At 37.6% G+C, this 70,906-nt stretch overlaps 6 protein-coding genes across 12 annotated transcripts; 2 read left to right on the top strand and 4 right to left on the bottom strand.

The window, feature by feature from the left end:
* Nucleotides 1-12,639: 12,639 nt before the first annotated feature.
* Nucleotides 12,640-13,302, bottom strand: LOC138898390 (uncharacterized). The gene has a single exon (XM_070184473.1). The coding sequence runs from the start codon at nt 13,300-13,302 to the stop codon at nt 12,640-12,642; it is 663 nt and encodes a 220-aa protein (XP_070040574.1).
* Nucleotides 13,303-17,022: 3,720 nt separating this feature from the next.
* On the bottom strand, nt 17,023-17,655 carry LOC138898322 (uncharacterized). The gene has a single exon (XM_070184369.1). The coding sequence runs from the start codon at nt 17,653-17,655 to the stop codon at nt 17,023-17,025; it is 633 nt and encodes a 210-aa protein (XP_070040470.1).
* A 16,618-nt stretch (nt 17,656-34,273) lies between these two features.
* Nucleotides 34,274-39,101, top strand: LOC104097126 (uncharacterized). Its single transcript, XM_009603653.4, has 3 exons — nt 34,274-35,679; nt 37,404-37,665; nt 38,449-39,101. Exons 1-3 carry the CDS (start codon nt 34,538-34,540, stop codon nt 38,626-38,628), a joined length of 1,584 nt encoding a protein of 527 aa, XP_009601948.1. The 5' UTR covers nt 34,274-34,537; the 3' UTR covers nt 38,629-39,101.
* Nucleotides 39,102-39,816: 715 nt separating this feature from the next.
* LOC104097125 (uncharacterized) lies at nt 39,817-44,488 on the top strand. 3 transcript variants are annotated; one of them, XM_070177054.1, is made up of 5 exons: nt 39,817-39,954; nt 40,750-41,440; nt 41,529-41,729; nt 43,770-43,860; nt 44,098-44,399. In XM_070177054.1, the coding sequence occupies exons 2-4, from the start codon at nt 40,769-40,771 to the stop codon at nt 43,788-43,790; spliced, it is 894 nt and encodes a 297-aa protein (XP_070033155.1). In that variant the 5' UTR covers nt 39,817-39,954; nt 40,750-40,768; the 3' UTR covers nt 43,791-43,860; nt 44,098-44,399. The 3 variants fall into 3 exon arrangements, with proteins under 3 accessions (XP_070033155.1, XP_033512277.1, XP_009601946.1); XM_033656386.2 differs by lacking the exon at nt 44,098-44,399 and adding an exon at nt 44,418-44,488 and having other exon boundaries at nt 39,832-39,954; nt 40,728-41,440; XM_009603651.4 differs by having other exon boundaries at nt 39,832-39,954; nt 40,728-41,440.
* Nucleotides 44,489-45,324: 836 nt separating this feature from the next.
* LOC104097124 (transcription factor IIIB 60 kDa subunit-like) lies at nt 45,325-65,237 on the bottom strand. Of its 5 annotated transcripts, none has more exons than XR_686472.4 (21): nt 65,079-65,237; nt 64,154-64,224; nt 63,920-64,001; nt 62,544-62,619; nt 61,594-61,679; nt 61,443-61,519; nt 60,235-60,291; nt 59,323-59,435; nt 55,475-55,554; nt 54,912-54,998; nt 54,309-54,389; nt 51,861-52,028; nt 51,617-51,781; nt 50,639-50,711; nt 50,425-50,546; nt 49,915-49,995; nt 49,475-49,612; nt 48,346-48,435; nt 46,681-46,734; nt 46,237-46,409; nt 45,611-45,749 (listed from the first exon to the last, which is right to left on the bottom strand). XR_686472.4 is itself a non-coding variant. In XM_009603646.4 (20 exons), exons 2-20 carry the CDS (start codon nt 64,210-64,212, stop codon nt 45,573-45,575), a joined length of 1,866 nt encoding a protein of 621 aa, XP_009601941.1. In that variant the 5' UTR covers nt 64,213-64,224; nt 65,079-65,237; the 3' UTR covers nt 45,325-45,572. The 5 variants fall into 5 exon arrangements, 3 of the variants coding, with proteins under 3 accessions (XP_009601941.1, XP_009601942.1, XP_009601944.1); XR_001969444.3 differs by having other exon boundaries at nt 45,614-45,749; nt 46,323-46,409; XM_009603646.4 differs by lacking the exon at nt 46,237-46,409 and having other exon boundaries at nt 45,325-45,749.
* A 1,561-nt stretch (nt 65,238-66,798) lies between these two features.
* Nucleotides 66,799-68,711, bottom strand: LOC104097123 (large ribosomal subunit protein eL43). The gene is made up of 5 exons (XM_009603645.4): nt 68,535-68,711; nt 67,731-67,770; nt 67,246-67,334; nt 67,069-67,151; nt 66,799-66,990 (listed from the first exon to the last, which is right to left on the bottom strand). The coding sequence occupies exons 1-5, from the start codon at nt 68,535-68,537 to the stop codon at nt 66,927-66,929; spliced, it is 279 nt and encodes a 92-aa protein (XP_009601940.1). The 5' UTR covers nt 68,538-68,711; the 3' UTR covers nt 66,799-66,926.
* Between the last annotated feature and the right edge of the window lie 2,195 nt (nt 68,712-70,906).

Here is a 70,906-nt window from a genome sequence, read left to right as displayed (position 1 = left end):
CTGTCGTGTAGTCTCTATTGTGCCATATGGGTTATGAGGCAGTTTGATTATTCGCACTCGTATTGAGATCCCGTATAGTTTGTGGTGTTATGTGAGCAGGATGGCTCTCGAGATGCAGATCATATATCGCATCTTAGTTGGTTGAGTTTTATAGCACGTGACGCTACCTGTCTCCCCAGGATTTGTATTATGCACTTGGCATGCTTATGATTGATATTCGGGCACTTCGTGAGTATAAGCGTTACGGCTCGATATGTGTTTTCTTTAGATTATTATGTGTGGATCGGGTGGCACGCCGCCACGGGTATATGGTTGGATCGGGTGGTGTGCCACCACGGGTATGTTGATTAGATCGGGTGGCGCATCGCCACGGGTATCATGGTTGGATCGGGTTGCACACCGCGACGGTATCATGTGTGGATCGAGTTGCATGCCGCAACAGTGTGTTATTGAGTACAGTTTCCCACATCTATTATTGTGTGTTTTTCTTCCCATTTCCTGAGGAAGGTTCATAACATCTTTTCGATTGTTTAAATTAGTTGCGTGGGTTGAGTAGATCTTTGCAGAGTTCGTTTCCTTATGTATCACATTCGAGTTTGTAGCTTGTTGGCACATTGAGGCATCCTATGAGACTTTTGGCAGTGTCTGAGGTGGCTTATTGCCTGAGCAGCTTGTACTGGGTGAGACGAGATTATTGGACCTGGGATCAGTTGGATCAGATTTATATGAAGCATATTAAAGAGTAAATATTGTTATTCAGTCCAGAATGAGGTAATGGTTCTTGTCGAGAGGAGAGACTCCATAAATTGTGATTCGGTAGGTAGTTATGAGTTCTACATATCTTCTCTGTCGTGGCAGTATTGCGAGAGTCATGAGGTACACCACGGGTTTCAGGTCAATGGAAATTTTAGTTGTTGTGCCTTGGAAAGATTGCCTTAGGCAAATGAGTTACATGGTGCATGGTAAGAATTCAGTAAGGGTATACAATCATGTGTTGGTACATCATGTAGTGATGGATACAGTGTTCGTATGTTGGAAACAGACCTGGTAGAGAATTTCAGATGTTGGAATTTGGCTCTAAGGCTTATTTGACTAGATAAAGGGAGGATTTTCAGGTTTTCTCGAGCAAACGTGCTCAACTGGGTTGTGGTAGCACGGGTAGGTGCACAAGGTCTTAAATAACGATTTCGGACAAACTTCAGAGAAGTTCTTAGCACGTTCGAGGACGAACGTATGTTTAAGTGGGAGAGAATGTAACGACCCAGCCAGTCATTTTGAGCTCTAGCGCGTCATTCAGCGGTTTGAGACCCTGAGCAGCTTCACTTCAGGGATTATGACTTGTACGCATGGTCGGAATTTTTAATTTAGGGAAGTTCAGAGTTGATTTGGAAAGAAAATTCTAATTTCGGAAGCCTTAAGTTGGAAGAATTGACTAAAGTGTGATTTTTTAGTAGACGACTTTAGAATCGGGATTTGAAGGTTCCAACAGGTTCGTATGATGATTTTGGACTTGGGCGTATGTTCGGATCGGGTTTTGGATAACCTAGGAACGTTTCGGCGCCTATTGTGGAAGTTGGCATTTTGGAAGGATTTCATAAATTTGAGTTGGAGTACATTTCAATGCTAGCGATGTCCGTTTGGGATTCTGAGTCTGGGAATAGCTCTGTATGGTGATTCTGGTATTGGGAGCGCGTCCGGATGTGGATTTGGAGGTCTGTAGGTCATTTCGGGGTCATTTGGCGAAAGTTGGAACTTTGAAGGTTTTTGAGAAGTTTGACTGGGAGTGGACTTTTTGATATCGGGGTCGGATTCCGATTTTGGAAGTTGGAGTAGGTCCGTAATGTCAATTATGACTTGTGTGCAAAATTTGAGGTCAATCGGACGTGATTTGATAGGTTTCGGCATCGATTGTAGAAGTTTGAAATTTTAAAGTTCATTAAATTTGAATTGGAGGGTGATTCGTAGTTTTGATGTTGTTTTGCGTGATTTGAGACCTTGAGCAGGTCTGTGTTACGTTATGGGACTGGTTTGTGCGATTTGGACGGGGTCTCGGGGGCCTCGTGTGTGTTTCGGGATGGTTTCGGATCATTTCGGGTTGCGTTGGACGGATGTTGCTGGTGTCTGGTGTCCTTCTTCGCGAACGCGAAGGAAATCCCGCGTTCGCGTAGAGGAAAGTGTGAGGCTGCTGGGTTGGCCTTCACGAACGCGAGCAATTGGACGCCAACGCGAGGCAAGAGCTGGGAAAGCCTTCGCGAACGCGGCCAAGGCGATGCGAACGCGAAGAGGAAAGGGGGAGATGGGCCTAAGGCCATTTGGCCTACGCGAACGCGTAGAAGGGAATGCGAACGCGAGGTGTCTGGGCAGCTGGCCTTCGCGAAAGCGATCAGAGTGTCGCGAACGCGAAGAGAGATTTATAGGCATGAGGTTGTTGAGCCTCGCGAACGCGAGAGATGTGCTACGTTCGCGAAGAAGGGTCGACTGGGCAGTGAGGTTTTTAAAAGACGGGATTTGGCCATTTTTCTCCATTTTTCATTTGGTTGGGCAATATTTGGAGCTCTTGGAAGGGAGATTTTTGTCATCTATGTCAAGGTAAGTGATTCCCACCTATTGCAAGTTAAATACTTGGATTATATATTGATTTAGACTTGAAAATATGTGGAAATTTGGGATTTTGAAGAAAAAACCTAGAAATTGGTATTTTTGGATTTTGACCACGAAATTGGACATGGAATTTGGAATAAATCATATCTTTGAGTTCGTAATGCTATGAATAATGTTTATCTTCGAAAATTTTCGAAATTGGGGCACGTGTGCCCGAGGGTTGTTTCATCAATTTTTCGAGCAGAGTTGGAAATTATTATAAATTGATTAATTATGAGTATTAGAATATATTTTGATTGGGTTGCATCTTATTTGACTAGTTTTGGATTGACGGTCAACTGGTTGAGATGTTAGGGCGGCGTTGGAGCTAGTTTTGGAACGTCTGAGTGAGGTAAGTCTCATGTCTAACTGTGTGAGGGGGAAAACTATCCCTAGGTGATGTATTTAATGTGTGCAACTTGTTGAGGGGACTACGTACGCACGAGGTGACGAGAGTCCGTACGTAGTTAGATTCATGCTATTGTGCGGTTAGACTTAGGTTCAAATCATGTTATAGCTGTACTATTTGGGCAGTCTCTCGCTTATTTAATTCCTTTGTTTTACATTACTACTTGAGACTAGAATTGCTTTGTAGAGACTTCATGAGTTCATGATTAGTCACTGAATAATGTTACTCCTCTTCCGGCATGTTTGCGGGATATATACATATATGTTTCATTGAAAGGTTTTTGTTAAAGAAATTACTACTCACACGTTTATTCGTGAGTGGGGTCAAGGACCCGTCAAAGCTTCTTATTCTTATGGGATCGGGTCATTCGCCTCAGCAGGATTATGTATTTCACTCTTATGGGATCGGGCCGTTTGCCTCGGCAGGATTTATTTTCCACACTCTCATGGGAGCGGGCCGTTCGCCTTGGCAGTTTAATAGATGCATCTATTGTTCGTGCCGTTCGACCCTCGGCAGTGCACAGTTTAAATTTTTATGATGGATCGGGTCGTACGCCTCGGCAGTTCCTATATCATATCCTCATGGAATCGTGCGTAATATTTGGCAAGAAGCCAGGGTACCTGTAAATTTCCCCCTGGTTCGAATTATAACAACCTGCTTGGCGAGATCCAGTATACACATATATATGGTCCGGTTGAGGAGGAAATTGCTAATTAAGAGCTTGAGTTTATTGTAAGGAAGATAATTGTACCACATATTTATACTTGTTTATTTCATTTGTTTACTTTGCCTCGTATTTGCTCACCTCCTCACTATACTTGATATTATTGGACCACTAGTGAGTGTCGATGTCGACCCCTCGTCACTACTTCTCCGGGGTTATGCTAGATACTTACTGGGTACACGTTGATTACGTACTCATACTACACTTCCTACATATATTGTTTTGTGCAGGTACATTTATGTTTAGCGGTCTTGTGAGAGCAGAGACGTGTAGGCATGCAGAGACTTAGGTGAGCTGCATTCCAAAGTACGATCCGCAGCCAGCAGAGTCTCCCTCAGAGTATTTATATTTTTCCTGTCCAATTTGTATTCCGTACGGACGCTGTATTTTATTTTATATTCCTAGTTGATGCTCATGCACTTGTGACACCGGGTTTTGGGGCGATTATGGGTTGTATTGTATTGAAATTGTTGTAAGATATTATTATTTACACTGTAGATTCCATCTTTTACTGCTTAATTGAAGAAAAATATGATTTCTAATATATTAAGATGAGAACCAAATTAAGTAATTATTGTTGGCTTGCCCGACAGTGGTGTCCGGCGCCATCACGACCTTAATGGATTTTGGGTCGTGACAACATGGTATCAGAGCGCTAGGTTCACTTAGGTCTCACGAGTCATGAGCGAGTCTAGTAGAGTCCTGCGGATCGGTACAGAGACGTCTGTACTTATCTTCGAGTGGCTATAAGGCTATTATGAGCACTTTCCTTCTTGATTCCTCGTCATGTGAATTGATTCTTTCGAATTTGGGAATAGCTCCGTATGGTGATTCTGGTATTGGGAGCGCGTCTGGATGTGGATTTGGAGGTCCGTAGGTCATTTCGAGGTCATTTGGCGAAAGTTGGAACTTTGAAAGTTTTTGAGAAATTTGACCGGGAGTGGACTTTTTGATATCGTTGTTGGATTTCGATTTCGGAAGTTGGAGTAGGTTCGTAATGTCAATTATGACTTGTGTGCAAAATTTGAGGTCAATCAGACGTGATTTGATAGGTTTCAGCATCGATTGTAGAAGTTTGAAATTTTAAAGTTCATTAAGTTTGAATTGGAGGGTGATTCGTAGTTTCAATGTTGTTTTGCGTGATTTGAGACCTCAAGCAAGTCCATGTTATGTTATGGGACTGGTTTGTGCCATTTGGACGGGGTCGCCGGGGCCTCGGGTGTGTTTCGGGATGGTTTCGGATCATTTCGGGCTGCTTTGGACTGATGTTGCTGCTGACTAGTGTCCTTCGCGAACGCGAAGGAAGTCCCGCGTTCGTGTAGAGGAAATTGTGAGGTTGCTGGGTTGGCCTTCGTGAATGCGAGCAAGTGGACGCGAACGCGAGGCAAGAGCTGGGCAAGCCTTCGCGAACGCGAAGAGGAAAGGGGGAGATGCGCCTAAGGCCATTTGGCCTACGCGAACGCGTAGCAGGGAACACGAACGCGAGGGGTCTGGGCAGCTGGCCTTCGCGAAAGCGATTAGAGTGTCGCGAACGCGAAGAGAGATTTCTGGGCGTGAGGTTATTGAGCCTCGCGAACGCGAGAGATGTGCCGCGTTCGCGAAGAAGGGTCGCCTGGATAGTGAGGTTTTTAAAAGACGGGATTTGGCCATTTTTCATTTGGTTGGGCAATATTTGGAGCTCTAGGAAGGGAGATTTTTTTCATCTATGTCAAGGTAAGTGATTCCAACCTATTTCATGTTAAATACTTGGATTATATATTGATTTAGACTTGAAAATATGTGAAAATTTGGGATTTTGAAGAAAAAACCTAGAAATTGGTATTTTTGGATTTTGACCATGAAATTGGACATGGAATTTGGAATAAATCATATCTTTGAGTTCGTAATGCTATGGGTAATGTTTATCTTCGAAAATTTTCGGAATTGGGGCACGTGGGCCCGAGGGTTGATTCATCGATTTTTCGAGCGGAGTTGGAAATTGTTATAAATTGATTAATTATCAGTATTAGAATATATTTTGATTGGGTTGCATCTTATTTAACTAGTTTTGGATTGACGGTCACCTGGTTGAGATGTTAGGGCGGCGTTGGAGCTGGTTTTGGAACGTCTGAGTGAGGTAAGTCTCATGTCTAACTCTTTGAGGGGGAAAACTACCCCTAGGTGATGTATTTAATGTGTGCAACTTGTTGTGGGGACTACGTACTCATGAGGTGACGAGAGTCCTTACATAGTTAGATTCATGTTATTGTCCAGGTAAACTTAGGTTCACATCATGCTGTAGCTGTACTATTTGAGCAGTCTCTCGCCTATTTAATTCCTTTGTTTCACATTACTACTTGAGACTAGAATTGCTTTGTAGAGACTTCACGGGTTTAGTCACTGAATAATGTTACTCCTCTTCCGGTATGTATCCGGGATATATACATATATGTTTCATTGAAAGGTTTTTGTTAAAGAAATTACAACTCACACGTTTATTCGTGAGTGGGGTCAAGGACCCGTCAAAGCTTCTTATTATTATGGGATCGGGTCGTTCGCCTCGGCATGATTTATTTTCCACACTCTCATGGGAGCGAGCCGTTCACCTCAGCAGTTTAATAGATGCATCTAAGGTTCATGCCGTTCGACCCTCGGTAGTGTACAATTTAAACTTTTATGTTGGATCGGGTTGTGCGCCTTGGCATTTCCTATATCTTATCCTCATGGAATCGTGCGTGATATTTGGCAAGAAGCCAGGGTACCTGTAATTTTCCCCCTTATTCGAATTATAACAACCTGCTTGGCGAGATCCAGTATACACATATATATGGTCCGGTTGAGGAGGAAATTGCTAATTAAGAGCATGAGTTTATTGTAAGGAGGATAAATTTACCACATATTTATACTTATTTATATTATTTGTTTACTTTGCCTCGTATTTACTCACCTCCTCACTATTCTTGATATTATTGGACCACTAGTGAGTGCCGATGTCAACCCCTCGTCACTACTTCTCCGAGGTTAGGTTAGATACTTACTGGGTACACGTTGATTACGTACTCATACTACACTTCCTGCACATTTTCTTTTTGTGCAGGTACATTTATGTTTAGCGGCCTTGTGAGAGCAGAGGCGTGTAGGCATGCAGAGACTTAGGTGAGCTGCATTCCATAGTACGACTCAATTTATATTTTTTCTGTCCAATTTGTATTCCGGACGGACGCTGTATTTTATTTTATATTCCTAGTTGATACTCGTGCACTTGTGACATCGGGTTTTGGAGCGATTATGGGTTGCACTATATTGAAATTATTGTAAAATATTATTATTTACACTGTAGATTCCATCTTTTACAGGTGACAATGTCCTGGGAGCATGATATCTATAGTTGGCCATTGACTCTATATAGTTTTATCCCTATAAGCATGTTGTCTAAACGAGACAGTACAAACGATATGGGCAGCTAATGTATTATTAAACCTATAGGCATGGTATCTAGATGAGCAGTACAATGATAATTGAGGCAATTGATAGACTAGTCATACGAAGTCCTATAAGCATGGCACCTAAATAAGTAGAATATTGCATTGATATGCCCTATAGACATGCTATCTAAAAAAGCACAATAGAAGAAACAGGTACGGCAAATACTTGAAATAGCATGCGTTGGCAAGTTAAGTGATGTGTATGCGTGTAACTCCTATAGGCAGGCTTTCTACGCATAAAACTAAAGTATGTAATATCAAATAGACCACATAAATCCTATAGGCACGTTTTCTACCCATTTATGTGAGAATTGAAGTTCCCTATCCCTCGTTTTACTAATTTTCCCAAAGGTTGAAGGCGGTGGCACCCGATTTGGGGATTGGTACTTGCCAAAATTGAGGCAAGTACTATGTAACACCATAGTCTTGTAAGAAACGATGAGATGATCCATAAAAGGTAAGAGAATCGTAGGAAGAATCCATGATTGATCGGATTTGGGAGAAGATTGAGGAAGGCGGTTGCTAGGGTTTGTGAGGAGGAAGGTTCAAGAGGCTCTGGGGGTGGCGGAATGAGAGAGTGGTCTTTAGGGTTAGGGGTTTGGTGGATAAAAGAAAGGGATGGTTTGTAAGTCGTTAATCTCTGAGACCAACGGCCAAGATTAAAAGGGATATTGGGCGGGTTATAAGATGGGTCACGACCGGGTTGGGCTAAAAGGGTCATCTGGTATTGGGCTGGAGGGTTATTGGGGTGTTGGGCTAATGGTTTGGGCCAAATTTGGTCCGAAAATTAGCATATTTTGGGCCAGCTCTTGAAACCCCTTTAAAATTAATAAATTAAATTATTAAAAAGTTTAATAACTGGTAAAAAATAATATTTATGCTGTAAAACTATTAAAATAATAACTCAATATTATAAAAATATAAAAATACTATTTTGGCATAACTAATATAGTAAATGCAATTATTTGTAGAATATAGGTCATTTTTACAAAATTATGTAAATAGCTCAAAAGAAATACAAATGTAATTATATGAAATGAAGTAAAATATTATGAAACATATATGTGGATGAAAAATAGTAATTTGGATGATTAAGTCATTATAAAATATATTAAGAGATAATTAATAAATTTTTAGATAATTTAAATGCAAGAAAATTAATTTTAAAGCCCTAAAAATCATGAAAACTAAATTATAAAAATATCTTATAAATCTTGTAAATTGAGTAATGATGCAGAATGACATTTGGAGAATATATATACTATTTGAAAAAATATAAGGGCAAAATTGAGTATCAACAACTGCCTCTCTTTACCCAGGAATGATGAAAGAGTTGTCGGGTAAAGAAAATGATGACCAATTTTGGCCGAATTGAGTGGGGAATGATGTGATTTGAAAAAAAAAATAGGGGTCGAACCTTGGTTCCTGAGTTGCCTACATATCCTTGGTGTTATGGGAATCAGGCCGTGTGTAGTTCTGGATGAAATGACGAACAAAACCGATGGAGTTGTTAAAAGAATGGTCGTATGTTTCAAAAAGATTCTTTTGGGTAGGATAGTGTTGTAAGTAAAGGGCAATTTTAGGTGGAGTCATGAATATGAAATGAACGTTACGGATGTATTATAAGGCAGATATCTGAACGGTCATGGAGTAAAGGGTAGTCAATTACTGGTAGTCGGTTATGTTTCAAGGTGGTCAAAGGATGTGAACATTTTGAACGGAAACTAGAGCGAAGATTTCTCCCATTTGTAGAATAGTTATCTCCAGAATTACCTACAAAACTTAAAACACAGTGCATGAGAACATATATGGGCAATTGCGACAATTTAAATATGATGCAAATTCCCTTTGGACCATGAAGGTTGTCTTTGGACGATGAGGATGATGTCCTTAGACCATGACGTCCTGGGCCATGAAGCGTATGATAAGGGATTCGTAGGCCATGAAATGGTGTCCTCGGGCCATGAGGATGATGCATCTGGACTATGACGCCTTTGAATAATGATGTGCAGTTTCGAGAGATCCTCGGGCCATGGAATGGTGTCTCCCGGCTATGAGGATGGTGCCTTCAGACTATGACGCCTTCGGACAAAAATGGCGATATTTCAGCCTACGAAATTCAAAGATATGATGCTTAGTTGTATGCGAGAACGAGACAAGACAAGGCTTGGTCTTATATGAGATGAGGGAAGTGCTTAGCCCTATGCGAATAAAGGGGGGTAGTGCTTAGCCTTATGTCGTTTAGCAGAGACGGTGTTTAGTCTCATGTAAGGAAAGGAGACAATGCTTAGTCTTTGACAAGGAAAGGCAATGCTTAGCCTCATGCAAGGAATAGAGACAATGCTTAGTCTCATGCAAATGAGGGGAGACAGTGCTTAGTCTCATGCAAAGAAAAGGCAATGCTTAGCCTTATGTAGTTACGGAGGCAATGCTTAGCCTCGTGCAAGAAATGGAGACAATGCTTAGTCTCATGCAAAGAAAGGCGGTGCTTAGCCTTATGTAATTACAGAGGCAATGCTTAGCCTTATACAAGAAATGGAGACAATGCTTAGTCTCATGCAAATAAAGGCAGTGCTTAGCCTTATGGTATTACAGAGGCAATAATTAGCCTCATGCAAGAAATGGAGACAATGCTTAGTCTCATGCAAAGAAAGGTAGTGCTTAGCCTTATGGAATTACGGAGGCAATGCTTAGCCTCATGAAACAAATAGATACAATGCTTAGTCTCATGCAAAGAAAGGCAGTGCTTAGCCTTATGCAATTACGGAGGCAATGCTTAGCCTCATACAAGAAATGGAGACAATGCTTAGTCTTATGCCTAGAAAGGTAGTGCCTAGCCTTAAGCGATGAAAGGCATTGCTTAGCCTTATGGTATTACGGAGGCAATACTTAGCCTCATGCAAGAAATGGAGACAATGCTTAGTCTCATGCAAAGAAAGGCAGTGCTTAACCTTATGCAATTACGGAGGCAATGCTTAGCCTCATACAATAAATGGAGACAATGCTTAGTCTCATGCAAAGAAAGACAGTGCCTAGCCTTATGCGATGAAAGGCAGTGCTTAGCCTTATGGTATTACGGAGGCAATACTTAGCCTCATGCAAGAAATGGAGACAACGCTTAGTCTCATGCAAATAAAGGCAGTGCTTAGCCTTATGGAATTACGAAGGCAATGCTTAGCCTCATGCAAGAAATGGAGACAATGCTTAGTCTCATGCAAAGAAAGGCAGTACTTAGCCTTATGCGGTGAAAGGCAGTGCTTAGCCTTATGCTATTACGGAGGCAATGATTAGCCTCATGTAAGAAATGGAGACAATGCTTAGTCTCATGCAAAGAAAGGCAGTGCTTAGCCTTATCCAATTACGGAGGCAATGCTTAGCCTCATGCAAGAAATGGAGACAATGCTTAATCTCATGCAAAGAAAGGCAGTGCTTAGCCTTATGCGATGAAAGGCAGTGGATAGCTATGAGAGAATGAAGTATTTCTTAGCTCGATGTATTTGCGTTAAGTAACTTTGTCGTTATGAAGATAGTGATTTTGCTTCGTGTATCTATTTGCGAATATTCCTGTTGTGTTTATTGTGCCTGCGTCCAAAGAAAAATTGTGAGTTTGTGAGGGAACGGTTGGTTCGTGCTCTTGATTCCTTGCTTCGCCTTTACTCTTGTCTTGAGGCCCTGCTTGAATTACACTAGGTAACATCTGGCTGTCATAGAAACAAAGTTTTCGAAAAGCATATATGCACTTGATAAAGTTATTTGCAAAATTGTAGTTGTTTTGAAATATGATAATGCATGAGATCAAATAATTTAGATGAACCGGTGACTGCGACACATTTAAAGACATTGCAACCTCTTTGCTTTAGAATTTTGAGGGTCCTCCTCAAAATTCTGCCCCAGTTTAAATGCATACTTTCGTCAACACATTCCTTGGTTGTTCTATACGTGATGAAGTCGGACAAACTCGAAATCTTGCCCCAGCTTCTGATCATGGGGCAAATGAAGATTTTATTAGGATGTGACCGAACCCACATGGCTGCCTACGTATCCCCTCTTAAACGGGAATCAGGTCAAGCGTAGTTCAGTTACATCAAATGAAAAATGCAAACAATCTTAAACATAGTATCTCTTGACCGCGTCTGAATGGATAGGTTTCGGCCAAATCTCTCCGTCCATTTCTGCAAGTATAAGTGCTCCTCCTGTTAGTACTCGATGAACCCTGTGGAGACCTTGCCAGTTGGGTGAGAACTTCCCCTTGGCTTTATCCTGATGCGGGAAGATTCGCTTTAGCACCAATTACCCCGATGTAAATTGCCTTGGCCTAACCCTTTTTTTGAAAGCTCTTGCCATTCTGTTCTGGTATAGTTGACCGTGACATACTGCATTCATTCTTTTCCCATCAATGAGAGCTAGTTATTCATAGCGGCTTCGTATCCATTCTGCATCGCTGAGCTCAGCTTCTTGTATAATTCTTAGAGAAGGGACTTCTACTTCGGCAGGAATAACAGCTTCAGTACCATAAACCAATAGGTAGGGAGTTGCCCCAGTTGATGTGAGAAATGTGGTACGATATCCAAGCAAAGAAAATGGCAGCTTCTCGTGCCATTGTTTATAATTATCCACCATTTTCCTCAATATCTTCTTGATGTTCTTGTTGGTGGCTTATACGACTCCGTTCATTTGTGGCCTATATGTTGTGGAATTCCTATGCTTGATCTTGAATGTTTCACACATGGTTTTCATCAAATCGCTATTTAAATTGGCGGCGTTGTCGGTAATGATTGACTCTGGTACTCCGAATCGACAAACAATGCGGTCCCAAACAAAATCCGCTACAACCTTCTTAGTTACCGCTTTATCGCAGCTTCAACCCATTTTGTGAAGTAATTTATGGCCACCAGAATGAACCTATGCCCATTTGAAGCAGTGATCTCAATTGGGCCGATGACATCCATACCCCAAGCGGAGAAAGTCCAGGGTGAACTTATTGCATTGAGTTCATTGGGTGGTACTCGTATCATATCAGCATGTATCTGGCAATGGTGACACTTCTGAACATACTTGATGCAGTATGTTTCCATAGTCATCCAGAAATACCCTTCTCTTAGTATCTTCTTGGCTAAGATGAAACCATTCATGTGCGTTCCGCAAGTTCCGATATGTATTTTCTCGAGCAATCTGGATGCCTCATTAGCATCGACTCACTGTAGTAACCCTAGGTCGGGAGTCCTTCTATTTAGAATTCCCCCGCTTTGAAAGAAATGGTTGGCTAATCTTCGAAGCATGCGCTTCTGAGCATGGGTAGCAGTCTCTGGGTATTCTCTCTTTTCCAGGTATTTCTTGATGTCATGGAACCATGGATTTTCGTCAATCTCTTCTTCAATATGAGCATAATAAGCGGGCTATTTCTAAATCCCTATTGGGATAGGATCGATGAAATTCTTGTCCGGGTGCTGTATCATGGAAGACAAAGTAGCTAACGCATCTGCAAACTCATTCTGAATCCCCGGAACATGTTTGAATTCTATCTTTGTGAACCTCTTGATCAGCTTTTGTACGCAGTGCAAATATGGTAATATTTTGGTGTTCTTCGTAGCCCATTCCCCTAGAACTTGGTGCACCAAAAGATTTGAATCTCCGATTACCAGCAACTCCTGAACATTCATGTCAATGGCCAACCTAAGCCCCAAAATGCAAGCCTTATATTCTGCCATATTATTGGTGCATGGAAACCTAAATTTTGCGGATATCGGATAGTGTTGGCCGGTTTCTGATACTAAGACAGCCCCGATACCCACTCCTTTGAAGTTTGTTGCTCCGTCGAAGAACATTCTCCAACCATCATATGCCTTGGTGATATCTTCTCCTACAAATGACACCTCCTCAATGGGAAAATACGTTTTCAATGGTTCGTATTCTCCGTCTACGAGATTTTCTGCCAGATGATCTGCCAATGCTTTCCCTTTGACTGCCTTCTGAGTTACATAGACGATGTCGAATTCGCTCAAAAATATTTTCCATAACTTGGTCGTAGGCATGGGTTTCTGGAAGATGTACTTTAGCGGATCCATCCTTGATATGAGATATGTAGTGTATGCACAAAAATAATGCCTCAACTTCTGAGCTATCCACGTCAAAGCACATCAAGTGCATTCCAGCAAAGAATACCGGGCTTTGTAAGGCATGAATTTCTTGCTCAGATAATATATCGCCTGCTCCTTTCTTCCAGTTTCATCATGTTGTCCCGAAACACAACCAAAAGCTCCCTCCAATGCGGACAAATAAAGCAGCAGAGGCCTTCCTGATTCTGGTGGGACCAGAACATGTGGTTTAGATAAATACTCCTTGATTTTTTCGAAGGCTTTCTGGCATTCTTCAGTCCAACTTGTTCCAGAATCTTTCCTCAGCATCCTGAAGATTGGCTCACATATCACAGTTGACTGTGCTATGAAGCGGCTGATGTAATTGAGACGCCCTAAAAAGCTCATCACATCTTTCTTATTTTTCGGAGGCGGTAGGTCTTGGATAGCTTTGAACTTTGATGGGTCCAACTCAATCCCTCGGCGACTGAAGATGAATCCTAATAATTTTCCCGCAGGGACTCCGAAGGCACATTTTGCAGGATTCAACTTCAAATTGTATTTTCGAAGCCGGTCGAAAAACTTTTTCAAGTCTGCTATATGATCCGAATTCCTTTTAGATTTGATGATAACGTCATCAACGTACACCTCTATTTCGTTGTGTATCATATCGTGGAAGATGGTTGTCATGACTCTCATGTAGTGGCCCCAGTATTCTTCAGACCAAACGGCATCATTTTGTAACAGTATATCCCCCATGATGTAATGAAGGCTGTCTTTTCGGCATCCTCTTCATCCATCCAGATCTGATGGTATCCTGCGAAGCAATCCACAAAGGATTGGAGCTCATGCTTGGCACCGTTGTCAATCAGTATGTGTATGTTGGGCAGTGGGAAATCATCTTTGGGACTTGCTCTCTTCATATCTCGATAGTCAACACATACTCTAACTTTCCCATCTTTCTTTGGAACCGGCACAATGTTGGCCAACCAAGTCGGATATTCGACTACTCGGAGAACCTTGGATTTGATTTTCTTGGTGACCTCTTCTTTTATCTTCAAACTCATATCCGGCTTGAACTTTCTGAGCTTCTGCTTTACCGGTGGACACATGGGATTAGTGGGTAGCTTGTGAGCCACTATAGATGTGCTCAAACCAGTCATATCGTCGAAGGACCATGCAAAGATATCTTTATATTCTTTTAGGAATCTGATGTACTCTTCCTTCTCTAATGGTGATAGATGAATGCTTATATGTGTTTCCTTGACCATTTCGGAATCCCCTAAGTTAACGGCCTTAGTTTCCTCCAAATTAGACTTTGGCTTGTTCTCAAAGTTTTCTACTTCTTTGATGATTTCCTCAGGTATTATATCATCTTCCAGATCCTCTTAATCACTATCCGTATGTCGCGTTGTCTCATTACATGTAACAGTCGTAGGTTCATCGGGATAAGTAAAAATAATGCTGAAAAAGAAAATATAAAGAATAATAATAAATACGAAAAGTAGTAATGCATTAATAAAATCTTAAAACGTCAACAAGTACGACTCGATGACTCGAGCAATTATTTCAAAACAAAAAACTGAAAAATGTCTCAAATGCAAAAAAATTTAAAGTAATTCATGCTAATTTGCCTGGCTACCCAGGAACTCGATGGACCCGGGATGGTGCAGCAGTCCAGTTCTTGAGAACAACTCCTTTCTCCATGGTCTAAATAGTAAGGTCTTCCTCCTCCTCAACTATTGCACTGCAGTCCATATCCTCTTCGTCTAGAAACAGCTTCCTCATGCCCGCTAAAACTTTGTCTTCCTCGGATCCCCACATCATGTCGGCTTGATGGAATGTTTGGTGCAGAGGTGGTACTGGTTGTTCCAATGGATAATAAGGACCACGCCATGATGGTGACCAATCCTGGTACTCCCGCCATGTGTATTCATATCCGAGTCCAAAAGTCATGCCATGACATTGTGGTTGCACAGGTTTGGTGATCCCTTGGAGATTTTTGCCGAGACCCTTATCGGGTTCATACCCTATCCATAACAGTATGTTTTCTATCTTGTTGTTCTACCATCGGTCCTTTTCAATTGTGTTGACTCACTCAATATGATGGTATGTTTCTCCACCCAGCTCCTTTCTGTTTTCGGTGACTGGAACAGTCTGATTGGTGTTGATGGGGTTACTTCCATCTCCATGAATGATTACCTCCTGATGATTCCCCTCAAATTTCACATGCTGATGCAGGGTTGAAGCCACTGCACCAGCAGTATGTATCCATGGTCGTCCCAATAATAGGTTGTAAGTAGCAGATATATCCAGCACCTGAAACTCGAAATCAAACCAAGTCGGGCCCATCTGTAGACCGAAGTTGATCTCTCCAATGGTAGCTCTTTGAGATCCATCAAATGCTTTTACATTCATGCTTCCCATCCGTATCTCGTGCAGGACTTTACCTAATCTCTTCAGAGTAGTCAGTGGGCATATGTAGAGACTTGAACCCCCGTCTATCAGGACCCTAGCGATGAACTTATCCTCAAATCGCGTTGTGATGTGTAGTGCCCTGTTGTAACTCAATCCTTCTGGTGGTAATTCATCTTCATGAAAGGTGATTTTATGACTCTCCAATACATGTTCGACCATGTTAGCCATCTCCCCACTAGTGATGTTGATGGGTACATAAGCTTCACTCAACACCATCATCAAAGCATTCATGTGTATGTCTGAGTTTTGCAGCAATGACAATATGGGTATCTGAGCGGGAGTTTTGTTCAAGTGGTCAACAACAGAGTACTCTCTTGCTTGCACCTTCCTCCAAAGATCATCATTGCCAGTCTCGATAATAGGCGACCTAGATGCGGCTTACTTACTTGTTCCTCCCGGGTTCTCAGGGGTGTAAACTCGGCCAGTTCTAGTCATACCTTGTGCTACCCTTGTTTCCTCTATTTTTTCTTTTCCTTTTCTCCTTGCTTCCGCAACATAGTCCCGGCAGCAGACTGGTAAGATGGCGTGGTAGTTACCATCACGGTGAAGGGTATAGATATCTCAATTTCAAACGGCGCCTGGGTTTGGACCACAACCGGCGTGAGGGTGACTGGAGATGTTTTAGGAGCATCTCCCTCTCGAATGAGTCCTATTGATCCCTTCGAGTCCCATTCTTCATCTGTCTCTATCACATTCACTCCCTCACCTCTATAATTCTGGAAAGGATTGTTACGAACATTTGGTGCAGCTTCCTTTGCCTGTATGACCTTAGTGTCGATCAATGTCTGAATTTTATCTTTCAATGTGTGGCACTCATCAATGGTATGACCCTTCATGCCTGAATGATAGGCACATGTCTTGTTGGGGTTGATCCACTGGGAAGGATTATCCATAGCAACGACAGGAATGGGAGTGACGTAACCAGTAGCCTTCAGCCTCTTGTATAATTGGTCTATGGGTTCGGCAATTGGGGTGTATTGTCTAGGTGGTCTTCGGTCAAAATTTGGTCGTGGGTTTTGGTAGTTTTAGCGGGCGGGTGGTGGAGAATGGTAATATGTGGGTTGAGTATTATAGGCATGATAGGTGGTAGCAAGTTGTTGGTATCTGGGGGGTGAGGTATGTGGGTGTAGGTGTTTGGTATGTGAGAGGAGACTTGGGACCCTGGGCTACTATTACGGTGCCTACTTCTTTCTTTTTCGAAATACCTCCCGATTGCAAAGCTTTGTCCGTGGCCTACAGCGTCTCGAAGTTGGTTACCATCCCACTCTTAATCCCTTCTTCTATTCTTTCTCCTAGCTTGATGATGCCGGAGAATTTGTTATTTTCAATAACCATCAACATTTCAGAATATTGCGGGTCTTGAGCTCTGACGAAGAACTTATTCATTTGTTCTTCTTCAAGTGCTGGCCTTACTTTCGCAGCTTCTGATCTCCAACGAGTAGCATACTCGCGGAAGGTTTCTGTTGGCTTCTTCTTGAGGTTTTGAATGTGGAAAACATCTAGCGCATTTTTCGTGTTGAATCTGAATCTGTCCATGAAGTTTGATACCATGCTTACCAAACTAACCCACTTCTTTGGGTCTTGACTGATGTACCAAGACAAAGCATCTCCTATGAGTCTTTGCATGAATAGCTTCATACGGATTTGTTCATTTTTGCCTACGCCTACAACTTTGTCACAGTATGTTCTCAGATGCACTTTCAGACCACCAGTCTCATCAAACATTTTGAACTTGGGAGGTTTGTAACCCTCCTGCAGTTCCACATCCGGTTGAATACATAGGTCCTCATAGTTTAGACCTTCAACGCCTTTACCGACTTCAACATTCTGAACTCTAACAGTGAGCTTCTTGAGTTCCTCCGCCATGTTTTTAATGAGCAGGTCCTTCTCAGTCGATTCGGGTATGTATGGGGTTTGCTGCGGGGTATGGGGTAAAGTTTCCACATATATCAGATTGCTTTGATGGATTCCCGGCACTTGGGTATAAGGGTGGTCATTGGTTGAGTTTTGGGGATCGGGAGTAGGTTGTGGCGCATTCTGGGGAGTGTGATAAGTAGTAGTTTGTGGGTATTGAGTTGGATTATGGTGTGTTGTTGAGGGGTTGGTACTGGTGGCGGGTTAAGGTTCTGGGGAGGTGCGGGATACTGGTGTGGAGTAGGAGGATTGGGTGGTGGGTTTTGGTTTTGTATGTTTTGCGGTGGTGTTTGGTTCTGGGTAGTCGGATTTTGCTAGTTGATGTTGGGGACACTGAGAGTGAGTGAGAGGTTTGTCAAATTTGGACCTCTCAAGCTCGCCTTGTAGTTCCAGAATTTTCTATTCCAGACGTAAGACCAACTCATTCTGTGCAGGAGTACTTTGGCCATCTGAAGTTTCAACGTTTTCTGCCATGGCGGCGTTGTCTTTTCTGATACCACTCAAATCATCCATCTTCCCTTTTCCTTTGTTTTTACCTTTAGGATCGCTTAGTGGAGGAGGAGGTGGAGGACCTCTGGATCTAGTGTGATATGTTGATGATGTCAATATGCACGAACCAACCTTGGGAAATGGGAATAATCAAAAGAAAGAAAAAGCAAAAAGGTAACCAAGTTAGTAAGGGATATTGAAATAATGCTTGCGGTATTAAACATGTTTCACAAAGTCATGCAATAATTTTCGTCCTAATTTGGGGACCTCATTGTGCCCGAGATAGGCTTAAGCGACACGTAGACTTAGAGAAAAATATATGCCAACATTTGCGGCATTTCATTAATGCCAAAAATGAGTCAAACCTTTACTAAATCGACAATAATAAAAAATTACTAATGACATTTAGCCTTATTACAATCGAAATCTAAAGTTAAGCTAGAAAGCTATAAAGAGCATCATTTCCTAGTTTACTTGGTCCCTGAAGGACCTTCTCCGTGCTTAGCCCTTTTGACCCCATCAATCAGGTTTCTCAGATCGCACATATCCAACAGTAAGTAAGCTTTTGCTAGATGTCCTCCTTCACTGCCATCCGTGCCTTGACAATCTGAGAGTCTCTGTCTCATCTTTCCCTCGAGCTCCATCAATCCTTGTTCCAAGTATTCTAATCTTTTCGTTGACTTAGTGGCAATACCCTTCCATTCCTCTATCGCTTCCATTTCACTTTGTGCTATTCCAGATGTTTAGATTCAGACTCGAACACCCTTTTGCATTGCCTTCTATACTTAACTTGTGCTTCAGCTACTTCATTTATGACCCTATCCTTCAAATTGACTCTCGGCTGGACGTCTCCTGCTACCTCATCCTCCAACCATGATAGATAGTAGTACATATGACCGGCATGATACCTGTTTGGCTCAATGGTTTCTTTTTCCACAATGACCTTTTGGTTCCACATATGTTGTGCCTCGAACTTGAATGGAATAACGTCTCCTTTGAAATTTGCCTTGTACTGGACCATGTTGGAAACCTGAGGTATGACTTGTTTTCTCCTTGCTTGCCTCATTACCCTTATGGGAGCATAAGGATAGATGTCTCACAACCCAATCAGTATCAAATGAGTATTCCATCTTGACTAGATGATGAACTCACTGCTAGGAAACCATTCAAACATCCAATGTACCTGTTCGTCCGTGAGATTGCTGAAGAAACGTACCCAACTTACAGCATTTCCAAGTTGTGCAAACCTATCTGGGATAAAAGTCATTTTCTTTAGGTGGTGGTAAGCTATGTAGTCATTCAACGGCCGTCGCAGAAGTTCTTGATTATACTCTCCTCTTTGAAAGTGTTCCAACAGCCAAACTTGTAGTAGCAAATTACATCCATCAAAGTGTCCAAATCCTTGCTTTCACCGATCTAGAGCGCGGTATATCTCATCTAAGATCATAGGGATGATGGTATAAGTTTGTCCTTCGATGCACTCCATCAAAGTCCTGGCGACCATGGCTAAGCGAGTATGAATTCTTCCCCCTTTCGTTGGTTATATCAACAACCCCAAGAAGCAGACGATGAACACATAAACCCGACGGTGCGTCCGACCCAAGGAAGTAATGGCAAGTTCCTCATGATGAAAACGATATGACTTTCTATGCCCATAACGCTCATAAAAAATTCAAAAGGGATATATGACTTCTTTAAATAGAGCAGCTCGTCATTTTTCTTAAAACCCAACATCTTTAGAAAACTGCGAGGAGTGCGATTCTCTGGTACCAGTAATCCCGGACTATCCCATGGTAACTTGGCGAAGCCTCCTATTTCCTCTAGAAAGGGAGTCATTTCTATATTGCCAAATCGAAAAATGGCTCTTTTCTCGTCCCAGAACATAGTAGCAGCCTCAATCAATGCCCTATTTGGTCGAATGTTCAACAAGGATAGCAAGTCACCCAATACCCTTCTCACATGATTCTTGTCTCAAGGTGCAAGGTCTTTCCACCAGTCAAGTAGAAATGGTGGGATGTTTTGGACCATACCAAACCTGGGGACTTCATGCTTCATTTTTCTGCAAACAAACAAAGGTTAGCCCTTTTTCCCTCCAGATTTGACTACTTATGCAATAATGATCAACATGTTGGCATATTTTCTCCAAGTAATGAACATAATATGATAGTGTCCATTGGGATTGTGGAAATTCCGTCAAACTTTGGACAAGGCTCATCTTAGCGGGTTGTTACGTTAATAACGTTCTAACCCGTACTAGGTTTAGCATGATGCATGTACATTTCAAGTTGGAGTGGGGTTTCTAGAATGATCTAGACTGGTACTCCCAAGTGGACAACTTGAGAGGGAAAGGTACGGGACCGTCGATTGCACCGTTGATTGACTAGTCTACAACAAATAGGCCTTTTCGATTTAAAAGGGTAATTTTCGGAAGAGCGCGGACACTCATCAAGTGCCGCTATGTTGATAGTTGGCACGAGTAGAGTATGATATGGAGCATGCTTTATGCAGATATAATAACATGTTGTCAAGTATTTGCATGATATGTAAAAGCAGAAAATAATATGGAAAGAATATAGAAGAAAGACAAAAGGAAAGAGTTAGTTTAGTTCATAAAAATATATACGGGAATGTAATAAAGCAGGTAAGGAAGTGGGGATGGGAAAGGCATGATATAGCAGTTTTAGACAAGATGGAAAGAGACGAAGAGCGGTCACAGCACACAAAAGAGGATAGGGGAAAGGATTCCATATCAAATTTAATCAAATACAGGTGAATAAGGGAAGGGATGTGCATGTCATAGAAAATTTTTAACAAATCTAGGCGAATAAAAAAAAATAATCCACATAAGTCAAGTTCATTATGGTAAGAGCCTAAATGTAATTCCCCAACAGAGTCGTCATGCTGTCGCGCCCCTTTTTCTCTCGAAAGCGAGCCTCGACGTGGGATAAATCTTTTAAAGGAAGGGTGTTAAAAGAGAAGAGTCGCCACCTAACAGTTTTGAGGTGCGTTAGGGCACCTATTATGCAAATAACTCTATTTGACTAGTCAACACCACCAAAGATCGGGTAAGGGCTCAAATTACCTCAAAAAGAAGGCGTTAGGCACTCTTCGAGGTCCACAACTGTGGGTCCCGACCGAACTTAAGACTATATGGATTATGTAATTAGGCTAGGTGATCAGATAAACAAGAAATACAAAAGTCGAAAAAGTTCATTATAACATAATGAGAATTGGTACAAATCTTAAGGACTACAAGGATACGACTACAATGATCTATATTAAATGACTAAGTGTGAATAGCAAGTATATAAAGTAGGGGGTCCTAAGTTTTTTAGCCTAAAGGATCACCCCGTGCAACATAAATAATACTTCGCAACTCCATTTAAATAGGAGTTGCTCATATTATTCAGCAGGAATAGACTATCATCTCCTGCTACCCGATTACTATGTTGAAGTTGTTTACCTAAAGCGTTCTAACTCAATTCTAAGTCTCGGCCTATGCGTGCACTACCCGTCCCATGCCTATGGTCCAGGAGGCTTTGGACCTATATTTGGGTGGTTCTAGACTTACTTAGGCTGCTCAAAAATGATAAAACTAATCGCGCATTCAAGAACAAAGAAAACTGTACATAATAGCAGAGAGTGGCTCATGTTAGCCTCCACACATAAATGGAGAAGCACACAGACTGATTTTCAGATTAAGCAATAGAACGTTTCGAACTTGAGACTCAGAATCTTTAGGTTCTATAGGCATGATCTCTATATGATTTCAATATCAAACAGGAAATACTGTAATTTAGGCTAACGTAAAGATTAATCATTATAAGTCCTATAGACATGGTTTGTAGGTGATTCTGATTTTAGCAATACACAGGCAATGGATTTGTAGGTTACAAACCTAGAGGCATGATTTCTAGATTATTTGTGCAAAAAGCAGGGAAAGACCCCAGAATCATGAATTACCAGCGCTGATTTTATAGACGAGTTTCTTAGACAAGTGACAATGTCCTGGGAGCATGATATATATAGTTGGCAATTGACTCTATATAGTTTTATCCCTATAGGCATGCTGTCTAAACGAGGCAGTACAAACGATATGGGCAGCTAATTGATTATTAAACCTATAGGCATGGTATATAGATGAGCGGTACAATGATAATTGAGGCAATTGATAGACTAGTCATTCGAAGTCCTATAAGCATGGCAATTAAATAAGTAGAATATTGCATTGCTACGCCCTATAGACATGCTATCTAAGAAAAGCACAATAGAAGAAACAGGTACGGCAAATACTTGAAATAGCATATGTTGGCAAGTTAAGTGATGTGTGTGCGTGTGACTCCTATAGGCAGGCTTTCTACGCATAAAACTAAATCATATAATAGCAAATAGACCATATAAATCCTATAGGCACGTTTTATGCCCATTTATGTGAGAATTGAAGTACCCTATCCCTCGTTTTACTAATTTCTCCATCTGTTTTGTTTTTACAAATTATTAGAGACTCAAATAGAATAATTACAAGCACAAGTAGAATAATTATGTGCCCAATAGAGCAATTACAGGCCCAACACAAATACAAAATAACCCAGTGATGCTTTTGGGCCTTCACCAGCCCCAATCTTCGTATAAACCAACAGGCCCAAATTCCAGTACTTAAGAATGATTAAAGTACGGTTGAATTCGGTGCTCAAGGTCCAACAACAGCATGGCCCAACAAACCAGGCCCAAACATTGAGACAATTGTCTCACTTACACATTAACAAACAGCAGGAACATAGGAATATAAATGCAACCAGTCATTCAGGTGACTTAGAGTCTGGGCAAGGATACATACACATGGATTCTTAGTGGCAAGATTTCTAAGTAACCATACTAAAGGTGATTTCTAATAGGTGGAAGAACACATGAGCGCATACAAAGGGCTTTAGCAAACACATAGAATGAGTAGTAACGAAGAGATTTAAAGTGATAGCATCATAGAGATAGACTTTCACAATAAGTAAAGTTTGATTGCAAAACTCTGTCAAACAAGAGTTCTTATAGCAATGGAATTAAGCATGAGAGTTTAAGGTTGGCATGGTCATGAATTAACTCAAAGCAGATTAGCAAGTAGCAAGTTATACATGAATTATTTAAACATCAATTTCCCTAAGAGGTTTTAGTACAAAAAAATCCAAAGAAGGGCATGAAGATCAACTCATAATAGGCAACAAATGCAGCAATCAAGTTTAACATAAACATAATGAACCCAAGGAGGTCAGGGATCAAACCAGTTAACCGCACATAGTGAACATATTCTGAAAATTTAGGACTTAAACAAATTTTGATGCTAAAGAACACTAGAATTGCAGAATAACATTAAGATGAATAGAATTGCAAACAAAGGTAGCACGCTATCCAAATCATGTTGGCTCACGGAAGTTCAAATATTAGTATACGGAACATGAACATAAGCAGAAAAGGGGAATAGGATTGCTAGAGTCAAGAGCGCTAACCAGTTGCAAATTCAACAAACAAAATGAGAGAAAGGCTAGGTGTCAGAAATAGCTCGAATATCACTGGCAAAGAGAACAACCAAAAGACCCAAATCCTAGTGCGTCAGAGTTCACAAGAGCCTCAAATGGACCCCGAGCAGTGCTCGCACTAGGGAGGTCGTTAGAGAGGATTCTGACGGCCTTGGATTTCAGCCGGCCAAGAGCAATAGATTCAGAATAGTATTGAGTGAGTGTGAGTATGAGAGAATAACAATGGTTCTTCAGTCATTCCAGTCTATTTCAAAGGGAATTGGGTAGGGGTTTATATAGCATCAGAATTAAGTACCCAGCAAGGAAAGATAGTAGATTAAACACAAATAAGGAAAATATAGCATGCAAATCCAATTAGAATCAGTTTAGGGAGAAAATCCGGTAAACCCTAGTTCAAAAAGAAAGCACAGATGGTCGAAAATCTCACTGAATCGGACCATATAGCCTGGTAGTGAGTGCATATAGACGAAATAACGTCTAAATCTCAAAGGTTGAAGGCAGTGGCACCCGATTTGGGGATTGGTACTTGCCAAAATTGAGGAAAGTACTAGGTAACATCAGAGTCTTGTAAGAAACAATGAGATGATCCATAAAAGGTAAGAGAATCGTAGAAAGAATCCATGATTGATCGGATTTGGGAGAAGATTGAGGAAGGCGGCTGCTAGGGTTTGTGAGGAGGAAGGTTCGAGAGGTTCTGGGGGCGGCGGAATGAGAGAGTGGTCTTTAGGGTTAGGGGTTTGGTGGATAAAAAAGGGATGGTTTGTGGGTCGTTGATCTCTCAAATCAACGACCAAGATTAAAAGGGAGATGGGGCGGGTTATAAGATGGGTCACGACCGGGTTGGGCTAAAAGGGTCATTTGGTATATTGGGCTGGAGGGTTATTGGGGTGTTGGGCTAATGGTTTTGGGCCAAATTTAGTCCGAAAATTAGCCTATTTTGGGCTAGCTCTTGAAACCCCTTTAAAATTAATAAAATAAAATACTAAAAATTTTAATAAAAGGTAAAAAATAATATTTATGTTGTAAAACTATTAAAATAATAACTCAACATTATAAAAATATAAAAAAATTATTTTGGCATAACTAATATAGTAAATGCAATTATTTATAAAATATAGGTAATTTTTTGCAAAATTATGTAAATAGCTCAAAAACAAAAATACAAATGTAATTATATGAAATGTAGTAAAATATTATAAAACATATATATGGATGAAAAATAGTATTTTGGATGATTAAGTCATCATAAAATAATTAAGGGATAATTAATAAATATTTAGATAATTTAAATGCAAGAAAATTAATTTTAAAGCACTAAAAATCATGAAAACAAATTTATAAAAATATCTTATAAATCGTGTAAATTGAGTAATGATGCAGAATGACATTTTGAGAATATATATACTATTTGGAAAAATATGAGGGCAAAATTGGGTACCAACAGTTGCTATTTGGTTTCTCCCTTGGTGATTGGACCCAGCTCCTTCGGTGTCGAAAGGGTGGATATCGGGACCACCTCGTCGACCGCGAACATCTCTTTTGCGGTCGGTTGTTCTCCGTAAACTAATTTTATTCCTTCCGGCGTCGGGAACTTCAACACCCAGTGCAGAGTCTAGGGTACCGCCCTCATGTTGTGAATCCATGGTCTCCCGAACAAAGCATTGTACCTCATGTCCCCTTCGATCACATAGAACTTTATTTCCTGAACGGTCCCGGTGGTGTTCACCGGTAATGTTATCTCCCCTTTAGCGGTCTCACATGCCATGTTGAACCCGTTTAGGACTCGGACCGCAAGCACGATCTGATCTCGTAGGCCGATCTGTTCCACGACCCTCGATCTGATGATGTTGGCCGAGCTACCTGGATCAATTGACACACGCTTAACCCGAGATTTATTTATAAATACTAATATTATCAATGCATCATTGTAGGTTGCACGATCCCCTCAGTGTCTTCGTCGTTGAAGGACAAGGTTCCCTTCGACACATAATCCCGAATCCATTTTCCCTTGTGACAGATACTTTGGTGCGCTTCAACATCAGCCCCTGGAGAACGTTGACCCCACCGATAATAATGTTAATGACATGATGAGGTTCCTCCTGCTCAATCTGTTTACCAGAATCGCTGTTCCTAAATTGGTTCTTGGCTCGATCACTCAGGAATTCTCAAAGGTGTCTATTATTGAATAGCCGGGCTACCTCCTTTCTTAATTATCGGCAATCTTCTGTTTTGTGGCCGTGAGCTCCATGATATTTGCACGTTAGGTTAGGATCCCTTTGGGCTGGATCAGACTGTAGAGGTCGAGGCTATTTGGTGTCTTTGATGCATCCAATGGCGGATACGATGGTTGTGGCGTTGACGTTAAAGTTGTACTCCGATAGCCTTGGCGCCTCCTTATGCCCGATGGGCCCGTCGAAACTATTTTTGCTCATGAATCCCTGATTTCTTTAACCCTGATCACTCCTTCTTTCACTTTTCATGGGGTTTCGCCCAGATCCACTACATCTTCGGTCTCCATTGTATGGCTGATATCGATCCATGTTTGACCTTATTTCACGATCAACGTCTCTCCTGACTCTGTCGACGGATCTGGCGGGGTAAACAGACCCGGAAGGGGCCCCGAGTTGATCATCTTCGACCATGAATTTTGATTGATACCGATTATGCACGTCAGCCCAAGTGACAGTCGGGTACTCACCAGATTTTTCAACTACTGTGAAGCCAACGAGCTTCGAGCATTGAGTCCCTCGGTGAAGGCTTAAACGGCCCAATCGTCCGCGACGGGAGGCAAGTCTATCTGTTCCATTTGAAACCGGAACACGAATTCCCAAAGAATCTCATTATCCCTCTACTTCACTTTGAAAAGGTCTGACTTCCTGGTCTCGACCTTGATAGCCCCAGCGTTTGCTTTTACGAAGGAATCTACAAGCATAGCAAACGAGTCAATAGAATTGGGAGGTAGGTTGTAATACCATATCATAGCTCCTTTGGACAGAGTTTTCCCAAACTTTTTCAGCAGGACAGACTCGATCATATCATCCTCCAAGTCGTTCCCTTTGATGGCGCATGTGTAGGAAGTCACATGCTCATTTGGGTCCGTCGTTCCGTTGTACTTAGGAATCTCAGGCATGCGTAACTTCTTTGGGATCGGCTTCGGGACTGCACTCGGAGGAAAAGGTTTTTGAACAAACATCTTGGAATCCAGACCCTTCAGTATCGGACATCCATGTGCACGTTGTTCTCAGGATCAGTAGGCAAATTTGTGTTGATGGCCACATGTGAACTGGCGTCGATAGGGTCCACGACCGGTGCTCCGCCAAGATCGACTGGGGGCACCTTGTTACCGGGTGCTACATTGTTGTTCTCGTCATGGTGGCTAGACTCGGCGTCCATATTTAGAGGGGCGGACTTAGGATTTGAATTTCGATTTTGAACCTAGAATCAAAGACACTTCAAAGAACAAGTATAAAATAGGGTCATGCCTCTCCGTGATCGGTTCATTTCTGTGGGTGACTTCCCAGGATGGCTCGAGCTCAACCCTGCTAGGCGCTCGGCTTTGGTTCTGCAACTGGGCTATCGCTGCCTGTTGAGCCTGTAACATTTCGAAGATTACCCGCAAATTGATCCTATAGTTTTATCGATGTGCGTATTTTGGGCAATCGATCGGACTTCCATGCGCACGCTGTTCTCAGGATCGATAGGTAAATTTGTGTTGATGGCCACATATGAACTGGCGTCGACAGGGTCCTTGACCAGAACTCCGACGAGATCGACTGGGGACACCTCGTTACCGGGTGCTACATTGTTTTTCTCGTCATGGTGGCTGGACTCGGCATCCATGTTTAGAGGGGCAAATTGGGGGTTTGACATTTTGATTTTTAACCTGGAATCGAAGATACTTCAAAGAACAAGTGTAAAATAGGGTGTGTTACGAGAGTTTTATCAAATTGCCGCTATTATCCTTAGCCCCACGGTGGGCACCAAACTGTTTACCCTCAAAATCGGATAACAATTAAATTTATAAGTGGTTTTAAGGATATACGGACTAACTTGATACAAAGCGATAAATTAAGTTACTATAGAATAAATAAAGATAAAATAAATTCAAACCACACGAGTTGAATAGTTTCATCCTTAGTGAAATAGCCACTCTCGAGCCGGACTTGCCACAACCAGTAAACTGTTGAAAAAGAACAAGAGCTAAAGATAGAGAAAATAATAATATATTGCTTTTGAATGCGTGTTACAATGTGCTTCATGAACTATAAGACCTCCTTTATATATTAGAGGAGTCCTATTTTAGGTACAACTCTGTAAAAGATAAAAAATCTTCTGATTCACTGATTGTCGGTTCCTTATCGATACGTGCCGAGATACCCACCGTAATATTCGGCCGGTCACGGATATTTCGGCCTTCTGTTAGCTATGCTGGATTGTCTGACAATGTTCTTCGAAATCGTTCGAGGTTAGGACCGATTCCGGGACCATGGCCTCGATATTCTCAAAGACAGGTGTTACACCTCCGGGTTCTGGTCCGGTGGGACTTTGGCTCGATTTCGGTTCCTTGTTGCTATGTCTCGAACTAGGCTTATTTTGTCGGAGGTTAGGATGCACCATGAGCTCGATTTCACCCGTATGCATAGAGGTTGTCTCAAAATGCCACCAGCCATGTATTGACATATTTGACAATAATATATGGTTGTATTAATTTGTTAGAACGTTTCTGACTATTTTGAGAGATCAAAATTAATACTTCCAGAAATGTACAGAAAAGATATATTATTATTTCCTTTTTCTATTTCTCTAGTTTCTGGGTAAGAAAGTAGCTTTATATATAGGTCAACAAGTCATATTTATTCATAACAGACATGTCCTTATATTCAAATATTATGTCTATTTATAACATACATGTCTCAAATTCAAATAAAAAACATTGTTCGTTAACATTTAACAATACCTTATTCTTGTCTGAACTCTGAATTTAAACATAAGTCTCTAATAGCTGTCTTGAATTTTGTACCTATGTAGTTGATCCAAAATTGAATGTTAAAGTTCAAATCTTGAATATAAGATTTCAAAATTATACTTTAAATATTAAAATTCATAAAATTGAGAATAAATGTTCCTACAAAGTTTCATAAATACGAGATGGATAACCAAATAATATACTTACGAGCACCAATTGTTTATACAAAATCAAATAATTTAATTTTACAAGTCATAAATTAAAGGTAGAATACATATCACTTATTTAGTGTTAGCGATTAATGTATATTGTGATACACATATCTTGTATTTATTTATTTGGTATAAAATATAGAGTTAGCAAGTTTTTTTTCGATAACCAAAGTTGTGAAGGAATTGAATTTTACACCTCAAACGAAAAAAGAATTATTAGCAAAGAAAAAAAAAATGCTAGCCTAGGGACCTTTCAACTTTTCTATTTTCGTTTCAGTAATAACCTCAAACGCTATAACAGCTAAAATTAAGAGAAAACAAGCATGGAGCAGTGACAATTAGGGCCAAGGGGTGTCAATAGTTCGGTTCGACCGGTTATTTTGTAAAATTCGTACCATACTAATTTTCGGTTATTCTATTATGTATAATTAAAATTGGACTTTTCGAAACCGTACCAATCACATCGATAAGTTTCTCTTCGGTATCGGTACGGTTCGGTTAATTTTCAATATTTTTTTTAAAATGTCATGTAAAAGTCACTTATATGAGTAGAATACAATAACATACGTACTTTTATAAGACTTAGCAAAACTTTCTAGATATTTTTACATTTGAAATGGTGATGAATTAAGAAAATATAAAAGATGGCTAGAATATAGATCCATAAACTATTCTACAGCGGCATAAAAGAAAATATAAATCACACGAGTGGAAAGATATTAACCAAGCTGGGACTGAGACTCAAGAATAAAGTCTATAGAAGATTGAATATTCAAAAAGATAAATCTAATCATACGAAAGGAAACATATTCAATACATTGTAGTTTGTTACTCATAATCGCTACAATACCTTGTGTCTTAGCTTGCTAGTGAATATGTCAGAAATAATTTAGTTTCAATAGAAATAGCATAACAGGTTTGAGAATTAGGATTTTGAGTTTAATTACTTGTTGGCTTGTAACTATTTTCATAATTACAAACCAAGGAAAAATTTAATGCTTTATTATTTTTAAAATTAATATATAAATATATTTTTCACATATAAATTTATTCGGTATGGTTCGGTATTTTTTCGATTTATTTTCATAAAATAAAAAATGTATCCTAATTATCAGTACAATTATGTATTTATATAATTAAAAACTACGATTTTATTAAAAGAAACCTAAAAATCGATTTGGTACGGTACAATACGGTACGGTCGATTTAGTCGATTTTAAAATATTCATTTACCCCCGGTGACAATTGTATTGCAGATATATTAAAACTGCTGTACATCACTTCTGTTGATCACTGCACATTTTATTATTTGTAACTCAACATAATAGAAATGCTACTTATAAGTTATAACTTATATGTAGGCGCTTTTAACCCTTTACCATAAAGTTATTTTCATAAAAGTCAATAACATCAGCCTTAGAAAAATAATCCCCACTTTCCTACAATCTTCTTTTGTAAGGGCTCGAGTATTTAAATCCAAAGAATATACTTAGATCCAAATTGCGGTCATTCTAGAAAAATGAAACTAAATAAATAAAAAATGTTGGCAGAGGAAGATAATTGAAAATAATCATATATTTCTGACTTATTTTGTGGGTATGATATACTAGGGGAAGGAAAGAAGAATATAAAGGCTTTTTGGCGGAATTTTAGCATTGCATCAAAGATAATAATGTGAAGTTGCATTTTACACAATTAGATCAGCCAAAAAGTATTTACAAATAACACTTCATAAAAAGTAAAAGTTGTAATCTTGAAAAATAAGATAAATTATTAAGTACAACATGTAACGGTGAAATGATAGTGCAAAAATTCCTTACACATATATATAAGTTAATTAAGTTCTTCTGTTAAATGTTAGGCATCAAATAGTACCAATTTTTTCTTTCCAAAAAAATCATTTAACTTTGGGAGATAGAAATTGAAGATGAACTACATATTCAACTTAGGTAAACGATAAAAGTTCGTAAAATAAATCTTGCATTCATCCGTTCCAAAAAAATTTCTTGCATTTCCTTCTCTTCTACTGAAAACCCCTCATATCAAACCCAAAAAAGAAAAAAGAAAAACCAGTGCAAGAAAAAATTATTTGTGCCAGACCAATTATTGAGATGATATTCCAAAACTTTCTTTAATGAACCATTCGGATAAATATTTTAAAAAGCTGGGATAAGTCAATACACCACCTACTCATTTTCTTGTCTTCGGGTCAAATATCTATGTAGAAAAAATATATAATTGCTCAACGTTTAAATAGGAGCAGAACTTCATCCCCAAGTAATAATAGCACTCATCAATTAAGATATTGAAATATTCTTGACGTAACCATTAAGGCTTAAATTTAATTCAACCCAACCCCTCTTCCAAAAGACAAGAAAATGCAAAAGGAAAAAATTAAAGAAGCTCATACATATACCCAAAAAGACGTAAATAAACCTATTCGAAAATAAACAAATAAAAATTTACTCACGTTTAGCGTCTAAACAAAATCATGATTAAGTATAAATTAAAGTGAAATACATGTTAATTAATTATGGTCAAAATGACTAACATATAAAGAAGACATATGTAATTTATTCATTCGAATAAGTTTTTTCTACTATGCTATTGAGTCTTGGACCACTTTGATTTGTAACCATCAACATTATACACGACATAGGTTTTTCTTTTTCTCTTTTCGAGGTAAGGTTGTTTACCTTTCAATTTTCAATTCTACATCTAGATATTTTTCCCTTTTATAAAGAGTTTGTTTTGGGTTCATTTCGTTTGTCTTTTAACATTTTTTCTAAGATTATCTCACTTTGCAATAAATCAAAAGAAATATTATGTAATTAAAATAATCCTTAATTAGTGACCTGCAACGTAAAAATCCCTTGTATGTTAGTAATATCATCACGAGCAATTTATTTTAATTGGATAGGTATCAACGTATCATCGAATTTAGAGGAACAAAAATGAGAACGCCTTTTACTTTTAAATGATAAGAAGAAACCAAAAGACATATATATTCACATGCTTTAGTTAGCTACTTCTGCCGAAATTTCTTACATACAATGACATAAAAAAGACATAGAACCAAATATATCTTTATACTTTCATGTATTGTCTACATTTAACCTCTGTTATACTATCGTATTAAATTTACCCCTATCGTTAAACTATCGGATCAAATTTACTCCTACCGTTAAACTATCGGATCAAATTTACCCCTACCGTTAAACTATCGGATCAAATTTACCCATACTATCAGCAAACTTTTAAAAATATCCCTTGTTCTGTTAAGTAATCCAAAATCTCCCAATTCTTTTTTTTAAATCACTTGTTGTTCTTGTTGCTCCATTATTTTCAAAAATTACTATTGATGTGAATGTTAAAGTTACTAGACTATACAAATTATTCATAATTTTTTTAAATTACCAATGCACCCATTTCTCTTCTTGTAATAAATAAAATTGGTTTAGAATTTTATTTATTTTTCAATCATATACACATCGTAAAATTTAGTGGATCTATTTATTGTGTATTATATGCAACTGATCATCATGTATGTACATGTATATTCAAATATATTTTATCATTGCCTGGTTAGTATAGAGTTCGATCGACTAACTTAAGAGTGTATAATGTATAGACATTTAATTAAAGCAAAATTAAATTAGACAATGTAAAGTCTCCGAGGAACTTCAACTTCAATCACTAATGCAAAGTCTCCATACATTTGGTGCAACAAATTCATTAAAATTGGGATGTTGTAAATACTTTTAGAATTTAGAAAAGTTAGCTAATTTAGATTTTTTAATTTACTATACTTTATTTATTCAGTTGTATTATTTAATATTTTTTTCTCTCTAATTTAAATGTCAATTATATTCAAAAATAGTGGACCAAGAAGAACAACAAATGATTTAAATAAAAGGAATTTGGGAGATTTTGGATTACTTAACAGATCAAGAGATATTTTTAAAAGTTTGCTGATTGTAGGGATAAATTTGGCCCGATAATATAATAGTAAGAATAAATTTAATCCGATAATATAATAAAGATTAAATATAGATAATATATGAAGGTAGAAGGTAATATTTGGCCCTTTCCCCTAAATAAAATTATTGTGCTGAATGTCTTGCGGATATTCTAAAAAACCGTAGGCCCAAGGAATGTGATGATTGAATCTAGTAAAGTGTTTTTCTGTTTCTCTTTAATTTTCTTCGTTACTTGCATCCATCATAATAGCTTTCTAGCCTATCCACTTACTACTGCATAAGATATTCAAAAAATGATAAGTATGGATTCTAGAATTACATAAAAAGAAAATAATATTATCACTATGACAAATGAATCTTTTTCTGTTCTTACATTTCCCCCCCATAATTACCAGAAAGTAGAAAAAAATAATTAGAAAGTTGCTCAACTCGAATATCTTGACATACAGACATGCATGAAAATATGAGTCATTATTTATTTATAAATAATTATTTTGGTAAGAAGAAGCGATTTGTGTGACATGTAAGTTAAATGGCTAGACAATATACATAAAACATGTCTTTCAAGGTCACATAATCATATTAACATAGTACAAACTATATGACAAGGTGCATTCAAATTTAGCATCGATATATGAATTAAACCCGTGTAAAAGATTAAATTCCACTAAGAATTAAGGATCGATAAATCTAGAAGGATATGCTGGAATTATAAATATTTTTACATCTTTAATAAAAGGTTATGAGTTCGAATCCTTAGTATGAATTCGCCTCGTCATCGGGAAGCATTTTACCTCAAATGAAACTTTTGGACAACTTAGTGGGCGTTTGGGCATAAGAATTGTAAAATTCCGGAAAAGAAAAGTGAAAGTGGTATTTGAAAATTACAGTTGTGTTTGGACATAAATATAGTTTTGGGGTTGTTTTTTAATTTTTGTGAGTGATCTGAGTGAAAATTTTGAAAAATAGCTTTTTGAAATTTTTCAAATTTTTAAAAAATTTTAAAATTTATTTTCAAGTGAAAATTGAAAATTTTATGGCCAAACAATAATTTTGAAAAAAATAAAAAAAATTCGAAAAAAGTGAAAAAATTCTTATGTCAAAAAGGCTCTTAGATTACGAAGAGGAAAAAAAAAAAAAAAAGAGCAAGACTGAACTTTGGTAGTTCCGTGCGCTTCGGTTCTTGTACGCTGTTGTTATTATAAGGGAAAGCTGGTTGCCTCTGATTTCAAACTGCCCTACCCTTCAGTTCACCCCTACCCCCCTCCCCACCCTCAGCATAAAAAACTCAAAAAACTCCTCATCGCATTGCTCTCTCCGCTCTCTTCTCTAAAACACACACACACACATACACACAAAACTGTTTTTCACTTCTCACCCACATACATTCCATATATAGGAATAATAACAATAATTTTGTCCATCTTTTGTAGATATAATTAGATAGATAGAGGTAGAACTGCTAAACAACCTACCCCAGAAAGGAAAATTCATTTTCCAATTTCAGTTCCAACCAAGAATCATCACTGACAAAGAAAAATTGAATCTTTGTGACTTTGCTGAGGAGAAAAGAGAAAAAGATTGAATTTTTATCAATTTTCCAGGTTCTTGTTTTGTGTTTTTTTGGTAGTGTGATATGTATTTCTATATGTGTATGTAATGCATCAGAAGAAATCTGAAGTTCAGATCGGAAAAGAAAGCAGTTGCATCTCTTCCGATTTCAATCCCACACCACCCCTTCTTTCTCCTTCTTCTTCTCTTCATCACAAACCCCCCCACCCCCATATTTACCCCCCTCCTACTCCTCCCCCTCAAGCTTTGATATTTTCTTCTTCTTCTTCCTCCTCTCCTTCCGTGCCTCCTCCCCTTCAAATCTTGATTGATAATGGAAATGACCCAATTGTCCCTAGCCCCACCTCCACCACCACCAAGACCACCCCTCACAAGAGACCCCTTTTGGGTGTTTCCACAAACCACCACCACCACAACCCTTCTTCTTCCTCAAGCTCTTCTATTCTAAAGTCTCCAACTTTATCTGATTCTCTTCACAAATACCCTTTTTCTTCTGCTCCTAAGGGTCAATACCCATCAAGAATTCTGAACCATTTCCATGTTTACCAACGGCTCCGCCACCTCCGCCGTGTACTCCGCCTCCATCTCCGGCTAATACTCCTCCTCTCCCTTCCTTTCTTCTATTTCTTGGTTTCTCATCCAACTAACTCTTTCTTTTTGGATTTTCTATCTGCTTTTGCTTTCTCTGCTGCTTTACTGTTTTCACTCAATTTAGCACTGCCTAGGCTTCCTTCAATCAGGTTGTTCTTGGCTAGGTCCTTGCCAATTAAGTTTACTTCAACTAACCAAGTATCTAGGCAGCATTTACCAGTGTTTTGGTCAATTGGATCGCGGCCTAAGATCGATAAAAGGGTAAATTCAGGTTGTTGGGTGCAGGCTTACAGTAATGGAGATGTGTATGAGGGTGAGTTCCATAAGGGGAAATGTAGTGGAAGTGGAGTTTATTACTATTACATGAGTGGGAGGTATGAAGGTGATTGGGTTGATGGGAAGTATGACGGCTATGGAGTGGAGACGTGGGCGAGGGGAAGTCGATATAGGGGTCAGTATAGGCAGGGCCTTAGGCATGGTTTTGGGGTATATAGGTTTTACACAGGCGACGTGTATGCTGGGGAGTGGTCCAACGGTCAAAGTCATGGGTGTGGAATTCATACATGTGAGGATGGTAGCCGGTATGTAGGTGAATTCAAGTGGGGAGTCAAGCATGGCCTTGGCCACTACCACTTCAGGTAATTTTTCATGGAGATGTTTTTGTTCGTTTTCTAAATTTGTTGACTTTTGAAGGGACATGTAACCAGAAAATTTGATCTTTCTTGTTTATACCTAATTAAGCTTTAGAAGCTTTACGAAATCTTTAGTTGTCTATATGTGGTATACCATATGTATTAACCATAGATTATGTTATTTCTTTAAGACGAATAGTTACCTTCTTGAAATGCTTGATATAGGCGGGAGAGGAGTGAAAGAGTTGCTGAGCTTGTTGCTATATGGCTCGGTGTTGTGCAGCGTAAACTTTTAACTCGAGATGTACTGTATAGTGTATAACTCTCCTCAATCTACTGGAGTGTAGAGAAATGGGGAATACGAGAAGTAAGGTGGTGCTAGTCCTCAATCTACTGGAGAGTAGACAAAACGAAATATAGTTTGCTCTAGTTGATTACATTAGGTTGTAGACTTGTGGATTATATTTTGTGAGCAACTAGTTGACTTCTGTCCGATTGGGGGATATGCTGTCCTTGTCCCCCTTTGTATTTTGTCATCTCTATCCAGTTAGGCTTTCTCGAAAAAGGCCTTCCTTTTGTGTAGTCAAGCAAGCACTATTCTCCTTTGTGTAGTTTAGCAAGCACTATTCTCCTTTCCTGTTTTGAAATGCTTATTCTTCTATCATTTTCAAATTAATTTCTTGAATTGACTATTAATGTATGGAACCATGTGCTGAAGAAAATATTTTTTCGGACTAGAGTCTTGTCAATATTTCCAGTTTTCCTCGAATCCATGACTAAAGAAAGACAATCTTCTAACCAAGTGAAGACTATAAAGTAATCTTTTTCATGTTGAACAGAAGATGTGCAAAATAATTGAAAAGATAAACTACCTTTTGTAATTGTGTGCCTGCATTATGCATGGCTTTGCTAAAGTGGCAGAGCAAAACAGGGTAGGGTTCATGCCTTGACTCTATGTCTAGATGAGATATTAATATTTTCACTATCTATTGCAACTTCTGACTAACTATGAGCCTAATTAGAGACTGCTGAAAATACCTAGAGGCACATTGATAAAGTTCCATTAAATATGATGTGGAGTTTATTTTAACTGAAGAGATATAACTGATATCAACAGTGTTTGTGCTATGTTAAGTTTTAGCTTATCTCAAAATGTAAGAGAAAAAATTGTTGATGTGATGATCGCAGTGTACTGCCTGTATGGTTTTAGTGACATATAGTGAGATACTACGTAACAGACTGAGAAAGAGTGTTACCAGGTCCAAAATCATTTATTTGGATTTAAGATAAAAGGAGGAATGAAGTCACTTGATGTCTTAACTGCTTTGAAAATTCTTTATGATTTTCATGATTGTAAATGCTATAAAAATTTGACCTTCCTTATTTCTGTATCTCATATGGTAAGGGTGCTTTGAAGTATCATTTTGTTGGAGAAATATTGCTGTTTTCCAGGATATAAAGCTATGTTGCACATAGTCGTGTTGTAGGCTTTAAAACATACACATGCACACATATAACATAGTTTTACTGTGGGGTTTTCCTTCTTTTCTCCGCTAGGTTTCCTACACTTGTTATCTATATCCCTTCATTTTGCTGTATTGATTTTCAGTTTGAATGGTAGTGTCTGCACTGGGCACCCTTGCATGTACTGTAATGAGATGATTTTACGAAAGTAAGAAAGAATTCATTCTTTTCTCGCTGCTAATGATTGACTTCTTTCCAATGTTTAGGAATGGAGACACTTATGCAGGAGAATATTTTGCTGATAAGATGCATGGTTTTGGAGTATATTGTTTTGCAAATGGGCACCGCTATGAAGGAGCTTGGCATGAGGGAAAGAGACAAGGGCTTGGGATGTATACTTTTAGAAATGGAGAAACCCAATCTGGTCATTGGCAAAATGGGGTTCTCGACATTCCAAGCACGCAGAATGCCTCCTATCCTGTATCTCCTGTTGCTGTTTACCACTCCAAAGTGCTAAATGCTGTGCAGGTAAAGATTAAATCATAACTTGGTCTGTGGTAGGTTCATGGGTTTATTGACTGCCTAATCATAGGCTCTCTGAAATTTTTAATAAACCTCGTTGGATGTCTTCTATGATGCCTGAGAGGCCTGGTTAGTTTAGTGAGCACATCATTGAGTTGTGTTAGGATCAGCAAGATCTGTTTCCTTTGTGAGTAAGTGTGAGTAATTTGACCTCTCTACGAGTATAATATTCACCTTTTGAAGTGTTAGGACACACAAAAGCAAAGTCATTATTGCTACTTGTAAATATCAAGGAAATTTGTTTTAAAATTTTCAGACATGCATCTAGCCAGTCAGAAAGAGAGTAAGCACGGAGTCTGCATCCTAATTAACATGGATATTTGTTAACTTTTACCTTATCAAAAAGAAATTATTTACATGGATATTTGTTTTCTCTGGGTAGAAGTTCTTAGTAAGTATTTTAAAATAAAATAAAAAACATGAAAGCTTTCGCAGTTGATTTCCTTCCCTTCCTCAATTGTGGATCTTCAGTTTTTCATTCTCTTAATACTGTAGGATGTAATAGTGTACTTGGTTGACTCCTACAGTATATATACATTGGCTTCACTGACTATTCAATTCTGAGGTGCATTAAAATTGTTAGAATTTTGGAATTAGATCTCTCAGTGGAGAATATCTGCTGTGAGATTGTATTTACCTAGTTTGATTCAATTCTTTAGATTAGTGGGAAAATGCCATTTGAATTTGAACCAACTGCTAATTGCTTTTACATATATTTATATGTATCAGGAGGCTCGTCGAGCAGCAGAGAGGGCCTATGATGTGGCCAAGGTTGATGAAAGAGTGAACAGAGCAGTTGCAGCTGCCAACAGGGCAGCCAATGCAGCTAGAGTGGCAGCAGTAAAAGCCATGCAAAAGCAAATGCATCGTAGGAGTAACAGTGATGACCTTCCGATCCCCATGGCATAAGACCTCCAAATGATGGAGTGTTTTTCAGTTTAACCTCATAAAATTTTTGCATCCTTTTACACAGAGGACTGCAAGGAATAATCTTACCTTAACCACCTTGTGTCCATGAGTTCTACCTTGTGTTTACGTTTTCATTCCATGAATTGAAGCAAGGCTATGTTCTCTTCGCCTGGATTTTTGCATTTTCAGTGTCTAAAAGTTAAGCCACTCTTCAAGCTCCCTGTATTTCTGTGGTTGAAACCTTGCTAAGAGAGCCAACCTTTTTCTTCTGTTTTGTAAAGATTAGCTAGTTTTGTAACATTTTCAGTGCTGCTGCCCAGAGAGATTTTCAACCCAGCCGGCCTTTCATATGTATTAATGACTCTTGAGAATTAGTGGAAATATTATAAAAAGAGAAAATCTGCATAAGAAAAAAATATATAGTAGTGCAATAGTTGTAGTATTTCTTTTTATTCAAATTTGGTGCAACTTAATCGTTTTTTTTTTGTGTGTGTGTCTGGTACGACGGAAGTCAATAATTATTTCAAGATAAGCCAGTTATTTGGAAGTGTTGGAGTTTTCAATAAGAGTGGTTTTGGGAAGTCTTAAGTGTAAGACCATGGAAAAGAGGTTATGAGGTTGGGAATTTTTTGTACATTTGAAGAAGTTGCAACTTGGGAGGAAAAATCATGTAATGCAATTTTGAATGTTAATTTGATCAATAGAATATTTGATCAGCAGTTTTTTTTTCTTGAAATTTCTATTCGATTTCAAGGTTAAAGTACATTGTCCACTATAACTTGCTCATGGAAACTCTATGATAGTAGTATTATATTTGGAATAAGATTAATTATTTCCAGAAGAATGCAGTTTTAATATTAAGAAATTACATGAAAAATAGATCATGTAGAAGTGTTATTAGCAAATCTGAGAAATATTATAAAAGGTCAAGAAATGCAACTCAAGTATAAAACATAACAATGCTTATTGATATCAAAACAAAAGATATATTAATTAAAGCCATAACGGTTTTTAACAATGCAACTCGAGTATACAATAGTCGATAGTACACCGATTCATCTCTTGCTTTATAACCCAACAAGAAAACCAAAAACGTATTGTATAACATGCTTAAATGCTTGTACCTTGATTAGTCCGGACTCCAGATCCGGATCCAAATTGGTAAGGCAACCCGTATCTCTGCTTCAGTCTCTAAAATATCTACAGAATACAGAAGTCGCCCCTTTTCACCTCACAACAGCATAACTCCGGCATATCCCTACCCAAACCCTACCACTTCGGGTATCACCATATAGCCAAATTTATTCCCAATTTCTACTTCTACTGGTATGTTTTTCTTATAGCTAAATTCCCATCTTTAAATGCGAAAATCATATAATTGTACTATCCAATTGCTTTTTCAACATCTTATTGTTCTATTCCCAATTTGCTTAATTCCTTATGTAACCTTTTGATGTGAGTTCTTAGAATTGCTGGTTGCTCCATTGCTCGTGCTTCTTTTTTCCTTTTCTTTTGTTATTTGAAAACTATTTTGAGCATGCTGTGCGCTAGTCTATATTTGCCCTTTTTCTTTTGGGGAAAATTTGGACCTTTTCCATTACTATTATCTCTGCCCTCACTTACAGAATTAAAATCAACGGCTTAGTATTGCCTTACAACCTATGACATTGGCAATTCTTGAATTTGAGGCTAATTTTGCATCAATCTTCCTGATCAAAATCCTACTGTTAAAAAATCTTTAATTTTACTAATATAGATTATAAAAGCTTATTGAAGTTCTGGACTAGAGCTGGTTTTGAGTTTATAATTCTGCTCTCTAATGGTTTTTCAGTTATGTTATTGAATTCCGTGCAACCGCTTTAACCTTTCCCAGCCAAATGTTTGTTTTGCCATATCATAATACCATTAAACTTGGGAGTAGAATCCGTGGCAGGATCTGCACCAATAGAACTTGTTTAATTGGTCGCTGGTACCTTTATTGATCTATTGATGTGTCATTGGAGCAGTATCTCCTTAGTTAGTTAAAAGCTATCTTGAGAAGTTTAGGGTTGTTTTTATTTTAATTTTGTAATTTGAATATCATAATTTTTCTGATGCAGTTGGTTTGCATTTGTTGCACAGTTCAAGATTCGGGTAGAAAATGGATATCGAAGTTGATCATTATGCTGTTTTGGATTTACCCTCTGGAGAGGAAGGAGCCAAACTTTCTGAGAAAGACATATCTAAAGCCTATAAGAAGAAGGCATTAGAGTTGCATCCAGACAAGAGGCCTGATGACCCAAATGCTCACTTGAACTTTCAAAAGCTGAAGACTTCATACGAGGTTCTGAAGGATGAGAAAGCTAGGAAGTTATTTGATGATCTACTTCGTGTGAAACGTGAGAAGATCCAACGCCAATCACAACAAGATTCAAAGCGTAGAAAGATGATGTCAGATCTCGATGCAAGAGAACGTGCTGCTTTTGCACCTGATGCCAGTGTTTCAGCTCGACAAGAGGAGGAGCGAATTGCTAGAAAGCTTAAAGAGGAAATTGCTCGAATTCGTGCTATGCATTTAAACAAGATGCCTACTGCTACAGATCCTTCACAGAAAGAGACACATGCAAGGGCTAAGGCGAGTACAGAAGGAAAGGGGAGTAGTGTAGACAAGGAAAAGGTGCTTAAGGTATCTTGGGAGAAGATTGGTGAAGATTATACTGCCCAAAGACTGAGAGAGTTATTTAGTGAGTTTGGTGAGGTTGAAGATGTAGTAATCAAGAGTTCTAAGAAGAAAGGCTCCGCTCTTGTTGTCATGTCTTCTAAGGACGCAGCTGTGAGTACTTTATGAAATTGAGTATTGATATTAATTGTTCATCTCTTTAGTTAGTAGCACCTCACTAATGGGTTTTTCTCTTTGTCAGAAAGCTGTTTGTGGAAATGTTTTGGGGGATCTATCAAATCCTCTCTTAATTGTGCCTCTTCAGCCAACAGTTCAACCCACAATGCCATCTTCATTTTTTAACGCTGAGAAAGATAGAGAACCTGAGGGCCCAAGTTTGAGTAATCTTGTAGGTGCTGGATACCAGAAATTTGAAGACTCAGTATTAGAAAAAATGAGAAAGGTATGAACTGCTTTAAACTGTTATCCTACATTCTGATATATTCTTTAGTACAATGCCGAATACTGTATTCTGAAATAATGAATTAGCAAATATGAATATTCTGTCTGAATTTTTACCTTAAGTCGAAAATCCTTCTAAATATGCATCTTGGATTGGGTAATCTGTTAAAAAGTTTTTGAAGTTATTCCTAGTAAGATTCCAGCAAGAGTAGTTCTTTGTTCTGTGGCAAAAAATCTTTGGAAAGTTCTCTGACTCAGGTATCTTAAATTCTATTAGAAAATAAGTAGTATGTATGAATGTTTTCTGCTAAGGAAATCTGATAGGGCTTGACTTTGCTAAGTGATAGAGGAAGTATTATTATGCCTATTCAACATAAAATAAGGCGTTGGGTAGATCGTAAATTGCCGGGTATGAATTCGATTCTAAGTCGGAGAATGCCCATGAATAGTCTTATTACAGAATCTGCAGTTCTAAAAGTAGCCCTAGAAAGGTCATTGCTAAGAGGAGAGCAGGGACTTTCTTGTTAATGAGTTGCTTTCATCGTATTATAATGATTATTCCGACATAAGAGCATACGGGACTCTCAATCTCAGAGTGAATTAACCTTGTCTCACTAGCACCTTAGTTTACTAGACCTTGGCGAATGTCTAGTTACCTTCACTCCGTTTTTCAGTATGTTCATTTTAACTGTTCAGTAGCTGCATAGACTTTAGGAAAATCTGATTCTGCTACGGCCTAGGAGTTGCTACAGAGACTAGACTGCTGTAAAGTTTGACGATGACATCTATTAATCTTTCTAATATGTCAACTAGCGGCTTGCTAATCCAACTAGGTGGTATAACCCGTCCATTTACTATTTTTCTGACTTTCTTCAGTCAACCACACGGTAGGGAGAGAGTTCAAAGAAGGGAAGGCTGAAGTGTTCGGGAATGAGCAATGACGAAAGAGAAGATGAGGCACCTTGGGCACCCAGTAATTTGATTTAGATTTAACATGATTTGAAATAGAAAATTTCTATCATTGTTTTGTTTGACTGATGAAAAGAAAGAGGTAATATCACCGAAATATTACTCCGAATTCCCTTTTCTACTTTATCCTAAAGTTGCCGTTAGAAGCTGAAGTAAAATGATCATAGGTCAAATTAAGGTTTAGCACCACCATATGCGAACTATTGTTTATTATCTAAAGTATCCAAAACAAAGAGGAACTTACTATCTACAGAAAGATTTAAGCTATGCTCGAGAATAGGACCAAGTCGGATGGAAGTTTTGATGTCTCGTTGGAGCAAAACTGGCTGTCTAGGCGATATTTAGATGACTGCTACCAGCGCCACTAATGTGTATTGGGTAATAACAGTGTCTCCTCATTATGATCAATATCTATATGCTTGGGTACTAGTGTGTTTGTTGACGTCAAAGTTGGAGACAGAATTGGGACTGTCCATTTCTTCCACTCCTATAAACTAGGGTTGGTCATCTTCTTGTGGACCATCCAATTCATCTGTTCGTAAAACAACTATGTGAGGTGACATGGAGTCCTTGTTGTTGGTCCTTCCAGTGTGGGTTTATCACGTGGAGTTAGTAACATTTAAACAACTATGTGAGGTGACAATTTCCTGATTATGTTGTGCATTATGTGCTTGACGCCCATAGGGCATGCGTTGATTCAATGGCAAGGATAGTACAGCGTGGAGTGTGTGTAGAGGGTCAAGACCTATTATCCATCAAGTTTTGAAATTGAAAACAATAGGATATTCGTAATAAAGAATGTATTATGTGCTCGAATGCTCATTGCTAGTATGTTTGGAGGGCTTACAGGTAGGCGAATGGATTGCAACACAACCTAATTAGAGTTTCTTATTTCTCTCTCTTTTCTTGAATTGTTACTGCTACTATTACAAATTGCTTCATTTTCCTCTCTTCTTTTATAATTACTCGTCTCTTGGGGCCTCTATATTTCAAAAAAAAATCAGTGCTTCTTTACCCTTCATATAAGTAAGTTTTAGGAAGTTTCTTACGAATACGGTTTTACTAATCACAGGCTGCTCAAAGGAAGAAATAGCATGCTGAAACTTCATCAAGTTCAAGTGCTGACATGTTAAGATTTCTAGGTTGCCTCAGTTAAAGAAGAGGTAGGAATTTGATAGTATTTTATGTTCATATGGTTTTATATATTTTATGCAGTATGCGGGTATCAATCGAGTTCCGATGGATAGTTTCTTCCAAATTAACGGGGAAGGAAAGCTAGGAGATTTTTTTTTATCCGCGAGAAACAGCTCTAGTTTTTTGTATTAGGGAATGCTATCTTGAAGTGGCTGTGTCAGTTTTACTTTATGCTAAGTTTCATTTTGCTGGTCTCTCTGCATCAGGTTTGTTGTCTGACATGTATTTCGTTGAGAATGTACAATGAGAATCTCGTATTGCTGTCACAAGATTGGCTAGAGGAGAGATGTCCCTTTACGTAGTCCAATGTCTGGTATTGTGTACATGGTGTCTGCAGTAGAATCACATAAGTGTGGTGATGGATTCATCACATTTTTATTTTTTTTTGGAAAAGTTGCAATATATGCCAAGATGATGGATGAGAGGCTAAATTGTGGCGGTGTTGCCTGTACTGTATATTAATTTCATTTGTGGATATCTGCTATGTTTTTAGCAGTTTTCTGTATCATTGCCATTTTTTTTGTAGTTTGATGAGAGATTTCTTGATCTTAATTGAAGTCGGCCATGGCGACTACCAGATTAATGGTCTTCCACGGAGCTTCTCGTTGCTGTTATTAATCTTTTCGTAGCATAAAAGCTTAACCTGCTTTTTTTTTTAAATATTTAATTTACAGAACTAGTATGCAATCAAAATCCTACACGTCCCTACAGTTGAATTGTAAGAAATTATTGATTTCAACTTGTAGAAATGTTGGAAGTGAATTATGAATCAATTCCCAAAGTAAACTCTTCCCTTGTGACACCGAGCATATTGTGGTATCCGACTTATATTTGCAAGGGGGAATCAGTCAGAAGGGATGCATTGTATTTCAATAATCTTAGTGTTGATCATAGTCATATTCTCCTACTTCCTCATCATTATACAGAATTTGAACTTTTCTTTGGGTTCTCGGGAATTGCCTACATAAATAACACGATCATAAGTATAACATCCAGGTATAGAAAGAACATTAGGTTGCGAAGAGAGTACCTTAGCAGGAAAAGCTTGGAGCAGTTAAACAAGAGGGTAGTAATTTAATATCTTGTTTATGTGGTTTTTATATATTTTGACAAACCGCAGTTTGCAGATATTATGTCTATGACTATGGTTTACAGCAAGTACTTGGAACATATACAAAAACAACAGATAGGAATTGAGAGGCATCGACTGTTCTGTATTTGACGTGAAGAATCCTTTAGTTTAACTAACAGAATTTCTGTTAACAAATACCAAAAATGTTCTACTTTTTATATAACTGAAAGTGTATATTTGAAGGACCATATTAGACTTATCCTCATAATTGAGGGACGAGTTTTTGTGTAAAAAACTCACAATATATCCGGGCATTCCGATCCTCAGGTATACAAAGAGGGTCCTAATTTTCTTGTTTAAATTATATAAAAACAATTCCAATCTATTTCCGCTAGTCGAGCGTAGATCTATTAGTAAAACTGACACACACTTTAAACATTCCAGTGATGGGAAGTGTTCCCAGGAAATAAAATAATCAATGATAACTAAAACAAAATAGCTTGAAATGCAATTAGCTATCATAATATACAAGTGAAGAAAAATGTGGTATCTGATAGCTTATATCCTCCATTTCTATAGGTAAACCAGCCTTATGGAATGCAGACTAATTCAATATTCATCATCATCATCGCGTTGATCGTAGTCATATCCTCCAACATCCTCATCATATTGCACATCCTCGCCAAATGCTTCTTCGTAAGTGTCATCTACTTCCGGATCAATTTTGCTGCTCTTTACCATGTTATCATCCACATTTCGACTTTTCTTTGTGTTCTCAAGTTTTGCCTGCATAAATAACATGAGCATGAGTTAAAACATATTTATGGAGACGACAGCAACAAACCATTGTGTAATTTGCCCTTTATATGAACACACGCACCACAAAAGTTCAGACTGCTTCAGGATTTCTCATCTAGTTCTGCTTCCTACCAGGAATTGGAGTGATTTTAAGGTATCTTATTTCTCTTCCAGCTTTTAAGCCGATAGACATATATGTTGGTTTCACATCTTTTTTTAAATAATAATAAGAAAATCCAGAAGATGAACTAAGATCGGATCCACAGATATATGATACCTTTCTCCTTCTCAGGAAACTACAACTCAGCTTTCGTAAGAAGAACAGAACAATCTATATCTCGGGATACAAAAATTGTGAGTGTAACAGCAGAGTTTCTCACATGCAACTCCCCAGTAGTCATGAAATGAGCAGCAGCAGAAACAAAAAAGACGGAGAATTCTACCCCAAAAATAAAAATAAACAGAATTTGATTACCGAGAAATCTACAAAAGGCTACTGGCACAAGGTTCGATAGTGGGCCTACTCCTCTAACCTTCTCCACTTAAATACCAGGCTTCTACCTGCGGTAGGATTTGGATCCCGCGCGTCTAACCCACACACCACAAGCTGCGCTCTTATCACCAAAACAAAGCCTTGGGGCGAGATTTCTACAAATTTTTGATGCAGCACAATTTAGTTTTCGTTACTGTTTCTTAAATATCCAATATTATGCATAATAGTGTCTCAAACACCAGCTATCTCCATCCAACCCAAACACCAAAGATTCTGTTTATATTTTTTAAATAAGGTCAAAACTGAAGATTCTTTGAATGAAGAAAACTGTGGTCTGCCAAAGGAATTGACATCTGAGTAAAAATTAAAAGTAACAAAATGTATAATGGAATTCTCAAGAAATTTTGGAGAAGGAGAAGCACATACAGACTCATCAAAAAGCTTCTCTAGCACATCATAGTTGATCTTAGAGCTCAGCCTCTGCATACATGACATAAAGCAACGTAAGATGCAAACAAAACAACCAATAAATCTGATGAATATTGTCTCATACAAAAAGGAAGATATACCATGCAATACAAACATATAACAAAGAGGAATATGGCAGAAGTGTTGAAATTGAGCAAAACAAACACTCAACAACAAAGAGGAACATGGCAGAAGTGTTGAAATTGAGCAAAACAAACACTCAACAACAAAACATATAACAAAGAGGAACATGCAATCTCTAAAAAATCTTCAAAATTTAGGCCAAACGTGACAAAAGTGATGAAATTGAGCAAAACAAACACTCAACAACAAGAAAAAATGGAACATGCTGCAAATCTGCGATATCAGCAAAGCTGAAGTCCAGGAAACTTATACCTTATTAAGATGCCTAAACTTGTAATAGCAAATGGAGTGATTACAGCAACTACAAACGCAAGAAATACCAAAAGATACTCACTTGCAAGCATCCCCAAAATGCTTGACCCTGCCTTCCCAACAACTACAACTCTCAAGCTATGCAAGCATACAACCAATGTGAACAAAATCCCTAGTATGTCTAGAACCGCTGTTTCTTCTGGAAGTACCTTTCTTTTGACGCATTTTTTCCGATACATTTTCTACCTTATCTTGAAAGTTAATGTTCATTTGAAGAAAAGATCAAGCCATGCATAAGCATTGAACCGATGTGGAAGAAAATCCCTAGTATGTCTAGAATTGCTAATTCTTATGTAAGTACCTTTCTTTTCACCCATCTTTTTCGATGCATTTTCTATCTTATCTTGAAAGTTAATGGTCATTTGAAGAAAAAGTTTCCAACTTCCCTAACCATATATAAGCTGCAGTAACCGTATCACCTGAAAGCAGAATCCTGTGACTCACAGCATCAGATATTTCTCATTGTCTATGCTACCATGCTTGTACACCCTATAATTCTTTCCTCCTATTTCAGAATCAATGGAAAGAGATGACGAAAAGAGGTTCCAGAATCTCAATCAGATACTTTCTTCATTACAGTTGGAGGAGACAAAGCATTGCCTAGAAGAAATGATCAACCAAGAAAATGAGTAGAGGAAGATAAGATTCAATCAGTCAACTATAACATGATCCCAAACGTCGAGGTCGGCTATACGAACCGTCTGTAATCATTTCGCTCTATGCAGGCTCATTTCATTCCAACACTAAGTGTTTAAGAGTGCTTCTCGTTAGCATTGCATATCTCTAGTATGGTGTGTGATTTTCCTTATATTTACACCGATAAATTACATTTAAGGTAAAAAACTACAATCTGAAACTGCATATCCATACAAATTAATAAAAGATACCAAGAAACATATGGATATTTTGTGAATCGTTCGAACAAAACGGTATGTTCCTCAAACGCTAAAACTCCTCTTTCTCACTTGTCCTGGTGCATATAACCATATTGTAGAGGCTAAACATAGAGCAACAATGAGTGACAAACTTGCATGGTTTCAGATAACAACGAAGATATTATAGTTTTTGGAGAACACTCAAGGAAAAGGTAAGAAACTTCCAGAATGCAGAGATTTCTGCAAACAGAATGCCAAATATTGTAACTTCCTCTGCCTCTATCATACGCACCTTTCTAGTTAACATTTGCTTCGTTGCTTCTGCAGCAGTTTGAGCAGGACCAGAATTTTTCAGTTCTGCAGCCCTTTTCTGTTGTTTTTCCTGCAGATGATATCATTAAGCAAAGTGTAAGCTAATTCCAGGAGGCTTCTAGAGCAAGTACCGTGTATAGAAATATCACATGGTGTGCTATTCTTAATTTTTTTGATAGGTCACATGCATGTGCTGTTCTTGGGGCAAGTTAAAAGAGAACATATAGTAGTCAGTTGGTGTTGTAAGTTTAAGCAGGGTGGACGGGGGAAGACACAGATCCCACCTACTTTGACCGGCTTGTGTAGTTTTACTTACGTGTCCTTCAATTGTAGAATTGGTATTTGATAAGATCTAATAAGAGAAGACCTAACGAGTTGGAAGAGCAGCGGTATTGGGAAGAGAAGTAAAGGCGTGTGGAAGATTGCCCCACTGTGTATATATTGGATGATTTTTAGAGAGGAACAGATGACTATTTGAAGGAATTGGAAAGTTATTATGGAGGACTAGGAGTTCCTTTGATATTTTTTTTATGCTTTAGGTGTAAATAGGATGTTAGAGACACTTGGCTAGACATTTGTGAAGGCCAACCCTGTAGATGGAAATGTAAATTTTTAGTGCCATCTTAGTGCAATAAATGATTTTATTTATTTAAAAAATGAAATATTTTTTTTTATTTAAAAGACTCAGAAATATCACAACCACAGATCATTCTTGCCATTCCTTTTATATTACAGAAATGTGCATCACTAACAAAAGATCAAAACACACGAAATTGGCAATTATCATTCACGAACTTACTAAGAAACTAGAAATATCCATTATTCTCATGCAAGAATATTGGAAAATCAAAAGTCTGACTGTCCCAGGAAGCTGAATGCTTTTGTCTAACTTTAGGTAACTGTACCCAAGCCTTGAGTTTTTAGAAACATAGCAGAAAATGCAAGATGTGTTTCAAATATTTTCTGAGTTTGCATATGTTAATCAAATTCTTAATAACCGTCGACATCAGCAAAGTTGCCCTTCTCTATAGTTTCTTAGTTCCTCAACTTGGAACTCTGAGAATCAATTTTCACCAGGTACCAAACTCGAGATAAGTTCAGAGTACTACCTTTCTTGATTTTGCAACAGCAGCAGCAGCAGCAGCAGCAAGCTCCTGTGCAGCTTGCACATCCTCCGAACAGTTAGCTAAATTGAACTCCTTATCGTTCTTTGCTGCTAATTCAGCCGCTTGCTTAGCTGCTTGTTCCTATAAATATTGATCGGCAAGCTCACTCATAAGAAGAAAGGGAGAGGCAGATAAGGAAGTGAGTGCAGACTACTTTGTTATGTGATAAGAAAGATCATTGTAAAGATGGACCAAAAGGGAATAAAAGTAAACCAAAGGACTTTTCATTTAGCCGCAGTCAATTTAGTAGAATAGACCAACGAATCACCAAAATCCACCTCAAGATATTCTTAATGTATTTATAAATCCTAAGACCAGTTTAAGACCTTGCGATTTACATGCCGATTTTACATGGTGAATCATACAGAAAATAAATTAATTACCTCAAGATATTCTCGGTTCATCTTTACCCAAATGATCTCCTTAAAATGCCTCTCCTCCTCATTGTGAAGATAACCATCAACCTGACAGCAATGCAGGTATAACGTAATAGCCATGACAAGTTAGTGAACCAGGAAATACATGCCCATAAATGTACAAGTAATTCCATGCCAAGTAAACTGCAATTCATAGAAAAGGTTGCAGCGCATTCCATTGAAGTAGAATAGTTCTCTAACAAACTGCTATAAAATAGTCTTTAATGTGCAATTACTTAATTTCCAGTATCTATTACATGTTAGTTTCCATACAACTGAATGATGCTTTCTAAGCAAAGCATGAAAGCAGGGTCAGGTAGCATCCTACTGATTTGCTAAGTATCACGCGATGAGGTCTGGCAGGATGAAAATCCGACTAAATAACAAAACAAAGACAAAATCACAGCATTTGCATCTAGACTGGCATAGGTTTTTTATGAAAGCACTTAGGGATCAGTAACCAGTGGAGTAGCACACCTCTGCATCATCGATATCGGAAAAATTCTCTGATTCGTCATGATCATCAGGACCCATACCATCCAAGCCATGTAATGTATCAGGAGTCGCATTATCATCAGTTTTAGCGCCTGATAGTGCCCCTGCAATTGAGAGAAGTGAATTATTCTCTAGTCCTGATCCGGGACTCAGGACTAAGTCTCTCCAAAATTTCTCGAAGAAAATAAACATTTACCTATTATCTCAGACCCTGATATCTGCAAATATTTACTTCCATTCACACTCAGGGTGTTCCCTCCCTTTTCAGCCTTATCATCAACCAAAAGAAAAAAGAGAAAATATAAATAATGACTATTCAGAAAGCAAGAAAATGCCGGCATATTTCCAGTAAATACCAACTAAATTCAAGAATTTGGTACTAGTGGCAGTAATCGCAGGAAATGGTGGATACTTCTTCAAAATATCATCTAAAACTAAGAATTTGGATTCTATATTTGGGTAATGAGATGTTTAGGAGTCTATTACATTCTTAGTATCTTCAGAAATCCGGAAACAAAGGAAAGTATTATGAGTCCATTGATAGGATCTTTCGCCAAAGCACAAACGTCCACATTAGTAGTAATTATAAAGTAACTCTTGCAGGTTTTTATGCAATAATCATACAGTTCACTCATTCATGTGCAGCAGCTTATCTCCGGGTTACTTGGTTCTTTTTTTTTTTTTTAATTGAAACTCATTTCATTCTTGAGTATTATGTCAAAGATCACTCAAATGAACAATGATTATAAAGAAGATAAAATGTTGTTTAACAAAAAGTAGATCATCACCATACACGTGAGTGGCAGGGAATGAACTTTCATTGTCCCTTAAGAGGTGGAAAGGATGGATTAGAAAACTATTAGGAGGATGCTGTAAGAAACACACAAGTTTTATCTTTCTGCAGGATGTGCTTTTAAGCTCTTTTTAGCACGTCCATAATTTAGAAGTTGATCCCAAGAAAATCTAGTGTCTAAGAAGAGATCCTCTTCTCCCTACCATTTATTTTCTTATAGATGCCTATTCTTTTCTTTCAAATCTATTCTTCCATCCAGAAATTTTTTACAACCTGAGCTGTGTCTTCTGCAGCAGTCAAAAGCTTTCTTGAAAGCATAAGATTCTACTTCCCAACTACAAGCTAATAATGCTTTGCATAAGTAACAGCTCCAATGAGTACCTCCAGATACTCGCCACCATTGTTCTCCACCTGATTGGACATGGGAATATTTGGATCCTCAGCATTTTCTTCAGCAGCTTCTTTTGCCATTAATCTTTCCCTCTCAGCGCGTTGGAAGGCTGGAGGTTCAGAACCTCCATCAAGCCCACCTGAAAGTTTTACAAACTGCAAACACAGTCATGAGTATTGTATATGATTTGGCAGTACTACTAAAGTTTTAAAGGTCAGGGTAGCAAGTAATTACATCAGTATAACAACTTTCACAAAGACCATGGGCAAAGGGAAGCTCAACGCTTTTCTTGTGTTCACATAGCACTTCTGTGATCCCAGATCCTTTCGACCCCGAATAAAGTTGCACGGACAGCCTCTCTTCTTTCTCAAGCTCCTCAGCTCTTGTATTGAACTCATCAATCTAGTTGCAAGTAATTCAAGTAATAGTATGAAACTCAGAAAGGAATTTTTTGGCTAACACGCCATCACAACAGAGGCAACTTGCATCAAACTCCAACTATAATGTGTCAAGAAAAAAGGAGGAAATTAAAACTTTTTAGATCCCAGGTAAAGCTGTTTAAACTGCAAATAAAATACATCATCAAGCACATCAGGCTCATAAAAAGTAGCACATCACTGGTGATGATTTCTCCATGACGTGTGCCTCGAAGCCTGGGGTGCCCAGCCCATAGGCGAGTTCTTTTAAGACCCCCACTAGTAGAACAAGAGGAGGAAAAAGAGAAAAGAAGCAAGAAGCCAAAGGCATATGAAATTAAAATCTTCTCCAGAGTGCAGGCATTGGGTGGCTTCATGGCATACCAAAATCTGATGACAGCTGCACACTAGATGATTTTATTTGCTCTCCTTTGTATTGGAGGATGTTTTTATGAAGAGCATTAAGAAACATAAATATTCATTAGTAGAGGCAAAATTGTCAATCTCTCACCCAATAACGCCAGCACGCTTCTCTCCGTACGTGATTGTATATGCACTACACAAGATTTACAATATTGGTTTCAGCTTTGGTAACAAATTACGTTATACACCTTATCATACCAACTTAAGATAAGAACCCAAACTCCATTATGCTTGTTCCTTGAGATGCCTGTTTTTCCTAATTATGTTTTTCAGTATTCACAATAATCCAAGTGAAAGATAAAACGAAATTTGAGCATTACAGGAGTAAGCACCTCTCACTATACTAAATTGCTTTTCAAGATTTCACTTTAATACTAAATTGCTTTTCAGGAGTAAGCACCTCACTATACTAAATTACGTTATACACCAGGAGTAGCACATCACTGGTGATGATTTCTCCATGACGTGAGCATCAAAATGCCTCGAAGCCTGGGGTGCCCAGCCCATAGGCGAGTTCTTTTAAGACCCCCACTAGTAGAACAAGAAGAGGAAAAGGAGAAAAGAAGCAAGAAGCCAAAGGCATATGAAATTAAAATCTTCTCCAGAGTGCAGGCATTGGGTGGCTTCATGGCATACCAAAATCTGATGACAGCTGCGCACTAGATGATTTTATTTGCTCTCCTTTGTAAATGGAGGATGTTTTTATGAAGAGCATTAAGAAACATAAATATTCATTAGTAGAGGCAAAATTGTCTATCTCTCACCCAATAATGTCAGCACGCTTCTCTCCGTACGTGATTGTATATGCACTACACAAGATTTACAATATTGGTTTCAGCTTTGGTAACAAATTACGTTATGCACCTTATCATACCAACTTAAGATAAGAACCCAAGCTCCATTATGCTTGTTCTTCCTTGAGATGCCTGTTTTTCCTAAGTATGTTTTTCAGTATTCACAATATATCCAAAGATAAAACGAAATTTGAGCATTACAGGAGTAAGCACCTCACTATACTATATTGCTTTTCAAGATTTCACTTTAATACTAAATTGCTTTTCAGGAGTAAGCACCTCACTATACTAAATTACGTTATACACCAGGAGTAGCACATCACTGGTGATGATTTCTCCATGACGTGAGCATCAAAATGCCTCGAAGCCTGGGGTGCCCAGCCCATAGGCGAGTTCTTTTAAGACCCCCACTAGTAGAACAAGAAGAGGAAAAGGAGAAAAGAAGCAAGAAGCCAAAGGCATATGAAATTAAAATCTTCTCCAGAGTGCAGGCATTGGGTGGCTTCATGGCATACCAAAATCTGATGACAGCTGCGCACTAGATGATTTTATTTGCTCTCCTTTGTAAATGGAGGATGTTTTTATGAAGAGCATTAAGAAACATAAATATTCATTAGTAGAGGCAAAATTGTCTATCTCTCACCCAATAATGTCAGCACGCTTCTCTCCGTACGTGATTGTATATGCACTACACAAGATTTACAATATTGGTTTCAGCTTTGGTAACAAATTACGTTATGCACCTCATCATACCAACTTAAGATAAGAACCCAAGCTCCATTATGCTTGTTCTTCCTTGAGATGCCTGTTTTTCCTAATTATGTTTTTCAGTATTCACAATATATCCAACTGAAAGATAAAACGAAATTTGAGCATTACAGGAGTAAGTACCTCACTATACTATATTGCTTTTCAAGATTTCACTTTAATAGCTGGTCCCCCTCCCACCAAAATTGCGCACATGACTAAATACATGCACATGAAGCTTTTCAAGCTGTGAATATTAAAGTATTAGCAATGTTCATCCTACCAGCCTTGATTGTACATACCGTTAAGCTTCCAGATTCTGTGTTTTCGAATTCAATCAAACGCTTTGTCAATGTTGCTTCACAAATGCGCACGACTTTGATCTGTTGACCAAAAGAACAAAGAAAAAGTTTAAAAGGAAATATTCCTTGTAGAATAAATTTGGGAGTCGGCAACTAGTGCCGGTGTTAGTGCTATATAGGCTTGAACATGAAATAAGTCGAGAAAGTAGAACGAGAATAGTTGTTAAGTCCAATGAAAAGAAAAAGTCCAAACTTCGTGACCAAGAACAAGTAATCCTTGAAAACTAGCTAAAACAATTAAGAGTGTCTCAAAGCAAAAAAAAAATTACAACATGAGCCCGTCTATAAAGAAATCTGAATTTTTTTATAACCATCGGGTCCGAGCCAGCTTGCGCGCACCTCGACTACTTCCAAGGTGTACCAACACAGGTACTGTGGCTTGGATAGACGAAACCTAGTGTTTTTGCCTCATCTGGAGTTTGAACCCGAGACCTCATGGTTCTCAATCCACTGGACACATCATTGAGTGCAAGAAATCCAATTTTTTAATAAGTAAATCTGAAATTTCCATCAAAATTAAGAAAATCTAGAAAGACCACTTACAATTTCTGATTTAGAACAACTCAGTCCGTATGAAAGAGCAGAGATGTACAGTGCAGCTCCACATACCCCACTTGGCTTTCTCCCTGTCTATAGAACATTTATAGATTAGAGCAAAAATGCGGGTAATTTTTATTTTTGATAAGAAAATGAACCTTACGTCCAACTCAACCCCAAATGCTAGCTGTGGGGTGAGGATTGCCTAGGAGTGTAGGACCATATAAGGAGACAACAACCCACTCTATCAAGTCTCAACTAATGCGGGACAATCTAAACCCCTCCCCAGCACACCCAAACCTAGTTAACTGGAGCATGGACAGCGTAGGCCCAACACTAGGTAAACCAATAAAGATGTGTCTGGCTCTGATACCATGACAAGAAAATGGGCATTGGACCTAACTCAACCCTAAAAGCTTAACTTTTATGAGGTGAAGATTGCCCAAGATCATATGAGGAGACATCCTATTCTCTCAACTAAAGTGGGACAATCTAAAATCTAGTTCCTCAAAAGTAATCCAGTAACTTTCGACCACATAAATTGTACACACAGAGAAATGATATACAACCTGCATCCAATCTCGCTTCATGCTAGCCACAATGTGAAGTGCAGTTCTAGAAATATTTGGCTTCCTTCCCCCAAATAAACCTACATTATAGATTGATAGTCTTCATTGGTGAATTGGTGAACTGCGGCAAGCTAACAGAAATCTTATATTGCTGAAAGAATAAAAACAAAGAGTGAAAGGAAAGGGAAATAGTAGAGCTAAAGGCAACATAGTAAGTAAGGTGTAATTGCACAGGTGCCCAGCAGGTACAACAAATAAATTTCAGGATGGAACAGGTGAGGTCTTCTGCACATACCAATAAAACCAGGAACCACCCACTATTGTGGAGGAAAAATTGAGCTAACATGTACTTTACGTATTAAAACAACATACCACATCAAAGATAAAAGATAAAAAAGAGAGATAAAATGAGGATTGGCTCGTCCTTATTTTTGATATCTTGCTATAGCTCATGTCAAAGCTCCAACCTTTTCTTTCTTCCTTTTTTCCTAAATAAGAAAAGAAATAGATTTTATTGATGCAAAAACAGCACTAAGATGGTGCTGAGAATTATGCAACCAACTACATTCAAGTCCTCCATTAAATTGTAACAACTGATAGAATCTAAGAGTGAGTCAGCTGATCAGAAAACATCTACGAATGTGTCTACATCATTTACATATTCTAACCTATGCCAACAGGCTAGCAAAAATATCGATTAAGTCTAAGAATAAGATTCAGCCTTTCCCTAAGATCTTTGGTTTCTTTCCACAAAACCTATCAAAGTCAAGCTGAATGGTCTCCATAGTCTCTTGACATATTTGTTCAGCCCCTTCCTTGATCAGCAGTTGAGAATATCCCTTGTAGCATTTGACAGAGCCCATATTACTCCAAAATGTTCAAAAACCTAGTCCAAAGCTAGAAGTTATAGAGCAGTGTAAGAATAAATGACTGTTGTCTCCTTTCTCCTTTGGCACAAGTTATAGAGCAGTGTAAGAATAAATGACTGTTGTCTCCTTTCTCCTTTGGCACATATAACATATGTTGTACATGACATAAACTCGTTTTTGCGGGTTATTTTGTGTTAAACTAGCCTCAGAAGCTGCCAACCAGGTAAAACAAGCAACCTTATATCATACTCTAGTTCTCCATATTAAATTCCATTATGTGTAGTTTCGTTGACCACCTATAAAAGATAGAGAAATGTAGCATAATATTTTACTAGGAGCTGTCCATTGAAGTAAATCTGGAGACCGAGGATTTTGAGCAATTTTCAAAGGATTTAACTGCAGAGTTCTTTCCAACTCACAATCAGTTCTAAACAGCAATCTGGGACTCGTCCAGGACTTGCGCTCTAGCAAGGCGAAAGAAAACGCCCTGAGGCACACGTGGGAGGTGCTTGTCTCTCGAGCTCCCGGTACAAGTGCTCGACTCTACACCCCAAGAATGCCTAACGCCCAAGAACGTGCATCATCTTTTACGCTAATCATGTGCAAATTTTCTAATTGGCAGAATCGACTCGCATTCTTTAATTAACTCCTTTATTCCTTAAAAGTCTTCTTATCTATCTCAAATATGAAGTATTAGAACACCGTAACTCAAAGTCGAGCCACAGGATCACGTACTATGATTTGGAACATCGTGCGGATGAGCTTTATTCGAACATTTCTTAAGGGAAATACATAGTCAAACTTCATGTCTTCACTTGCCATAGGTTTTCAGGCATTAGTTCTCTATTTCTCATAATTTTAATTTTTTATTCTCTTCCATTTGGAGATAACGTTGTTATTTTTGTGTACCTTGGGGAGATAATCCAAGGACTCATTTCATTTGATGTATTAGATGAAATAATCTTGGTATAAATTTTGATATACGTCATCCAGTGTTTGGTTTATATTTTAAATCCTGCATAGCCAATCTAGGATACACCAATTGAGGTATCATGTTGTACCTAATATAACATGGAATACACTACATGGATAATTAACACAAGGATTAATCACCAAAAAAGAAAACTACCTTTTATCATTTCCTCAAACCTATCGTAACACCCTTTCAATTTTATTACGTTTGAAAAATATACTCATATTTTAAATTTTACCGTATATCCCATTTTTAGTACAAAGAATCAAACGCCCGATAAAAGTAGTTTTGCATTAAAATCTTTGCATAACTTATTTCTAAATTAAACAACTCCTAATTGTTTAACTATTAATTATTAAGGGGTATTGGCCTCTATCTTGTGAATATGTATATTCTCCTATGACACTACTGATCTCACAACAAATAGTTAAGAACAGTACGATTTTCTCTTCCCAACTCTGACATAAAACCCATTAATTTTCCATAAGGGTCATACCAATTATGAACCACACACATCTAAGAAGCCTAAAACAGAATATCTTCATGGTTATAATCGGTGTTTTAAAAGGCGTGAGCGTAAGGCGAGGCGTTTTACATATGCCTCAGCGAGGCGTAAGCCCCGAGGCACGGGGCATAAGCCCCATGGGTATTTAATTTTTAATATTTTCTAAAATAATATAATTACAGTAAATATTTATAAACAGGTAAAATTGCATAAAAATTGAAGAAAACTATAAATATGTGAAAAATATATATATAGAAGTGCTCCATCCCCACAAAAAAACTAGTCAAAACAATCTATTATACGGTACTTACAAGCACAAGTAACTTGAGTCGAAAAGAATAAAGTTTTCTACATGGAGGAACAAAAAGGATCTAACCTGCAATTTGAACTTTGAACTTGCTGCTACGAAGGAGAATGGAGTTCTCTTTGTATTTGTAAAAAAAAATTGAATATTCGTTACTTTTGGGGAGATATTAGCAGACTAGCGGACAAGATAAAGAATTGGAAAAGACTATAAATTAGGGCTTCAATCAATAAAAAAAGGTCTTGACTTTTAAATTTAATACATTCTTAAAACTTTTGAGTAATTACAAGCTCACTTTTGAGAATTTGGGTATTATATGAAGGATTTATTCAACAAATTTTGTTTTAATTTGAAAAAGTCTATGGGACTTATGCCTCACTACAAAAATGTGCCTCAAAGTGCACCTCGCCCCAGGACTCACCCGAAAACGCCTTTTAAAACACTGGTTATAATCTTTATTAGTATGGGTTTGATCTGAGTCTACCAACAAGCCGCACTTATTCTTTGATTTGAATTAATGATGCGAAGTCTGCCCAGACCACAACACAAATAGCTCCAGTCTACAGCAGGAGCCAGCAACAAATGAGTCATCTAACAGAGAAGAGGTTTTGACTTTTGCAGAAGGTGACATGAACAGAACTGGTTTCCCCACCAAAGTGCTAGAGGACATCATCCTGGATGCTTCTGTGATGGTTTGCGGAAATAACAGCAAGGCTTTCCAAGGCCAAACGATAAACCTCAGCTGCTTTAAAGTGCATTTCTCGCCCACATATTAACTAGTGATGCGTTTTCCGTTCAGCGCTCCTCGCTATACCAATCTAGAACCTATTAGTGCTACTCTAAAATCTTTTTGCTCTTCTATTTAATCAAAAGAGATTCTGGTATATAAATGATGCTACAAAGTTGCTCAAAGATGAGAGGAAGAAAAAGATGCAACCAGGATCCATCCAATAAGCATCCATATTGAATTAACTTGCCAGAGGCTCATAACGAGGGGAACAATATCATGCTTGCAGAATAAAATCCTTATGAATCAAGATCCTTGAACTTCTCAATCCGAAAACGTATCAAGAAACCAAAGGGGAAATTGAAAAAATATATACAAACTCCGCCATAAAGTTGGTACCTGGGACAAGGTGGTCAAGAAAGAAGCAAGACTAAAGCTAATCAGCAAATCAAATCTCGATAAATACTTACGATCAGTGAATCGATGAATGAAAAGGCTAGGATCCACAGGTTTTTGAACAATTGGGTGATTTTCAAGGCTTAGAAGTTTGCAAAGCTGTAAGAACACAGCACCTAAAATATACCTGCATTTTAATAAGAAAACGGGTTGAACAAGCTTCAATTACCATAATAAAGATAGTTATTAGGTAAATGTTTTCCCAATTGTCCAACTTTAGGTATAACCCTTCATGTATGACCAAAAGACAATAGGACTTAGGATACTGTTCTAGATTTGTAAGAAGGTATTTACTAGAAAACCTCCAAAATCGGCCAATAAAGATTAACAATTTGTGAAGTCATTAATGTGCAAAGGATCACCTAGATTTTTCTGATAGGTAAAGGAAACTTGTTGAAGTAGAGAGAAGAGGTACTGCAGCAGAAGAAAAACTGTCCTCAAATACAAAAGCCCAATATAACCAAAGAAGATATTCTCTTCAGTCAAACTGAAGATTAATCAAGAGTAGATCTTAGTAGGGTAGTAAAGCATATAACTCAGTAACTTCCTCAAAAGCCAATTCCACTGCTGTCCTATATTTTCTTCCCACTAAAAAGAAGATATTAGGCTCCTTCACCTTTCTAAAACCCAAGACTGAATATACTTCACATAAGGCTGCTTTAGTTTCTTTTTCAATTTTGAGAAAGTAAGACTACTTTAATGTCTAGCTCAACATGAAGCAAGATTTGTGTAATTTACTCTGACTGCACATGACTCACACATGAGATCTGGTTCACAATATAGACAAGAAGGAGCTAAGGGGTAAATAGAATATCATAATACTGAATACGATAATAAGAATTGCTAGCCAAAAGGGCAACCATTAAGTTCTTGCTCAAGGTTATTGATCCAAAGTGTGATATCAAAAGAAAATGAAGCTTACGTACACATTTATCCTCAAGTACTCAGAAAAGTCAATGAGTAGGAATGGCTTTTTGTTCTCCCTGCAAGAATAAGCATAAAGAAACCCCACTTAGCTTGAGCCAAGAAAAATTACATTAAAAGATTGAATCAAAATGATACTATCCTTTGTTACTCTTTCTATCTACGTACTAATGACAGCTTTGTTGCTTTGGCATCCTCCCATGCTGCATAATATAGTTGATAGTTTCATGCACTATTAACCAGGTCAAGCTTTATAATGTATCAGTTCTTTTTACTTGGCCACCGTATTAATTAGGGCTTCTTACACTTTTAGCCCGCGCCAGAAACTATTTACATTCGGTAGCCGAAAAAGTGTATAAAATTTGTATAATTTTTGTATATAACATACAGATGTATATATACAAAAAACATACATTTTTCGGCTATTATTTTGAGAGTGGGTACAATGTCATTTTCCCTATTAATAATTAGGTAGTATCAGCACAGGATTCAGGTCAACACTTGAGCATAAATTTTCTTGGTTAAGTACACAGAATACATAATTGTATGCAGACAACATAGAACTGATATTAGCCAATTGTGTTCCTTCAATTTTTCAAAAATTCAGACAGGTGCCTTACAAAATTTAACAGTATTTTACTGCCCCAAACAACTAAATATTAAAGCGGCAATACTACGATAAGGAAAGTAGATATAACAAATATCATAAAGCAAAAATAATTTCACTTTCTCTAGTATGCAGATGTTATTTTTTCAATTATACAAGGGTAACTACGCAAGCTTAAAGCGCAGGTAAATTGGGAGACATAATGATAACTTGGCGTCCTTTTTGTCTTCCACCTTTCTTTTTATCCACTGATTAAGCAAGTCCGACACTCTTTCTTAGTGTCCAAAACCTCAATTTCGAACAAAAACACAAAAACTAAAGAGAACGACATCTGATTCTATAGCTCAAGAAAGCTCAATACTTCAAAAGACAAAAGTGTATTTCAATGTGCAGATCTGAACCACTGTCAAAATGAATGGCTAGGTTACTTAACTTTCAGCGGAGTTCTAACTTATTATCATTTTTATTTGTAATAAATTATATTCAAACAATTAATGATATTTATTGTAAACAAAAAAAAAAAACTCAATTTTCCCACTTCTTTTTTCCCTTGGGAAACAAAAGATATGTTGAAAAAGAATATCATAAAACACAATCTCTCACCTGCATGCAATGTAAAGACACGCAGCCTCAACTTGCTCTTTCCTACGCCCCCTTGTGAAATTCCTCTCAACTGCTATCTGAAGTTACAGATTCAGCCATAGAATGATATACCATGCTAGTAGAGGTATAATCTAAGCATAACGAATCATACCGTATAGAAGGCCAAAGCTGGACGAGCAATTGAATCACCACCATCAATTCCTAATGCATAAGCCATGCTCTCTATATCATTATATGCTGCAGGAAGAGGGGGGGACAAATAAATGTATCAGCAAAACTACATAACTTGTGCACCTCTAAGTATAGTGTTACGCTAATCATACTAACCAGATTAATCTATACAACAAGCCTTGTCAGTGCATCGCTAGAATAGCTACATAAATTAGCAACTCTAAGTGCAGTGTAGCAGTGGTCCCATTAACAAAACCTCTTTCTTGAAATATCAGTATATCAGGACAGTGTTGCCACCAATCAACAAGAACAAAACACTAACTATTCACATATTCTTTCAAAACTATTTGGGGCTCATCTTTGAACCTTAAAGATGATCAGAAACGAGGACCTTTGACCACGGAATATTACTATATCCTCCACATAAATGTTTGGGTAGGTACATTTCCTGGAACTTATCTTGTAGATGAAAGGTTGTTTAGCATTAACCTGATAAATAGATGAAAAGTTGTTGAGCTGTGCAGTTAGTTGATTTTGAGACAAAATTAGAGTGCTTCTCTACTGCAAGACTTCCAAAAAGTGTTACACCAGAGTGCCTATATTGGCAATGAACAGCACAATCACCCGTTTTTCAAGAAACTAAAATTCAAAATCTCACATTAGACAAAAATACCAACTAAACCATGGATATAACATTTACGATATAAGTTATGTAGACCAACTTTGATGCAAAGCAAATGCAACAGTAGTGTAGAAAGACATAACTTCTGTTGAAAATCGAGAACAAAATTTTCTCATTTCCCTAATAGAAGCAAAGAACTTGTTAATCATTCAGCTGGAAAAGGAATGATAGAAATCAAAGTATCAAACAAATAGGTAGACTAGTATAAAGTCAGTGTGAGGAAACAAGAATTAGAGGTGCATGAATACCTTCATTAAGTGTTCTTTCACGTGAAGCTGAATAATCACTTTTGACAGTCCTCACAAAGTTTCCTGACAATTGGCTCTGCAAATGGTTTAAGTTAGACTTGATGGAATACAAATTGAAAACTGTAGTTTACAATTCACCACATATAACTGCTCCTTTTCCTTGTTTTCATTTTAGTACTATTTATCTCCTCAATTGGGTATGCATATTTGAATTAGAAAAAATGGAATAATTGATGAAAGTAAGGAACTACATCAATATTACATGCAAGGAGGTCATTCTTCACACTAAAATATACAGACATCGTGGCGTTATACAACTAGCTTCTATTCCCTCTTCCAACTTCTCCACCTTCCCCCAGAACACGCGCTTGGGATGGAAGTCCATTTTCCTCTCCACTGAAGCGTTTTAGACATCAGAGTTTTTCTTATTCTTTTTTTTTTTGGATATTTAAACCCCATAACAAATCTTCCTACCAGAAACCAAATAGTTGTTTTTCCACTTTGCTCTCTTGGTAACTCAAACCCAACCTCATGAGGAGATTGGCCTTTTATACAAGGCTGTCCCTCCCTTCACACATCACGATCCTGTTTCCTATCAAGTGTATTTTCTTCAAGTTCCACCAACCACGTGATGAGGTACAACTTTTCAGCAACAGAAGTAAACATATTTAAACAGCTGAGTAAACATATAAACTTGCCAGATGTATGTAATAAAGGCAGTGAAGAAACTAGATTTCTTTATTTTTATTATCAGGAGTGAGGAAAATCGGTTTCTTGTATTGTCTAATGTCTAGAGTCTTAGACATACTTTCAGATCATTTGATCTTTAAGGTATTTGACGATAACATTTTGCTTTTATAATGATGGTATCTAGCCCAACTTGCACGCACCTCGACTATTTCACCGGGCGCATGTTACCTCCGACCCGCACAAGTACCGAATAACTTTGGCCACCAAGGCTTAGGCAGATGGGAAGAAATCATCTAAGGTAGTTTGTCTTTGTTGGGATTTGGACCTTAGTCTCCCATGGTTTTGACCCACTTATTGACCGCTAGGTCACACCTTTAGATATGCTAGGCATCTGACGATAACAACCCAGCAAGTTTTTAGCAATGACATACTTATAAAAAAAAAAATAGGTTATCAGCAATCACATGTTCCTCATATTTTAAAATGAAATTTTCTTAACTTTCTTAGTGCTGCTCCCACTGCACCTTGAGAAATCCCTTTTAACAATTAATAACAATGGCATAAAGCCAGATTGAGCACACCTCCCAAACTAGATAGGATTGAATCTGAAGGGGACAAAAACGAACTGTGTCTACGATATATCAACCCCATATGCATCGATAAAGAATATGAAACAAAGAACTAACCTGTCCAGCAGCATTCTTAACAAAAGTGGGCTCACTTGAAAAGTTGTCTTCATCAAGAACTCTTCCACAGAAGGAACAGCATCTATAATGTAACAGAATGAAGTATCTTAGGACGAAACATATATATACAAATGAATCATCTTAGAATGAATGAACTATTTACATATACAATGAAATGAATGACAGTATTACAAAGAAGAAGAAAGAACAACACTGTAGGAGACGAAGACTCACATTTTACCATCCACATTGTTGGATTGCCTGTTCTCTGCACAATAACCACACCACACCATGCTCAAAGTAACCTGAATCAACTCACAGAATACATCACCTTGTGAAATTTTGTTGAAAGTCGCCATAGAATTCTACTATAGTGATCAGCTTCATGCACATTTAGCAAAGGAATTCCACACAGAATAATTTATTTTTATAAGAAAACAAGAACCCGAATTTATTCAATGGACGCGAAGGTGGATAGGAATTCTTTTTTATGAAGTAAGTGGTATTATCAATGGCATCAAGTAGATGCATAATAGCAAAAGTACAAAAGTGAGAGCTTGTTAGCTCTGCTATGAGGGTGGATAGGAATTCTTCATTTGTAATAACCAGCTACATGCTGGGAGTTGACAATCCTAACTCATCTGATTTAAACCTTCCTAACTCATCTGATTTAAACCTTCCTAACTCGTGAATCAGAGTCAAAAATGTAGATTGACAAATCTCCGTGTCATTCATTAGGAAATGGATTAGACGTGGCTGTTTTATCAACATCCAGTTGACTTAAAAGAACGAGATCAAATGACAAAACGTCAGGGCGGCTAACTATTATTAATTCATTTCACTGCAAATTCCATAATCATCCAATGAGGTACCTAAAGATCCAAGTTTTACAATTATTAAGAGCAGTTCATATCTTTTAATAAATTCAGAGTCCAGACCAAGAAGACCACTCAATGGAACTTCTGTAACTTATTGTGAACTGTGGGAGAAAAAGAAAATTTTCCTGGGCAAGAAATGAAAATAAAACTGAGATTTTAAAAAAAGGAGTAAATGATTAGTGACAAGATATCAAGGAGAGGTAATTATTAGTTCATCCACTACAAATTCCATAAGAATCCAACAAAAAAAAAAAAAAAGAGGATTAAGATTATACAGGTACCTAGAACAGTTCAAAACCTTGCTAAAATTTTGAGATGGTTACTTTTCCTCGCTATGGGTGTGAGAGAAAGGTAGGGTTTTAGCAATTTTATGACCACTTCCTCAATTCCTCCGTTTTTAGGGGGACTATACAAATAACGGTCATTAGGCGGGTCGAATTTCCTATTTGCTCCATTCACTCTCTAGTTTACTTCTTCGCTTCTTTTTTTTCTTTTTCGTTTTTCTTTTTTTGCCTATTTCGCTTTTTTTAAAACATTGTTAAGTTCCATTAAAATTAAGTTATCAACTGATAGAAAAAAAATACTATAATTCATTTAATCACTAAGTTGCAATAATGATTCTTTTGTAATTAACCATATTGTACAAATTTTCACCCTTTATTAACTTTTTTCTTAAGTAAAAATATTTTTTTTATTAAATGTTAATAGAATATTCTCCATCGTGAATGGAAACTCAATCTTATTTAAAAATAATTATATTTTCTGAATAAGTATAATTTTTCATATTTGCAGTCTCTCTACTTATTTGATACGTTAGATTTCAATATCTTAAATTAAAGATTTTCTTCTTTTTTCAAGCATTTTTCTATTAAAAATTTAGACCCGCTTACAACTAACTTAGTTTTGGGCAGGAAAATAGTATCCAGTTACGAAGTACTATAAATTTTTTCAAGTAACATTTAAAAAATACTGACAAGCAAAGTCAGAAAACTTAGCCTTATATTACGAATAAACAAATCAATTGACGCATATGTGGTCTCATTTTTTGCACAACGTTAATCACGTTACACGAAGTGTTTAACATTAACACCAGAGATCAAGGGGTCTCGTTTTCAAATCTTGCAAAAGAGTATTTTTTGCCTAACTAGTATGTACGTTGTCACTCTTCTTTCCTTTCTCCCTCAGTTAGGGTTGATATCGCAACTCACTCTCATGAGGCCAAATGAAAGTGAAAATACTCTCTCAGAATGCCATGAAACCAATGGACTTATCAATCATCACGTACAAATTCACAAGTTGGTTGAACATTACTTATAATAATTTCTAAAAAGTAGGTCCGGAAATATGTTGGGGTGAAGAAATATTTGAAACTATTTGGAAGAATTGTTTCAAAAGCATAGAGTTGGGACTAAAGTGCAGGAGCGAGAGGACAAGTTATTAAACAGGATGCATTAATCATGACACGAGTTATAATCCTGCCAAAACACCCTTTTGAAACAGTAAATATTACATCAGGATTATTATCATATGAACAGAACTGCACAGAAAGAAAGAAAAAAAGAAGAAATCCCTAGTCAAATTTAAGAATTACGGGAAGAAAAATAAAGATTTTTTCCAACTAATGCAAAACAATCACTAATGTTCTCGTGCTACTCTGGATAACTCCACATAGAACACTGAATATAGTGCAAATAACTACTGTAAATATTCAGCTGATAGCAACTTCATTTAGGAAGGTAAAAGCTGAAGAATTATTGTAAAGAAAACTTTTTCCTAGTTGGGTAAATTCCAGATAAAATGGTTCTTTCAGACATACCAAACAAGGCAGCACAAACTATGTTCAAATTATATCACAATGAAAGAGCACATCAGCAAACAATCGTGTAGCTTTCTACTGCACCTAGTGCCCACCACATAAGCACATGCAAAGCTAGGAAACATGAAACCCCCTTTTTCAACTTCAGCTTGATTAAAATAGAAGTAAGATCTGGACATGTCACGTTGGGAAAATTGTTCCAATCCTTGGGATAAATCAAAATTTTCAAACACAGTACAAATTACAGCTCTTTAATAGCAAAATCAAGATTCAACTTCACTTCCTGAAAATTTCAATAAGCAGCTAAATGACTCTAACTCTCTGTCTGCTCCCTAAGCCTTCGAATAGTGCTCCTTACAGTGACAGCGCTAGCAGTGCTGGAAGAAAGGAGAAAAAAATTAGTACTTCACGCACAGAAAAAGAAAGAGAACAGAAAGAGTCCAGATGATAATTACTTCAATGTATAAGCACCGCCAGCTTTCACTTTGCCGCAGTCTTTGCAACCCCAAATTCCAACAGCTTTCCTCTTGACCGCATACTAGAACAGAAGAGCATAGTGACATTATTATTGATGTAATTATGAATTTGTGCTCTATAGCTAACTTTCATATAAAAATACATGGGAACTGTACCTTTCCGCAGAATTCACAGAAGTACTTGCTGTGCTGACTGACCTCCATCTTCTTGATCTGTTTCCTCAAACTGGCACCATAACGGGTACCTATAAGAGAAAGAGGAGGTTATTCAAGGATTTCATTAGACAAACCAACAAATAAATATGCAACTCGACTTATCTTAAAAGGAGGGGGGGAGGAAAACTTCTTAGGGGATACCTCTAGCAGTCCCGTAACAAATAACAAACAAAATCATGACTAGCAATGAAGTAATGGATACTACATTTCACTTACATTTAATATAACTGTTGTTCTTCTAGCAGATACTAAACGTTTAGAAAAACATTCTCACAAATTTTTTACGAGAAAAATTAACTTTAAGATGCAAATCTAAATCTCATTCATTTTTTCCTCTTAAGGCATGAAATCTTCTAGAATACACTACTAATTATCCATTAAAATACAAAGGTAACACAAATCATAGCAGCATTTTTGACACGCACCATACTTCCCAACGATACCAGCCTTCTTGGTTCTCTTGGTCTGCATAGGAAAAAAAGTACAGTTTAACAAGCATGTCAAGCTAAAATGATAATATAAAAGGCAGAATGAAAAAGTTTGATCTCCAAGCAGCCAAACAAGAAAAAATAAGAGATTACACCAAAGAATCAGCACATCACCAATCCAAAACAGTTAGACACCCATATAAGTGATCGTAATCAGGCAACCATTAAGTATGAGTCAGCGAAGAAGTAGCCGACAGTGGATGCACGCAAACCCATTGCCTTAGGCTCAAACTGCAGTTATGCAGTATATCTATGTGGATATGTACATATTTAATCAATAATAGTATGTTCTAGATTATATAATTTAAAACCAGAGAATGCTAGCCATGTCTACAAAATCACAAGTGTCTCATTAACTATGAGGAAATCATAAGTCTTCTAACCCATTACATCTTTCTAGACCTAGCTATGCATGTAATAATCAGCTAATGGAGTGATACAATAGAAGAACTTTAGCACCCTTTTATTATATGGTTGAACACCAAACACAAAAGAAACGCTCATATAATAAGCTTAAAACCTCCAACTAAGCTACCTTGGCACTTCACTGTTACTGGTACACACACTGATACACCAACAAAACTACTTAACCAAACATTTCACCTAATTCAGCACTTTGCATTGCCGTTAATTAAAACAATACAAGAAGAAATCCGAATAATTGCATTCAACAATTACATCGTTGCAAATATCTGAATATCTAAAAACGTAATGCTCGTCTGACTTAAGAGTAAAGAGTACCATATTGGCGAGCTACGGAAGCACCCTGAGACCTGATGGAAGAGAAAAGAAGCCGCGGCTGCTGCAATAAAACCCTAGACTGCGAAGAATTAGCTATCCTTTGGTGCTTTTATATGAGTGGCCCGATTCGAGTCTCTTTCAATTCATCCTAACATGGATTTTGCCCTACAGCCCAGTAGGGAGTTTACTCTCGGATACAGGCCCATTTAGCTGTTTTTCCGTGGAAAAAATGGGAAAAACTTTTTTTATGACCTTTTTGGACAAGTTTTGTAAAAGAAAAAATATTGGATAGCTTTAAGGGGTTCGTTTAGTTTAGTTCCAGGATATCTCATAGGATTATATTTCTGAGATATCTGAGATTATCTAATACCTACAAGCAAAATATGATACCTAGAAACTCAAACTTTATATCGGAATTAATATTCTTATCCCGGTAACCAAACGACCCCTAAATATTTAAATAAATTTTCAAAAAAGATTCTCAGAGCACTTTTTAATATTTTAAATGAAAATTAATCTCATATCGTCATTGAATAAACATTTCACATTTTTAAGAGTTATATATGAAATTGTGAATTAAGGTTAACCTTCAAAGTAGTAGATGGCAATTTAACAATATCTTACTAATTTGTTTTATTTTTTATTATAATTGATATATGGATTAACAAAGTTCCAAAGTATATAGTCCACTAGTTAAATGATAGAAAGATCAATCATTCAAACTTATATAAACTTAATCGAACTCGAGCAGATTTATCAAAAGCGTCAAGCTTGGCTCGGCTATTATGATATGCCTAACTAAATTAACGACTAGCATTAGTAGTTGAGAATCCGGAAGAGAAGGAATAAGTAAAAAGTTAGAAATCAGAGTAGAAAAGCTTAGATAAGTCGTTTATCTATTCTCAGCTGCTTTTATATTGTGCTTTACTATTAACAGGCACATTGCAATGGAAAGTGTATACCCAAAAACTTTATTTTATGAACTAGTCAACGGTAATAAAGCATTTGACGATTGTGACGTGTCGTGATGGTTATGAAAGGTCAAGGTTAAAGGATAAAGCGACGCCAATGTCGAAGTTGACTCATCAGATGACGAGGACGAGGACGAGCTCCCATTTTGGATGCGAAGCGGCGATGTTCGTGGCCCATGTGTCCATATAAATAGGAAAAGATGTAGAAAAGAGGGAGCATTTGACCGTTTGTAAAGATTTTCATCAACATTCTTTGTACAAGATTCTCACTAAATTGAATAGAAACAAAGCTTATTTTATACTTTCCTTCTTTTATCCTCTCTCCCGATCCAAGAAGGATTGAAATATATGATTTCTTATCATTATCCATCATTCTCATAAAGACATTGGAGGATCTCATCCTTGTCGGGTTATCTTTGTCTCATCTACTATTTAAAAATTATTTATTGTCATTTATTGCTCTCCTTTATATTTTCAAGTCTTTATTGCTCCATTATTTTCTCAAGTTATTTTATTTAATGTTATACATTAAATATTCGCCGTAAAGTATTAGATCTATCGTTGGATATTAATATTGACTATGATTAACCGTGTTTTCAATAAATCTAATTGTATAAAATCAAAATCTATTTTTTTTTATCATAGAGAGAGAACCACAATGTTTGAAGTACAATTTTTTTTTGACGTGTTAAAACATGAATAGGAATATTCGTAAGGAGTTGGAACAAATTTTTGCAATTTAATTCTTAATAAAGCGAGTCGAAATCATATGAGATATCCGACTCAAACATTCATGAAGTGAGTCAGATGTTCAGTTAATTTTAAGTAAATCCTTGTAAATTACCTTTATTTTAGTGTTCAAAAGTTATTTTAGCTATAAAAAATAAAATTCAGACTTGTGTCATTTTGAAAGACAGTATGAACGTTTGACATATGATTACAGGACAAATTGTTGTCACATGATTGGAAATTTCCAGCAATAAAATTGAAATAAGCTCTAGAATATCATTAGACCAATACATACGAGGAAAAGCGAACCTTCAAACTAAAGTTATCCTCGATACGTCGAAATAATAAAAAGTCAAAAGATTTTTTCAGACATAATCTATCTATATCTATATATTATATTAAAAGCACGAATGTCCTTAGCGAAATGTCGTTCGCCTTTTTTATCCTTTTAAAATAAAGTTCACATTTGACAAAATAGTCATTTGACACGAAATCAACTAAAATTTTGATTATTAAATATTTTTTTATTTGAATCATTTAAAATGTCCTAATATATTTAGAACTTTTGAAGTTTACTATAAATATACAACTTTGACTTTTTCTACACCTTTTTACCCCCAAAAAACGTATCTTAGCTAAACCAATAGATAGGAATTTGTATTTGATTTTAAT

The sequence above is a fragment of the Nicotiana tomentosiformis genome, chromosome 1 (assembly GCF_000390325.3).
Source record: "Nicotiana tomentosiformis chromosome 1, ASM39032v3, whole genome shotgun sequence".
Taxonomy (NCBI): domain Eukaryota; kingdom Viridiplantae; phylum Streptophyta; class Magnoliopsida; order Solanales; family Solanaceae; genus Nicotiana; species Nicotiana tomentosiformis.
This window is presented reverse-complemented; position numbering and strand designations above follow the sequence as displayed.

Excerpts from the sequence above, each read along its gene's own strand:
- LOC138898390 (XM_070184473.1), bottom strand. The coding sequence starts at position 13,302 with ATGGATCCGCTAAAGTACATCTTCCAGAAACCCATGCCTACGACCAAG.
- LOC138898322 (XM_070184369.1), bottom strand. The coding sequence starts at position 17,655 with ATGGCGGAGGAACTCAAGAAGCTCACTGTTAGAGTTCAGAATGTTGAA.
- LOC104097126 (XM_009603653.4), top strand. The coding sequence starts at position 34,538 with ATGCATCAGAAGAAATCTGAAGTTCAGATCGGAAAAGAAAGCAGTTGC. Across the intron at positions 35,680-37,403 it reads CTTGGCCACTACCACTTCAG|GAATGGAGACACTTATGCAG; the intron begins GTAATTTTTCAT and ends TCCAATGTTTAG. Across the intron at positions 37,666-38,448 it reads AAGTGCTAAATGCTGTGCAG|GAGGCTCGTCGAGCAGCAGA; the intron begins GTAAAGATTAAA and ends TATATGTATCAG.
- LOC104097125 (XM_033656386.2), top strand. The coding sequence starts at position 40,769 with ATGGATATCGAAGTTGATCATTATGCTGTTTTGGATTTACCCTCTGGA. Across the intron at positions 41,441-41,528 it reads TGTCTTCTAAGGACGCAGCT|AAAGCTGTTTGTGGAAATGT; the intron begins GTGAGTACTTTA and ends TCTCTTTGTCAG. Across the intron at positions 41,730-43,769 it reads TATTAGAAAAAATGAGAAAG|GCTGCTCAAAGGAAGAAATA; the intron begins GTATGAACTGCT and ends TACTAATCACAG.
- LOC104097124 (XM_009603646.4), bottom strand. The coding sequence starts at position 64,212 with ATGGTGTGGTGTGGTTATTGTGCAGAGAACAGGCAATCCAACAATGTG. Across the intron at positions 60,292-61,442 it reads TGTCTTTACATTGCATGCAG|GGAGAACAAAAAGCCATTCC; the intron begins GTGAGAGATTGT and ends TTATTCTTGCAG. Across the intron at positions 48,436-49,474 it reads CTGTTGCAAAATCAAGAAAG|GAAAAACAACAGAAAAGGGC; the intron begins GTAGTACTCTGA and ends TATCATCTGCAG.
- LOC104097123 (XM_009603645.4), bottom strand. Across the intron at positions 67,335-67,730 it reads TGGTATCGTTGGGAAGTATG|GTACCCGTTATGGTGCCAGT; the intron begins GTGCGTGTCAAA and ends TTTCTCTTATAG. Across the intron at positions 66,991-67,068 it reads GGCGGTGCTTATACATTGAA|CACTGCTAGCGCTGTCACTG; the intron begins GTAATTATCATC and ends CCTTTCTTCCAG.